At 45.9% G+C, this 72,089-nt stretch overlaps 1 protein-coding gene across 1 annotated transcript; it reads right to left on the reverse strand.

Annotated features, from left to right (window-relative positions):
- Positions 1-5,687: 5,687 nt before the first annotated feature.
- DTHD1 (death domain containing 1) lies at positions 5,688-34,181 on the reverse strand. The gene is made up of 9 exons (XM_081924453.1): positions 33,393-34,181; positions 32,580-32,904; positions 29,183-29,362; positions 18,595-18,839; positions 13,181-13,345; positions 11,745-12,034; positions 10,911-11,155; positions 8,368-8,425; positions 5,688-6,277 (listed from the first exon to the last, which is right to left on the reverse strand). The coding sequence occupies exons 1-9, from the start codon at positions 34,088-34,090 to the stop codon at positions 5,928-5,930; spliced, it is 2,556 nt and encodes an 851-aa protein (XP_081780579.1). The 5' UTR covers positions 34,091-34,181; the 3' UTR covers positions 5,688-5,927.
- Between the last annotated feature and the right edge of the window lie 37,908 nt (positions 34,182-72,089).

The following is a 72,089-nucleotide window of genomic DNA, read 5'->3' on the forward strand; positions in this document are numbered from 1 at the left end:
AAAATAATATTGTGAATCTCAGAAGCCAGAACAGCAAGAGGGATCACTGCGCAGCTACTGGGATAGCTGGGATAGCCTGTATTTGCTCCATAAGACGCACACACATTTTCCCTTACTTTTTGGGAGGGAAAAGTGAGTCTTATAGAGCAAAAAAGACAGTAACTTGCGTCCATTGCTTTTGACATTGAGCTATAGAGAGCAGGTTTGCCAAACAAATTTGTCTGAGCTTGAGTGCGGAAGGAAGTCATTTCAAAGTGAGCTCTTTTATTTTTGGTCCTCTGAGTCATCAGAACAGCCCCTTGAAGAAAGGGATTCCATCTCATCTCTGAGTTTGGCAGCTAAGCTTGAGCCCTGGGTGAGTCAGTTGGCGGAGGCACCCGTGTGGAAATGTTGCCCGCTAGCAGCTGCGAATGATAGCGTGCCACTCTAGATCTGCATCAGAGACCTAAAGGTGGCCTCGGGTGAAGCCTGCGAGAGGGCAAGAGGGACAGGGACAACCTCCCAGGTCCAGCCACAAGCCTCGAACGGATTCGTCCCTTTCCTGACTGTAGGCTCACCATGTCCTTTCTGATCATGGGGTGGCAGTCATTAACCACCGTGGGCTGTTTTCCTCCTTCCTCCAGTGAATCGACAGGCGAGGGAACTTGGGAAACGGAGAAGCCTGTAATAGCTTCTGATTGCCAAACAGGGCCTGAAAGAAATATGCTCTGGCAGGCAGAAATTCCTGCAGCCTGCCTAATCTCTCCCTCCTCTATTTACAATAGTGGAATGAGTAGAAAATGGCAAGCCATTGAGTGCTCCTCACAGTGAATGTTGCCTTTCCTGGGAAGTAAATTTATTTTTTAGTTTGTTTATTTATTTTAATAATAATAATAATAATAATAATAATAATAATAATAATAATAATAATAATTTATTTCCCCAGCCACTCTGTGTGGCTTCCAACAGAACACTTAAATACAATAAAATATTTATTCAATTTATACACTGCCCTATACCAGGAAGTCTCAGGGCGGTTCAGAAACAAGACCACAACATATAAAATCAAACCAAAACCAATAACCCAATAACTGCCCCCCCAAGCCACATTCTAAAAGGGTGTTGGATGTCATTGAGATCAACCCCTGGTTAAAAAGGAACATTTTTGCCTGGCGCCTAAAGGTGTATAATAAAGGCGCCAGGAGAACTTTCCTAGGGAGAGCATTCCACAGATAGGGAGCCACTGCAGAGAAGGCCCCGTTTTTGTGTTGCCACCCTCCGGACCTCTCGAGGAGGAGACACACGAAGGAGGGCCTCATAAGATGGTATCGGGGTCTGGGTAGGTTCATAAGGAAAGAGTCGGTCCTTGAGGTATTGTGGTCCTGAGCCATTTAAGGCTTTATAGGTCAAAACCAGCACTTTGAATTGGGCCCAGAAACTAATTGGTAGCCAGTGCAGTTGGACCAGGATCGGTGTAATATGCTCAAACCATCTTGCTCCGGTGAGCAACCTGGCCACTGAAATCACTGTTGTCCACAGAGCTCATATCATTGCTCGGACAGGATTAGTAGACAACTGGTGACACTGATTGTGAGTCGAAGGTAGAGATACGGCAAAATTTAATTAAGTTTGCATTTAAAAGCAAACCTACCTAATTTATACTTTTCAAAATAATACATGGACCAAAACAGAGCCATCCTGCAGAATTCGCTCTTCTCCACTCTTTTGCAATGCAGTTCTCCAGTTAAGCAATGTCTGCAAAAATGCATTATATTAGGGATGATTGCTTGTGTATTTTAGGTAACATTGCAAAAAAAATGTGCATATTAGGAGAAATTTGGATTAAAATGCTGGTGAGTTTTTATGAATACTTTCAAAAAAATCACATTTGAATGTGGAAATGTAGAGAACTGAACCTAGGACTGGAAAAAATGAGAGAAACTGAGATGGGTAGATTTGCCAATCCCTAGGAGATACTAATGTTTTTGTGAACCATGATCCAAAAGATGCAAAGAGACTGAATAATTATCCTATTACATCCTGTTGCTTTGTGTTTTTAATATATAATCTGCACATATTCATTTTGAAAGCAAGTAGAACTAGCAATAGGTATGTATGCTGTTTGGAGCATGACTATTTTCAGATACCAATACAGCTCATCCATTTTTGGAAAATCTGAATATCAGCAGAGCCGGAACATGTAACCTCATAGAAATGGCTGTGAATGAATGAATTATCATGAATGGCAGATAATTGGGAAACACTCTTAATCTTGATTTCTCCAGAACTTTCCCCCTTCTGCTCATCCTCCTCCTTCTTTTTATGTACACAGTATTAATTTTTGTTAACATCATCTTAAAAAAGTAGGAAACCCTGACCATTAGGTCCAGTTGCGGACGACTCTGGGGTTGAGGTGCTTATCTCCAGTGGCGTAGCGTGGGGGGTGCAGGGGGGGCCGGCCGCATCGGGCGCAACATCTGGGGGTTAGGGTTAGGGGGCGCAAATCCATGGGTTAGGGGGCGCAAATCCATGGGTTAGGGGGCGCAAATTACTTGCCTTGCCCCGGGTGCTGACAACCCACGCTACGCCACTGCTTATCTCGCTTTACTGGCCAAGGGAGCTGGCGTCTGTCCGCAGACAGCTTCTGGGTCATGTGGCCAGCATGACTAAGCCGCTTCTGGCGAAACCAGAGCAGCGCACGGAAACTCTGTTTACCTTCCCACCAGAGCAGTACCTATTTATCTACTTGCACTTTGACATGCTTTTGAACTGCTTGGTTGGCAGGAGCTCACCCTGCCACGGGGATTCGAACTGCCAACCTTCTGACTGGCAAGCCCTAGGCTCTGCGGTTTAGACCACAGCGCCACCCGCATCCCTAACATCATCTTACAAAGTGGTTAAATGCACACCCTGATGACTTAATACTTAGATCCACCTATTATAGAAAACAACTGAGAAAGCCCTAAATCACAAAGCTTCAGAATAGTTACTGCGGATTTTAAAGTCAGTTTCATTTCCATTAAACATAAAGCATCTGTTTGGCACATGTGAGTATCTGACCATCTAGGAAGGGGTGCTGAATGCAGCCACTGATTCTAGATGCAGGTTTTTAAGACACTGTTCCAATGGAGGTCATGAAAGCCTATGCACACATAGGAACACCATGGTTGAGTTCTGAAACATTTTATATACTCACGAAAGGCCTTTTCAAGCCTGAAACTACAATTGTGAAGTTTATTTATACTACTTGTTTCATTGTCAGTGTAAATGACCACTTGGTTTACAAAACACTTGTGGAAAACATCCTGGTGGATTTCTTTCTCTTTTTTTAAAAGGAAAGTCCCTTTTTTATTTCAGCTTTTTGTATCGACATTGCACCATGTTTTTCTTTGAAAACGCAGACACCGAGGCCATCTTGTGGTTAAACACAAGTACTTCCAGTGCTTTTTTCCACTAAAAAAATTAATGTTTAGGGGTACTCTTATTTTGACTCAAGAAAAACCATCATTTTATAGTTCAAATCGGGAAAAATAAATACAGTAAATGGACAAAAGTGCAAAGATTCACAAAATGTTTAGGGGTATGCGTACCACCAGAAAAAAAAGCACTGAGTACTTCTAACTGAAAGCTGGAAACTTAACTTGAATTTTAAAATCCAATTTTTGTATTTCTGTGGGCTTCTCTATTCTCCCGGATAGGGTCTGGAAGTGTATTTTGCCACATTTAAATGGCCTTTCTCATGAATGGTTTGGCTTCATGCTGTACCATCTACAGAAGAAATCCTGAGCTCCAATCTGCTGGGCTGAGGGGCTCAGAATGCGATGAATCCCTGGCTCATTGAAAGGTATACGGGGTATTTGAGGAAAGACACTTGGGAAACAAAATGCTAAAATACTGGGGACTTCATTAAGGGTGCTGAGAATACTTGGGAGGTCCCTATTCCCCACTCAGAGCAAATATCCCCAAGATGGTTTAATAACCAATCCTTCTTTCCAGGAAAGTCTGGGAATTGTCTCAGAAGCAGCTTAGTCATGCTGGCCACATGACAGGGGGGAAATTGTCTGCGGACAAGCGCCAGCTCCCTTGGCCTGTAAAGCAAGATGAGCGCCGCAACCCCAGAGTCGTCCGCAGGTGGACCTAATGATCAGGGGTCCTTTACCTTTTTAAGGGGAATAGGGGTCCAATAAGAATTATCACCACTCTACAGTCCTCCAGATTCTTGGGGGGGGGGGCTACATCTGTTTAAAGTGGCCATTCAGAAGCAGTGCTTTTTTTCTTAAAATAAATGTTTAGGGGTACTCTCATTTTGATTCAAGAAAATCACCATTTTATAGTTCAAACCGGGTAAAATAAGTACAGTAAATGGAAAAAAGTACAAAGATTCACAAAATGTTTAGGGGTATGTGTACCCCTGTGTAGCCCCCAGAAAACACACTGTTCAGAAGTAAGTTTTACTGAGTTTTATGGGGCTTACACCCAGGAAATTGGTATAGGATTGCAAATGCAATCCTTAATATAAATACATTAAGCTGCTTTTACGGTTGCTTGCAATGAGTGGTACAGTGGAACCTCGGTTGTCAAACGTAATCCATTCCGGAAGACCGTTCAACTTCTGAAACGTTCAACAACTGAGGTGCAATGGCCGGTCAGCAAATTCCTTTTAAAAAATGGAGAAACATGCCTCGGAAGCAATTCGGCTTCCAAGCCGCGTTTGAAAACGGAAGCATTCACTTCTGGATTGTCTGCGTTTGGCTTCTGAATTGTTTGGCTTCTGAAGTGTTTGACAACCGATGTTCCACTGTATTCAACTAGGTTTTACTCAGACCTATTAATACAGTGGTAACCCAGAAATAGTGCTTCAGATTAAGAACTTTGCTTCAGGATGAGAACAGAAATCGTGCTCCAGTGGCGCAGCAGCGGCAGGAGGCCCCATTAGCTTAAGTGGTGTTTCAGGTTAAGAACAGTTTCAGGTTAAGTACGGACCTCCAGAACGAATTAAGTACCGTATTTTTTGCCCTATAGGACGCACTTTTTCTCCTTCAAAAATGAAGGGGGAATGTGTGTGCGTCCTATGGGGCGAATGCAGGCTTCAGGAAGCTATCCGCAAGCCTTGGGAGCCCGCGGGAGTTCCCGCCGGGCTCCCACGGCTTGCAGAGAGCTGCCTGCACCCCGAAGCCTGGGTGCGCTGAGCAGTCGCGCCCGGGCTTCGGGTAGCTCTGTGCAAGCCGCGGGAGCCTTCCCACGGCTTGCGGAGAGCAGCCTGTTTTGGGGGCTGGGTCAGGGGAAGCTCGGGCTTCCCCCGCCCCAGCCCCACACCTGGGGGGGGGGAATAATTTTTTTTCTTTATTTCCCCCCAAAAAAACTAGGTGCGCCCCATGGGCCGGTGTGCCCTATGGGGCGAAAAATACTGTACTTAACCCGAGGTACCACTGTAAGCCAAAGTTCGTAATGTTCATTAATTTAAATACCGTATTTTTGGCTCTATAAGACTCACTTTTTCCCTCCTAAAAAGTAAAGGGAAATGTGTGTGCGTCTTATGGAGAGAATGCAGGCTGTGCAGCTATCCCAGAAGCCAGAACAGCAAGAGGGATCCCTCTTGCTGTTCTGGCTTCTGAGATTCAGAATATTTTTTTCTTGTTTTCCTCCTCCAAAAACTAGGTGCGTCTTGTGGTCTGGTGCGTCTTATAGAGCGAAAAATACGGTATGTCTGCTCTGAGTAAAACTTTGCTGACAAGTACGCAGTGACCCCGTGGATTTTTGGGTGCCCATCAAAACCACACATAGGTATAATTTCTGTCTACAGGCCTGGCAGAGAAATGTACTGCCGAGCAAATGAAGCAGTGTTAAAATATACGTATCTAGCTATTGACATCTCCCTCCTGAATGGTTTCCATTTTTCATAACTTAAATGAAGCAGTCGTTCAGAAAGAGTAGAGGAAAAAAGACAATTACATAGACTCTCCATCCCCAACTGGCCTACTAAAGAAATCAGGGTGACAATGAGTTTTCCTCCAGAAAACTTTGCTCTCCCATTTGAACCGGAGATCCTCAACAAGATCGCTTCTGCCGCTTTTATAGAGATAGCGGGAGAGGAGTTGGAGCTTGTCAGCAGATCGTGGAAGATTCCTTTTCCAGAAGCACAGGAACTCATAGATCTGCTCGGTGAGATTATCAGGGCACTTCAGTTTAATAAATGGAAGAGTGCTTCGGTGGAGAGGCAGACAGAGAGCGAGGCAAGAAGCATTATCTTCCGACAGCTCATGTGACAGCCAGTACAGTAAATTGTCCCACAGTGCATCTGCAAGTAAAAATATTAAGACAGTCATCATCAAATCTTTATTACGATCGTAGACCAGCATAAGTAGGGTAGGGTACAATCATTTAGAATCTGTAAAATGTTTCGGAAAGCTAAAAAGTATTGAAACAGAAGGTATATATAAAAAACTATAAGAATCTGAAAGAAATGAAAAGAGTCTAAAAGAAGGGTTAGAAGCATTAAACGGAAGTCAAAGTGCATAAAAGGTTAGTATATAAAAGACTATATCAATTTAGAGAGCACTCTGATGTTAGTGTTCATTAAATCTAGTTTGTGGCTAAGGGTTTTGTTTTAAAGGCACTGAATCGTATTTTAAAGGATTGAAGAAATCATAAGCTTAAAAGATTTGAAGGAAATTAAGCCTCTTTGCTTCTTGAAAGAAAGGGCAGAGCAGGTGGAGATACAAAACCGACATGGCGACAATCGCACAACTGGCATTTTTGCACAATGATTTTTCGGTTGCTTGGCTTTGCTGTGGTTGCAGCTCTGTGGTGGACCTAACTTAGATCAGGACCACAGTGGGGACAAATGGTTAAAACCTGTTCCGCTCTCTCCCCTCAGTGTAGTCCTGATTCATATTCACTCTCTACCCTATTGGTGGCTGCTATTTATTAAACAAACCACAACCACACAATAGCCTGTTGCACAATCATCACATCTCTTTTCAGGGCCATTGCTGCGCCACCTGTGCAAAGTGCTGTTGAAGTCACACAGGAAGAAAGAAAAACAGGGGATAATGGAAGGCACCTAGCACCTGCCATTTTTCCTTTGTAAAACATGTGCTCCTCTGGCAGCTATTTTGCAGCTAAGAAGCAGCCATGAGGGACTCAGCTATACAGCTGCAAATAAAACATTTTAGGTGCGTTTTAAGTGCACTATACAAATGTGACATTAGATGGCGATTGTGAGCTTACGGCAAATGCAATATACCGTATTGGCCCGAATATAAGCCGCACCCACAAATAAGCCGCACCTTTAAAACTCAAGGCTTATTTGTGGGTGTGGCCTGCCTCCTGGCACTACCTCCTCATGCCAGCGCCAGCTGCCCCTGTCCCCCATTCAGGGCAGTAGTGCCAGGAGGCAGGCGCAAAGCGCTCAGTTCCGAATGTAAGCCACACTTTAACTTTTCACAGTAGGAATTTGCAAAAAGGTGCAGCTTATATTTGGGGCAATACTATATATATTTTTAAACGCTATTTTAAAAAGCATTTCCACAGCGTTTTTTATATGTGTCTAGATTCCACCTAGAGATGAGGGTGGCGCTGTGGTGTAAACCACTGAGCCTTGGGCTTGCTGATCAGAAGGTCGGTGGTTCGAATCCCCGCGAGGGGGTGAGCTCCCGTTGCTCAGTCCCTGCTCCTGCCCACCTAGCAGTTCAAAAGCACATCAAAGTGCAAGTAGATAAATAGGTACCACTCTGGCGGAAGGTAAACGGCATTTCCGTGCGCAGCTCTGGTTTCACCAGAAGCGGCTTAATCATACTGGCCACATGACCTGGAAAAACAGTCTGCTGACAAACGTCGGCTCCCTCGGCCAGTAAAACGAGTTGAGTGCTGCAACACTAGAGTCGTTCGCAACTGGACTTAACTGTCAGGAGTCCTTTACCTTTACATTTAGATTCCCCCTAGGACTTGAAGACACAAGCTGAATGAATAACATGGCATTCAGCCCTGAGGTTAAAACACTAAGAACACTGGGAATGTGATCCAGAATTGTGATCCACCCTTCATCATATCCTGTTGATACTCGGCTAGGATTCAGACAGTCCTTAAATTCACAGGGTATGATTTCAGAGGAAACATGAGTGAAAACGTGGCATACCATTTGCTGGGGTGGGAGTAGAAATGGGAAGGCCTGCAAACCCCCCCGAAAAAAATAGGGAAAAAACCCAGGATTTTCCAAAGCCGTTTTTTTCTGCCAAAATTGAAAAAAAATAACAAAAGCTTGATATAGTTTGAACATTCCACACCCTTTTTTTCATTTTTTTCCAGAACAAAATGGTTCCCCCCTCCATTTTTCTGGTTTCCCCTCAGGCCTTTCCATCTCTAGGTGGGAGTAGGGAGTCTTCTTACCTGATGAATCAGTTGACATTATTTTTGTGCTCTGTGGACGAACGATAAGCTTTTCCCTCTGTACAAGAAAAGGTGTTCAGAGAGGGAAACAATAATGACTGAGGGATCAGAGAAGCAAACATGAAGCAAACAATAGTCAGTGTTGCTTTAGCAAAGGAGATGGGGGCATTCGTGCTAAAGACCAAAAAACTAATGACATTGTTGAAGCTGTATAGATTAAGATACATATGCTTGTAGATTACATTTTCAGCTGGCAGGATGGAGCAGTTTGGGTTCCTGGCTTCCCAATATGGAGTCTGCTGCTGGTAACTGAGAGGGGAAAGGTGGCCGGAAGGATTTTCCCCACCCCCAGTGTGAGCAGACTGTTTTTCATCTACAGTGGTACCTTGGTTCTCAAACTTAATCCGTTCCGGAAGTCTGTTCCAAAACCAAAGCGTTCCAAAACCAAGGCACACTTTCCCCCCTAAACAAACAACCCCTAAAACAGCAATTGAACATGAATTTTACTATCTAACGAGACCATTGATCCATAAAATGAAAGCAAGAATTAATGTACTGTACTATAAAATAAATAAAACAGTATTGTAGATGATAAAAATTAAAATGATTTTTCTTCTTCTTCCCTGCACTGATGGAGGGGAGGCTTTTATCCATTTCCGCAGTCACACAATCAGTCAATCAGTAGCTGAACTGGGTTCCACACAGTCACAAAAACAAATTATCTGAAAAAGCCTCAAAAAAGCAAAATAAATAGCAAAAACGAAAGCGCCAAACTTAATCCATTCTGGAAGTCCGTTTGACTTGCAAAACGTTTGAAAACCAAGGCTCAGCTTCTGATTGGTGCAGGCGCCCCGGAAACAATAGCCGACAGCCGCATAGGACGTTTGGCTTCCGAAAAAGTTTGAAAACCGGAACGCGTACTTCTGGGTTTTCGGCGTTTGGGAACCAAGGCGTTTGGGAACCAAGGTACCATTGTATAGGAAGCCCTTACATCACAGCATAATCAAGGTCTTCTTCACCTTAATTTCCCCGTGGATGTGTCAGGTGAGCTGTGCAAATATCTTTTTTTCCTGCTCAACAGTGGTTAGAAGAAAATTGCCCTTGGGCCTCTGTCTACAGCTACAAACGATACAGTGCAGCTCACCTCTTGCCAAGCAAGAGGGAGGGAAAAGATAAAAAGATAAAATGGCCCTTTGTGCCATTTTCTGCCCACTGAAGGGCTTCCCTCAGCTGCCTGCTATCTCTCCACCCACAATCCCTTCCCCAAGGTGCATTTTTGTCATATATTTTTTTTTTGGGGGGGGGAGCGGGTTAGGGGAAAGTTGGCTACCGCACCCCCTTCCTGCTGCCCATCTCCCCACTTTTAAGTTGCAAGGAGGAGGGACCTGCCAATGAATGCTGATCATATCCAGGAATTTGCTGGATGAGAGACAGCATTAAATGTAAGAGACGGTGCAGGGCTGAAAGACTGAAGTGTGTTTTGCTTTGTGGCGGACTTGCAGTGTGCACAACATACCCCCCCCCAAAAGAGTTTTATCCCTCCTTTTATGAAAGATGAACACTTGCTTCGCCCCTATCTGGACAGGGATAGTCTAACTACTGTTGTCTATGCTCTGGTAACCTCAAGGTTTGATTACTGCAATGCGTTATATGCAGGGCTGCCTCAGAAGACAGCTCGGAAACTTCAGCTGGTGCAGAATTCAGTGGCCAGGTTGCTCACCGGAGCAAGACAGTTTGAGAATATTATATCCATCCTGGTCTGACTGTACCGGCTACCAGTTAGTTTCTGGGCCCAATTCAAAGTGCTGGTTTTGACCTATAAAGCTATAAATGGCTCAGGACCACAATACCTCAAGGACCGACTCTTTCTTTATGAACCTACCCAGACCCCAAAATCATCTTCTGAGGGCCTCCTTCGTGTGTCTCCTCCTCGAGAGGTCCAGAGGGTGGCAACATGAGAAAGGGGCCTTCTCTGCAGTGGCTCCCCATCTGTGGAATGATCTCCCCAGGGAAGTTCACCTGGTGCCTTCACTATACACCTTTAGTCACCAGGCAAAAACATTCCCTTTTTAACCAGGCCTTTGGTTGATCTGTTTGACATCCTATGCCTTTTTAAAATGTGTTTTTTGGGGGTGGGGGGGAGTGCAATTGGGTTGTTGTTTTTATTTTTATTATGCATTTTGTATATCTTGGTTTTATTCTGTGAATCGCCCTGAGACCTGCGGGTATAGGGCAGTACAGTGGTACCTCAGGTTAAGTACTTAATTTGTTCTGGAGGTCCGTACTTAACCTGAAACTGTTCTTAACCTGAAGCAACACTTTAGCTAATGGGGCCTCCCGCTGCTGCCGCACCACTGGAGCACGTTTTCTGTTCTCATCCTGAAGCAAAGTTCTTAACCTGAAGCACTATTTCTGGGTTAGCGGAGTCTGTAACCTGAAGCCTATGTAACCTGAATCATATGTAACCTGAGGTACCACTATATATAAATTCAATAAAGAAAATAAATAAATAAATAAATTGAGAATGTGGGTAAACGACTTACTTTTGGCAAGGTTAGAGCCAATTTGCAGACAAGGTCTTCCTGCTGGTGGCCTTCAGGCAAAAGAGGCTGTTCCCAGCTTTTAGCAATGGCTTCTTTGCTCACTTTGTAGAACAAGGCGGTTCCTTTGTAATGCGGTGAGCTGTAATTGCCAAATTCATCCACCTCCTTGATTTGAAGGTCAAGCCGTGGCTTTCTCTGCGCATGAAAAGTAAGCTTGTAGCTTTTTCCAAAGGCCGCCCCATCATCTGAATATACGCCATGGGGAAGAGAAAGTTGGGGGAAGGAGAGAAGATTTAGTTGGCGCAACGGTTCAGTATTCACCAATGTTGCACGCTTGATTTTTTAGCACTCAAAATAAGTCCTCCTTCTCATTGGCTGTAGCTCCCGTCAATCATTCTCTCCTCGATGCCCGAATGCGACAACTGCTCTCCTCCACCACCACCCACACATTCTGAAGGGGCTGTATGAACCTACAGCTCCTCCCTTCTTTAGAGGACCTCTATGGGTGTATCTAAACACAGGCAGAAATTAGATTGTTTTAACAAAGAAAAAAAATCCCTATGGAAAACTGTGTTTTTTAATTTCCTGCTCTCTGGCGCCATCTGGTGTTGTGTGTTTATAGCGCATTCAAATCGCTGTTTCTTTCCTAATGTCGCTGAGTCCTAGGTGTGTTCATCTATTAGTACACTGTGTGCATTCACATGCAGCCCAGACATAAGGCTTGTAGGGCCACAGTGGGAGGCGACAGGGACAGGGTTACCCCCTCGTGCATTTGTACCCTTCAGAATGGGCCACTTCCATGGAATGTAGTTGTGCAGCAGGAAACAGATTTACCTGAAGCATGGATATTTCCGCTAAATCTAAAATAAACCTGCTCCCCTTCTCTCAGCTTGAACTGCTGAGAGGGATCAGGAGGACCAGAGAAACCTTCTTCACGCAGTCCCTGCAGCTCCAAGTTCAGTTCCTTGGATGGAACGAGTAAGACAGCGACCTTGTATGGATCTTCTTTTTTCCGATAGAGCACCACTTTCACCATCGTGGTGTAGATATCTTTCTCCATATTTTTAACAAGCTGAACTAAATGTGTGTTATCCACAGTAGAGGACAGGCGAAGGATAATGAAGCTGCATTTTTAAAAGAGAGAAAGAAAATATATGTGGATCTGAACGTGTGTTCTTGGGCTGAAGCAAACAAACAAAACTGTCAGTTGCGATCGATGCAGTTTTCATTTGCGTCAAGTCACTAGGAAAACCATTTCACTACGTTCAACCATTTCATTGGTGCAATATTATTATTATTATTATTATTGTTGTTATTGTTATTGAATTTATATACTGTCCTATGCCCTGGGGTCTCAGGGCAGTTCACAGAATAAAATCAAGATATAAAACCACAAAATACATAATAAAAATAAAAACAACAACCCAATAGCCCCGCCCCCCAAAAAACACATTTTCAAAGGGAATAGGATGTAAATCAGATCCAAGATTTCATATTAAAGAAAGCAACATCAGTTGGGAGCGGATTTATAAATGACACCCTTAATCCCATTTAAAAATTAGACATATTCTTACAATAAACAAATACAGTACCTCCAAACGACATGTTATAATTCTTGGAGTTAATTCATAGGCCGGGGTCCCTGGCTATTACGTATACAAACTAGAACCTATACAGTGGTACCTCGGGTTAAGTACTTAATTCGTTCCGGAGGTCTGTACTTAACCTGAAACTGTTCTTAACCTGAAGCACCACTTTAGCTAATGGGGCCTCCTGCTGCTGCCACGCCACCAGAGCACAATTTCTGTTCTCAACCTGAAGCAAAGTTCTTAACCCGAGGTACTATTTCTGGGTTAGCAGAGTCTGTAACCTGAAGTGCATGTAACCTGAAGCGTATGTAACCTGAGGTACCACTGTACTTTGATTATCTGATACATAGATCAAGAACATTTCTCTATACATTCTACCATCTCCGTGTTTAAATATATTAAGAAGGGACATCATTCGATTAAAGAATTTATTAAAAATAAATAAATCTGAAGTGTGTCCAACACATGGTACACTGTGAATTTCAGGGCTGGTTCTCACATTCCTTCATTCATTTTCTATAACCTCACTGTGGTGACTTTCTTATGCAAATGGGAGCTGAGCCATATTTAGACATTACCAAGCCAAGAGTGAAGATGGATGCAGTGCGATGATGGTTTAGCCCCATTCCCAGCAAAGCCACTGCCACATCTGCAGATGGAAAGGATTTGGTTTTGTCTCACCTGTCTAAGGGCTCGTCCAGTTCAAACGACACAAGGCCATTCCTTGCATTTTGCACTGCGATCTCATCCAACACGGCCCATTCCTCTTCTCTGCTTCTGTACCCCAGTAATTTTAAGGATTCGTGGAGATTTTCCCCATGCTTTCTCGGAGAGGCACTCATTGCTCTGGAGAATCACAAGACTCAATAGTTACTTTAAAAACAACAGCAACCACACCTTTCTGGAAATTAAAACACTTATGAGAATCTGAAAATCTCTTTCTGTAAAATAGCATAAGCTGCTATATACAACAACAAACAATACACGCAACACGAAGACCAGTATACTAGATAGCACTGCAATTTTTATTGCATGATATACATGATTTAGGGACACGGGTGGCACTGTGGGTTAAACCACAGAGCCTAGGATTTACCGATCAGAAGGTTGGCGGTTCAAATCCCCGCAACGGGGTGAGCTCCCATTGCTTGGTCCCAGCTCCTGCCAACCTAGCAGTTCAAAAGCATGTCAAAGTGCAAGTAGATAAATAGGTACCGCTCTGGTGGGAAGGTAAACAGTGTTTCCGTGCGCTGCTCTGGTTCGCCAGAAGCAGCTTAGTCATGCTGGCCACATGACCCGGAAGCTGTACGCCGGCTCCCTCGGCCAATAAAGCGAAATGAGTGCAGCAACCCCAGAGTCGGTCACGACTGGGCCTAATGGTCAGGGGTCCCTTTACCTTTATACATTATTTAGTACAACAAAAACAAAATGTGTACACTTGTAAATTCTCTAATATATTTGAAATCAAATGAACACATGTCTGTCAATCTTTGTTCTTCTTATTGTAGTTGTAGCATATGGGTTGTAATGTGTGACGTTTATATAGTTTTCATGTACACATGTCCTTGTTTCATATTTGAATTCTTTTGTAGTTGTGCTGAAGAAGATTCATGCGAAACAGTCAGATTAGCCGGGATCACTGTCCTACGTTGTTATTCACTTACTACTTCGGCACCATGAACGCCTAAAAAATGTTTTATCGCTTTGCCCACAGGATAGCATCTATTACTTTGTTTCATCTATAGACTTATTATACTTCTACGGACTTTCAAAGATTGACAGACGTGTGTTCATTTGATTTCTAATATATTAGAGAATTTACAAGTGTACACATTTTGTTTTTGTTGTACTAAATCAGGTATATTGTGATGGGATTAGGGGGCTACTCGTGCGTAAGCGTTTAAGCCCTCCAGGCTCTGCAAATCAGTTTCTAAACTCTCCCAGTCCGCGGAGCCATGGGTGCATGGCTACCTCAATCGCTGGCAGAATCCGTCAGTGGGCGCTTCCGGAATTTACGCCAACATAAGAGTTCCTTAACGGAAACTCTCCGTCTGGATTCTTTGCGTGACAGTTTCCTGCGCGGAGTAGGCGTCCCCAGTGGAGGTCCTGAGCCCTCCCCGCTGTTCTCACTGGAAGCATCTTGGAGCCATCCCTCCGCCTGAGTTTCTGCAGGAACTCTCCCTCTCCCCCTGCTGGTTCCTTCCTCAGCATCTGAGGGTCTCCTAGCCTCCTTGAGCCCTTCCACCACCTGACTCTCCGATGGCAGTTCCCTGACATATATCATGCAATAAGAACTGCAGTGCTATCTAGCATACTGGTCTTCATATTGCTGGTATTGTTTGTTGTGTTAAATTTGCAACACAGGGGTTTGTTGTTCTGTATAAGCTGCTATATAGCCTGTTTTCAAAAAATTGTAGAGTTGGAAGGGACCATGAGGGTCCTCTAGCCCAACCCCCACCACCAGGATTTTTTTGCCCAACATGGGATTTGAACCCATAACCCTGAGATTAAGAGTATTATGCTCTACCAACTGAGCTAGTTCTGTTGTCCAAAGTGAAAAGTTAACCTCTTCTGTTTAGAACCTTGCATCCTTTCTAGTTAGTAGTCAGCGCTGGTGGTTTCCATAACTGCCACGAATGGCCTATGTTAAAGCTAGCATTTCACATTATTTCCAGTGTTAATGTTCTGAGTGCTAATGCTTGGGTAGCCAAAATTGTACCACCCATGCACAAGAGTCAGGAGTTTTGGAGGAAACACAAGATTTACAGAAGTACAAAAAACAACAACACAACAACACAAAACAAACAAACATACAAAAAAACACACTTCTGAAAAAATGCTAAGTGGAAGAGACTTGCTCCACCGCAACCCCCCCCCCCAACAATTGCTCAGTGGAGACTGAATGTGCTCAGTGAACATCCAAGGTGTGACCAGAAAGTTTGGTGAATGGTCACAAAAATCAGACAGCGAGAAATATACAATCAGCATTGGAAACCCATGAAATGCTCACTATTGTGTACGGAGTTGAAGCTGTAACGCGAAAGACAGTGTATGAGTGGTTTAAGAGTTTCCATGAATGGTGGAAAACCATCAAAGATGGCAGACCGTTGATGAGCAGAACAGAAGCAAATGTTGACAGAGTTTGTGAGTTATTGATGCGGGATCAGCAATAGTCCGTCCGAACGATGGTGGAAGAATTGCATATTCCACGTGAAATTGTTACTGAGTTGTCCCACCCTCCATATTCTCCCGATCCGGCCCCACTGGCTTTCCAAAACTGAGAACTGTAACATTTTATAAATCCAACTGCTGTGATGCGGGAACTGAAAGCAGTATGAAAAGAGGACTTCTCCAGAGGTTTCCAAGAGTTCTACGTACGTTGTCAACGGTGCATTGTATCAGAGGGAGCTTATTTTGAAGGCCTGCAAGGTTGTATATTCGAATATTTCTCGCTGTCCGATTTCTGTGACCATTCACTGAACTTTCCAGTCTCACCTTGTTAACCAACTGTTAACAGGGGAAATGGAAACCTGAGAGGACAGCGTGTAATGGAACAGAGTGACTGGAATCCAGAAGAGCAGCATTCCACATTGCACTGTTTTGTTGTACATCCCTCTTGTTCAAATAAAACCACTTTCTGGAATGTATCTGAAGCCACACCTTTTAGCAGGTTGGATGCTATTTTTAGAGGGGGGGGGGGCGGAATCTAATTTGATTACAGAAAAATAAATCAAATCAAATGCGGAAGCTACCTAGGAAAGGTCGCTGAGAAATTCCAGGCTGGCTTTTGAAGCTCTTGAGGAGCTGAACTTTGTATGGAGGTCCTGAGCTGCCCAGAGGACAAGACTCGCTGGTATGGTCCAAAGGAAAGAAGAGCAATACATTTGGCACCAGCTTGGCTTGTGTTGCCAAAAGAAGGCATACAAGGTTCCATCCAACCGTGTTAGGGGCTGCACTCCGAATTTGTGTAGGGTTTATCCTTTAGCCTTTTCTTCTCCTGAAGATGTCCTGCTGTCAGAGACTGTGCTGAGGAGGGCTACACTGAGCAGGAATGGTTGGAGCCTCCCCCTCCCCCTGCTCCTGCTCCGGATCCTGAATCTTCCCAGGAGCAGGAGGACAGTATAGATTTGGAACAGTGGTTCGCAGAGGGTCATAGTTCAGAAGGGAGAAGCTGGGAAATACTGGGTGGGGAACAGCTAGGAGAAGAAACACTGGGAGAGAGAGGGTTAACAGATTCATTGTCTCTGGAAAGCATTCATCCACTCTCCCCAAGGTCAAGAAGAGCTCAGAAAGTCTCAGAACAGAAAGCACACAAAGCACAGAGGGTATAGACTCAGATTACAAGACGTAGAAGTGATGTGGATTAATAGGGACGGAAGGGGGTGTGAACCTTAAGTGGGAGCACCGCCATTTCTAGGAGATGAGTTCTTTGTTCCCTTGCTGTGATTATTAAAGTTTCTAACTGGTAAGAAGACTTTCCTTTGTTCTGCTTATCTACTGCCACGGGGGGGGGGGGGGAGGAAACCGATTCCCTACAGCCTGACACCTACAAGGCAGTGGAAGTTTAGGAGCAGAGTTGAACTCCACTCCCAGGTTGATGAGCCCTTCTCATTTCTCTCTGCAGCATGTGCAGAAACCACCTCCTTGACCATTGGTCCCACTGTTGGTCCCTTTCACTCAATCCACCAGAGCCTGTCTTCACATGCAGGGGAAGACCCTGACTCACGCAGGGTTTGAGACCCATCAGCTACCCTCACCTGGTTTAGCTGGCCAGTCAAAACCATTCCCTTGGTGTGGCCGCTGTCACATGCTGACAGCCTCTAGGAGCCACAGGTGAGAGCTGAGTGCAGGGTGGGGACCAGAAGTGGACAAACTACCCCCAGAAGGAGCATGACTTGTCCCCCCACCAAAGGTTCTATTCCCTCCCCTACCCCTCCATGCACCCCTTATTGGCTCTGGGGTCCAGTAATATCTGATGCTTTGTCACTCACAAAACGTTGCCCTCTTTGCAGAGTGAGTACCTACAGGAACTGGTTTGAAATATTTATATGTTTCATTAAAAAAATATTCATATACCAGCTTTCGGCATAGGAAAGGTCTCCGGGATGTAAGGATACATCTTAATACAATAAAAACTGGCAGCAGGAGAACCACCACTTAAAAAACGGCATGGGGGAAAAAGAATACAGTGGTACCTTGGTTCTCAAATGCCTTGGTACTCAAATGATGAGAACCGGGAAGTAAGTGTTCTGGTTTTCTAACGTTTTTTGGAAGCCGAACGTCCGATTTGGCTGTTGGCTATTGTTTTCGGGACACCTACACCAATCAGAAGCTGCACCTTGGTTTTTGAACATTTCAGAAGTCAAATGGACTTTTGGAACGGATAAAGTTTGGCGCTTTTGTTTTTGCTGTTTATTTTACATTTTTGTTTTGGGGGCTTTTTCAGTTAATTTGTTTTTGTGACTGAGTTTAACCCAGTGCAGCTACTGATTGATTGATTGATTGATTGTGTGACTGTGGGAATGGATAAAAGCCCCCCATTCAAACAATGACTATCATCAGTGCAGGTAAGAATTTTTTATTTTATTTTAATTTTAATTATCTACAATACTTTCTTATTTATTTTATAGTACAGTACATTGATTCTTGCTTTCATTTTATGGATCAATGGTCTTGTTAGATAGTAAAATTCATATGAAATTGCTGTTTTAGGGGTTGTTATTAAAAGTCTAGAATGGATTAAACCGTTTTGCATTACTTTCTATGGAAAAGTGTGTCTTGGTTTTGGAACACTTTGGTTTTGGAATGGACTTTCAGAACGGATTAAGTTTGAGAACCAAGGTACCACTATATTCCTATACCAGCTTTTGGCATAGAAAAGCTCTCTGGGATGTAAGCATACATCTTAATACATTAAAAATCGACAATAAGAGAAGTTTTAAAAACAATCACTTAAAAAACAGCATGGGGGGGGAAAGAATAACCATACTATGAAAAACCCATTAAAAGCTTGGAAACTTAATGTCGTCTGTTGTATTTTTAAGAAATAAAAATAAATGTAAATGCATAGTTTCCAAGGAACTGTTTTGTCTCACCGAAATTGATGCACAGTTGTAACTCTGGGTATGGATGCACTCATAGCTCTCCCCTGGTCTTTCTCATTTCCTTCCATCTTCTTTTCTTGATTTGGAGGACAAGGCAGAATAATTGTGATGGATTTGTTGAATGGCCGCGATGAAGGATGTTGCAGATGCACCAGAGGGCTAGTAGACACCACTGAATGATACATGTCGTTCTTTGTTTTTAACATGGAAATCAGGGATGGCTCAATTGGTTGCACCTGCATAAATATTGTGGTTTTATGATTTATGATTTTAGCATCACTTGTTGCCAGAAAAATCTACATTTCTGAAATTTGCCTTCATACTAGTGAAATATAAATGCTTCCCCACCCTCTTTAATTCACCTTGTTACAAATATTCTTTCTAGCAGGATGTTTTTAAATGACATTCTATCTATATTTAATTAGTCAACATGAAGCATGTTTTAATAAATAAAACCTTCACAATGTGTCTGTATTGATGCCATGCGGCTTTTAATGAGTTACACTGTAACAGTATCAATAGGTTGTGGTTCGAGGACCCGACCCCCGCAATGTGAAATGAATACACAAGGACACGTGATATAAGGTTAATGGGCTAGTAAAGGCCACAACTTTATTGATTACAGCAGTGAAAAGGTATTGGCTTAGGCCAGTGTTTCCCAACCTTTTTTGGGCAAAGGCACACTTCTTTCATGAAAAAAATCTCGAGGCACACCACCATTAGAAAATGTTAAAAAATTTAACTCTGTGCCTATATTGACTATATAAAAAGTACAGTGGTGCCTCGCAAGACGAAATTAATTCGTTCCGCAAGTCTCTTCATCTTGCGAGTTTTTCGTCTTGCAATGCACGGTTTCCCATAGGAATGCATTGAAAATCAATTAATGCGTTCCTAGGGAAACCGCCTTCAGACCAGGTCCGGGGACAGTCTGTCCCCCGACCTCTTCTGAAGGCTGGGGGGGACGGGGACAAGGGCTTTTCTTCCCACTGCCAGCCTTCAGAAGGCTGTTCTGAAGGCTGGCGGTGGGAAGAAAAGCCCTTCTTCCCACCTCCCGCCCCACAAGCTCCGGGGACAGGAGGGCTTTGCTGCCGACCGCCAGCATTTTAAAAGCCCCTGCTGTCCCGGGGCGATTTTAAAATGCTGGCGGGCGGGAGCGAAGTCTCCGCTGCCCCGAGGAGATTTTAAAATGCTGGGGGTCGGCAGCGAACGCTTCGCTTCCGCCCGCCAGCATTTTAAGATCGCCCGGGGCAGCGGAGAAGTCTCCGCTGTCCCGGGAAGGCAGGCGGGGGGAGCAAAGACTTTTGCCCCCGCCTGCCTTCAGAAGAGGTCCAGGACCTCGTTCCGATGCCCGGCGGCGGGGTGCGAGGTTCCCGCCCCACCGCCCGGCATCGGGGCATCGTTCCGATGCCTGGCGGCGGGGGGAGAGGTTCCCGCCCCACCGCCCGGCATCGGGGCATCGTTCCGATGCCCGGCGGCGGGGTGCGAGGTTCCCGCCCCCCCGCCCCGCTTCGGAGCGGGGCGGCTGGGGCAGGTGTTCCCGCCCCCCGCCCCGCTTCGGAGCAGCGTTCCGAAGCGGGGCGGCTGGGGCAGGTGTTCCCGCCCCCCCACCCCGCTTCGGAGCAGCGTTCCGAAGCGGGGCGGCTGGGGCAGGTGTTCCCGCCCCCCGCCCCGCTTCGGAGCAGCGTTCCGAAGCGGGGCGGCTGGGGCAGGTGTTCCCGCCCCCCCCGCCCCGCTTCGGAGCACCGGGAGAAGCGATCTCCCCGCAGCCCCTTGCTTCAAAAGAGGTCCGGGGGCAGCGCTTCCCGCTGTCCCCGGACCTCTTTTGAAGCAAGGGGCGGTGGGGAGAAGCGATCTCGGGCGCCGCGGCGTGCAGGCGCACTGCTCGCTCCTCTTTCTGCGCAGGCGCCTTCTCTCGCTCTTTCGCCTCCTTTTCTTTCTCTCTCGATGGTCCGCCTACAAAGGAGCGAGGGAGGCGCCCGCCATGTTTGGATTTGCATCCAGCAGGAGATGCCGCCGCCGCCCCGCCTCTCCCGCCTCCCTCCCACGGCACACCAGGCAAGGTCTCACGGCACACCAGTGTGCCGCGGAACACCGTTTGGGAAACACTGGCTTAGGCACTGGATCTCTAAAACAAGTGGGTTTATTCACCAGTAGGTGGAGCCTGTTGATGCTAATCCAACTATAGGCTCTCCCCTGATGTCACCGAGGGTCATGCCATAGGTTACAGCTGTAATCCTAAACACACTTACTAGGAAGTACACCCCATTGGACATAGTGGAACATCCTTCTGAGATTACACAGGACTGCAGCCTGTTTGTGGAACAAATACCTACCAGAATTAGGGAAAAGCGTGTTCTCCCTAAAATGAGAGTGCATGTTGCGGTGTGGGCCACCAGGCCAGCCCTGTGTTTCCAGGCAGGTTAATGGCTATTGCCTGGTGCAACGATTGGCTGACCGGGTTGCTGGGGCAAATTTCATTTAGCAAATTGGTGGGTGGGACCATAGTCTTTAAATATTGGGGCACTCTGCCTTTTGCTTTCTCTTTAGCAGAGTGCATCGGATCACCCGCCCACTCGCCCTGTGTTCCGGTTGACCTTGCTATGCCTGTCATGGGGTCGTCTGCCTTGGTGCAGGGGCCTAGTAGGAATTTTGCCATTTGGCTGATTGGCTGGTGCCATTTGGTTTTTGCCTACTACTTAGCAATTTGTCACAACTTGTAAGGTTGTGGTTAGGCATTGGTTATAAAAAGCTGGTGGTGGAGGGGTCAGGATAGGCTGTGTCTGCCCCTCCAATGGTGCTGGAAGGGAATTCCATTAAAGGAATCCTGGGGCTTGCCACGATTTCGTCCAATCTCTGAAATGGGACCAGGGCCAGCAAGCCTTGGGGAGCTGGTTGGGTGAGTGGTGAGGGACTGACGCTCAGCTCAACTGATCCCCAACATTGTCTTTCCTTTCAACTGGGTTCTGATGGAGTTCGGAATGTCAGTTCTGTCCCAGGCGGGGGGACAGATAGTCATAACCAATGTCTAAGCAACCACTCACGGATTTTGTATTTTAATAAAGTTGTGGCCAAAATAGTGCCCCAGAACCTAAAACTAAAATTATGTGTGATGTGTGAATTATTTTGAGGGATGGCTTGGGGACCTACACACGGAACTAGCTTAAAAGAGCAGTACAACAGAAAGCGCTGGTTGGTGTAACAGAGTTAGAATAAGAGAATTGTCCATGTTATTACCATTATTATTGATCATTCTTCACAGTCAAGCAGGCCCAACATCTGTGGGCAGAACCACTGGGATAACCTGAACCATCAGGAGTTCCCATCACCAGTCCAACAAGCTGATTTACAGATTCCTGGGCCTAACACTCCAGGCAGCATCCTACATTTTAATTCCCCCACAATTTCTCTGTTGCTCCAAGGCCAGTGTTGCTCCAAGGCCAGCTAGACTGACTGGTGTGTGTGTTGTTGTTGCACCTGCCTATCCTCACCATGGGCAGATGCCGAAGGATCCTGCCAAACGTGGCACCAGTCCTGTATTATTTGTTACATTCATACCCCAACTTTCCTCCAGAAAGCTCAAGGTGCCCTATATCTTTCTCTTCCTCCACATTTTATCCTCCCAACAACCCTGTGAGGTTGGTTAGGCTGAGAGTGAGTGACTGGCCCAAGGTCACCTAGTGAGTTTTGTGGCAGAATCCATGTTGTTGTTTAGTCGTTTAGTCGTGTCCGACTCTTCATGACCCCATGGACCAGAGCACGCCAGGCACTCCTGTCTTCCACTGCCTCCCCCAGTTTGGTCAGACTCATGTTTGTAGCTTCGAGAACACTGTCCAACCATCTCGTCCTCTGTCGTCCCCTTCTTCTTGTGCCCTCTATCTTTCCCAACATCAGGGTCTTTTCCAAGGAGTCTTCTCTTCTCATGAGGTGGCTAAAGTATTGGAGCCTCAGCTTCAGGATCTGTCCTTCCAGTGAGCACTCAGGGCTGATTTCCTTCAGAATGGAGAGGTTTGATCTTCTTGCAGTCCATGGGCCCCTCAAGAGTCTCCTCCAGCACCATAATTCAAAAGCATCAATTCTTCGGCGATCAGCCTTCTTTATGGTCCAGCTCTCACTTCCATACATCACTACTGGGAAAACCATAGCTTTAACTATACTGGCCTTTGTTGGCTAGGTGATGTCTCTGCTTTTTAAGATGCTGTCTAGGTTTGTCATTGCTTTCCTCCCAAGAAGCAGGCGTCTTTTAATTTCGTGACTGCTGTCACCATCTGCAGTGATCATGGAGCCCAAGAAAGTAAAATCTCTCACTGCCTCCATTTCTTCCCCTTCTATTTGGCAGGAGGTGATGGGACCAGTGGCCATGATCTTCATTTTTTTGATGTTGAGCAGAGTCCATAGCCTCCAACATTTCTCTGATGAAAACAGAGACGTACCCTCCAATATTTCTCCAATGAAAATAGGGATGTCCTATTCCTTACCCTCCAACATTTCTCTGATGAAAATGGGGATGCCCTACCATATCCCTAAACATTCCTCCGGTGAAAATAGTGATGCCGTAAAGAAAAGAACATTTCGGGATCAGATCAGAAACTGGGACAGCTTCTGTAAATCCAGGACTGTCCATGGAAAATAGGGACACTTGGAGGGTCTGGGAGTGGAGATTTGAACCCTCGTCTCCCAGGTCCTAGTCTAGCACTTTAACTGCTACACCATACTGCTGTATGAGTATGATGCTTTAGAATAGTGGTTTTCAAACTTTCTTCTCTGGGCCACACTTTCAGAATAAACATTTGCTTGCACAACATTGAATTTCTTATTGATAAGAAATACATTGAAAAACACTAGGATTGTCCTCAGTATTACTTAATGCTCTTGCTCTCATTTTGATACTATACTATACTATACTATACTATACTATACTATACTATACAGTGGTGCCTCAGGTTATAGACGCTTCAGGTTACAGACACTTCAGGTTACAGACTCCGCTAACCCAGAAATATTACCTCAGGTTAAGAACTTTGCTTCAGGAGGAGAACAGAAATCGCAGCGGCAGCAGTGCGGCGGCAGCGGGAGGCCCCATTAGCTAAAGTGATGCTTCAGGTTAAGAACAGTTTCAGGTTAAGAACGGACCTCCAGAATGAATTAAGTTCTTAACCCGAGGTACCGCTGTACTATATTACAGTCAAACCTTGGTTTCCGAACGCCTCCGTTTTGGAACGTTTCAGCTCCCAAACTCCGAAAACCCAGAAGTAACTGCTCCAGTTTTTGAACATTTTTCAGAGGCTGAACATGCTATGCAGCTTCCATTTTGAGTTTCCCTATTGTATTGAGACTTTCAGTTTTCAGTTATCGAATGTTTCGGAAGTCAAATGGTCTTCCAGAACGAATTATGTTTGACAACCGAGGTTTACTGTACAATGAAATGTTTGTTTGACTGTCCTTGAATCTTCCTGCTCCACTTGCATTCCTCTCATGCCACACCAGTGTGATGCACCACACCCTTTGAACGCCACTGCTATAATAATAATAATAATAATAATAATAATAATAATAATAATAATCTTTTATTTGTATCCTGCCCTCCCCGGCTGAAACTGGGCTCAGGATGGCTAACATCAAATATATAACATTGTCATAAAATCAAACAATAATTAAATTACCTCCTAAAAAAAAGTCAGGATCAAATTGAAATCTAATAAAAGAGAATAACACCAGCAAAATGGTACTCCTTGTCCCACAGACAACTGCAATCCGAAGTCCTGTTCAGCAGCTCATATTGTTGGCAGTGGGAGGGCACTTTCAGAAGATCAAGGGAAGGTTGTGCCTATCCCCAGCCCTTGGACTACTTTCAAGTTCTCCATTTTGAGATGTATCATTTCACTAAAAATAACAGTCCACATACTTGCCATTTTTACCAAATCCACCCTTTCCTCTGATTTAAGACCACTATGAAGCAATGCATGCGGCTGTTCTCCCATTACACATGACAAAAGCTCACTGACTGCACAGAACGATGGCCACAGGCCATGACCCAATGCGCTCATGTACATACAAGGACTTCCCTTTTCTATAAGCGAATGAATGGCCTGACTGCACAGAGGGGAATCCCCCTTCTCTCCATGGAGAACTTCCCTTTATATGTCTGGCAGATGGGACTGAGTTCCTGAGGGCATCTGCCGAATGGAATGAGCAACAACTTCTGCTCTTGTTTTGCTGCCTACTGTAAAGCGAAATGTAGATTAGAACAGGCAACAGAGAACAACCAACTGCCAAAGCACGTGGAATATAAAGAATTCATTTGAGTCAAATTATCTCTTATTGGTTTACTAATTAAATGCACACCAAATGGTTGGAATATCTGCAGAGCAGCTGCGCTAGCTGTTGCTCCCTTCCTTATAATAATTATTGACCCTTTGTTCCAGTTCTGTTAAGCATGGCAGCAGGCCTGGCCCATCTGTGAGGCAAGGGTAGGCAACTGCCTCAGGCGGCAGAAACCACAGGGGCAGCAGATCTCAGTGTATTTGTTCCTGATATAGTTCTTTCCTCACCCATTCTTCCCTGGTGGGAAGGAGAGGTGCCATTTTGGGGTCTGCCTCAGGTGTCAAAATATATTGGGCCGGTCCTGCCTGGCAATCTTTCCTCACTTTATTTAGTTAGAGTTACTGGGCAAACATGGAAATAGGTACGATAGGAGGGTGTGGGTTGGTGCGACGACTGTTGGTGCAATTGATGCCTCCCCGAAACAGGGAGCAACATTGCTATAGCGTGTTCTCCTTCATGGAGAGCACAGGTTGCGGTGGGGGCTAACAAGACACTCCAAAATTGTGGGATGGGCCACGGTTGCGACTGGGCTTCCCTTGTTGTTGGGAAGAAGTTAATGTTGCCATTTTGTGATTGACAGCTAGAAACGTTAAAACTCCCTGCACGAAGCGTAGAGCTTCCTCTTCTCACTGCGTACATTGGACTGCCCGTCCCCCCTTCCTATATTTAGGGTTGTTCGCATTGACCTTGCTATGCCTGTCATGGGGTCATCTGCTCTTGGGGCATGCGCCCGGTAGGAATTTTTGTCCATTTGGCTGATTGGCTGGTGCCATCTGGTTTTTTGCCTACTGTGTAGCAAATCGTCACAACTTCTAAGGTTGCGGTTAGGCATTGGTTTTTGGTTTGGTTGGTTGAGGGGCATGGATTGGCTGTGCCTGCCCCTCTAATGCTGCTGCTGCAAGGGTATTCCGTTAAAGGAATACAGGGGCTCACCATTGCTTTTGTCCGAACCCTGTCAAGGGGCTAGGGCCATGCAAGAGCCCCTGGTTGCATTTGGGGAGGGCTGAGGGCAGGTTCCCTGCTCCGTCGCTACCCCCAAATGTATTCCCCTTTTCTGACTTTCACAGGGTTGCGAAATGTCAGTCTGTCCCCACCGGAGGCAGATAGACGCAACCAATGCCTAAGCAACCACTCACATTTTTGTATTTTAATAAAGTTGTGGCCAAAATGATGCCAAAAACCTTAAACAAAATTTCTGTGTGATGTGTGAGGTATTTGGGGTGGCTTGGGGACCTCGACACGCAATTGTCAGAGCTCTTTCCAAGTACGAGTCCTTAGGGAACAATGGACATGAAGAGCTATTTCGCCTGTAGGTTATCCAAACACAGTACACAGTGGCGTAGCGTGGGTTGTCAGCACCCGGGGCAAGGCAAGTAATTTGCGCCCCCTAACCCTAACCCCCAGGTGTTGCGCCCGGTGCGGCCGGGCCCCCCTGCACCCCCCACGCTACGCCACTGACAGTACATCATGCTGCTTGCCCGTTCCGGCAGTACCTTGTCCAACCAACATTTCTCAGGAGGAGAACGCAAGCACACAAACACACTCCCGGAAATGTAGGGCATCATGAAAGAAGATGACTGAATGATAAAGACGATAGACAAACCCAAAATACCTCCCAGGAAAAATGCAGCCACACAGGAGCTGAACAACGAACTGCATAGTTAACATTGCAGGATAAATACGCAATGGTAAATGTCTAGCCATTCTTTCCCAAGCTTTTACTGCCACCCAGGGATGAAGTGAATGACAGCCTCTATTTCTCAATAGCAAGAATCTCTTAACAGGAACAGCAACAGCATAGGCTCCCAGCCACTGTACTAAAAGGAAGATGAGCAACATATTGGCAGTTGCATTTATGAATTGCTTGAGATGTTGCCCGGAGTCTAAAGAGATGCACAATTAGTTCTACATTGTTTGAGTTTGTTTCTTGAATGGTAGCCTAGCATGCCACATAGCAATACCCTTTTGAAACCAAGGACCAAAATCCATCTTTCTTTTATTGTCCGGTTAGCAACCATGACTGGTTGTTGCTTTTTAATTAATACCAGCCATTTGAGGGGGTAAGGATCACAACATACAGGGAGGTTTGTGTATGATGATCGTTCCTCCCCAGGAATGATTCTCATACCAAAAAAGAAAATCTATCTTTGGGGTTGGGAAAGCTCTCATTAGTATTAATAGAAGCCCCCCAAGATTCATTATCATGCAAGTTGGGATCAGGATAATGGCTGGAGAGAGGCAGGTTGAATCTTACTTGCACCCATGATGTGGTCTCAATGTTAATTGCACCTGCAAAGCCATGCCTGGTTTTACATTTTTAAAGCACGAACACATGCACAAGGCAATAAAGTCTAGTTTGGTCCTGAAAGGCCTTTCAAAAGCAGTTTGTTATATGGCACAGAGACCACTTGTTTAAAGACCTACATTGGCTCCCAGTACGTTTCCGAGCACAATTCAAAGTGTTGGTGCTGACCTTGAAAGCCCTAAACGGCTTCGGCCCAGTATACCTGAAGGAGCGTCTCCAACCCCATCGTTCAGCCCGGACACTGAGGTCCAGCACCAAGGGCCTTCTGGAAGTTCCTTCCTTGCAAGAAGTGAGGTTACAGTGGCGCCTGCCCTGTGGAATGCCCTCCCATCAGATGTCAAGGAAATAAACAGCTGACTTTTAGAATACAGTGCTACCTCTGGTTAAGAACTTAATTCATTCTGGAGGTCCATTCTTAACCTGAAACTGTTCTTAACCTGTACATCTGAAGGCAGCCCTGTTTAGGGAAGCTTTTAATGTTTGCTGTTTTATCGTGTTTTTAATATTCTGTTGGGAGCCGCCCAGAGTGGCTGGGCAAACCCAGCCAGATGGGCAGGGTATAAATAATAAATTATAATAATAATACAGTGGTACCTCGGGTTAAGTACTTAATTCGTTTCGGAGGTCCGTTCTTAACCTGAAACTGTTCTTAACCTGAAGTACCACTTTAGCTAATGGGGCCTCCTGCTGTCGCCGCGCCGCCAGAGCCTGATCTCTGTTCTTATCCTGAAGCAAAGTTCTTAACCTAAAGCACTATTTCTGGGTTAGCGGAGTGTGTAACCTGAAGCGTATGTAACCTGAAGCGTATGTAACACGAGGTACCACTGTATTAATATTAAAAAAGGGAAAAAACCAAAACTTTGCAGACTCTTTCCTTCACTGATTGCTAACCTTAGGTGTCTAAAGTCATATGGAGTAGAAACCATGCCATACTTTCTCCCTACACCTGTGTTGTAAGGGGAATCTGCAAACTCAATTCCCTGAAAATGATTTTTAAAAAAAAGTTATATGGAAGTTACATGGCAGGTCCCATCTACTGGACCTCTCAGTCATGGCCCATGCACCGTGCTCCATTCCCCAGCTGAGCTTCACCAACATGGCCATGCAGAAACAAATCTTTTCTTGGGTATCAGTTTACTGTAGGTCTTCGCTGTGTTCTGAAAAGCCACAGCTCTGTGAGCCCTGAGTGTGGGGCACCATTTCTCTACTCTGGGGGGTTGGAAATAGGGGGTTTGACCCTTCCAGCTGGCTCTCACAAGAACCCATAGGAGGATGAGGGATCCCATGAGGGCTTTAGGTGGATAGGGCATCCAGGAACCATTCCACCGTTGGAACCATTTTGCCCATGAGCTACTCCTACCGATTTTGGGCTTCTCCTATAGCCCAGCTTCTCCTATAGCCATTCCCTGATCTCTGCTAATAAAGCAAGGTGTTTCTTAGAGACAAAGACTTCATTGTGCATCTTATAACCGCAGCACGTCTTGCTGTTGCTAGACCCTGGAGGACATTAAACGTGAACCTATATAAAGTTTGGTATGCTTATGTCTGGGAATTAATATTGATGGAAAAATTAACAGAAAGGGTACATGAAAGAAAACAACGTGAGAAACTACATAACTTTTACATAACGTGGTCCTCCTTTATTACATGTGCATCAAAGAAAGAACATGCATTTAAACCACCTAAGACACATGGGAGTATGTGGAATGCTATTTCTTAAACCAGCAACTGTAGAAACAATTTTTTATTTGATTATATTACTAATGTAATTACCTGGATGTAGTTGAAGGGTTTTTTTTTGGGGGGGGTGTTAGGGGAAAACTGTATCTGATTGCTTGTATTTGATTATATGTTGTTCTTATATTCAACTAATAAAATATTCATAAAAATAAAATAAATTAAGGTGTTTATACCCTTTTGCCCCCAGCGAATTGTGTTTTTTTAAAAGCATACCTTTAGGTGCATTGTTACTCGAGAAGTAAAAGTTGACGGAGGCCAGCAAAATGAAATTCTGGGATCCATACTTAGCTTCCGTGAAAGTCCTTTCTTTGGAATGGTGACTGTTTCCGTCTTTAAGCATGAAACCACTGAAAAAAGGCCAAGCTGGCTGGTTTTCACCTCCGCAAAAGTCCCCTGCGTGATAGAAATTAGTGAAAAATGCTGAAGTGGATAACGATAAACGAATTCTAACCTGGGAAGCCAGCATGAATCAGAGATATAAAAGGAAAGTAACTTGAGAGTTAACAACCACAGAGAAAGATTGCTTTCTCCGTTCTGTTTCCGGGCAACTTTATCTGACAGCCACAGAAATGTAGCTGCTTTGCAGTTTTAGCTACCGCAGAGATATGAGTATCACTTCCTGTGGTCTCTTCCCTCACTGCTTTGGTAATATATCAAATAAGGAGCAATTCTGATGGGGACTGCCCAGACTCGGCAGCAGCACCTGGCATCCTGGGGCAATTGTTTGAGACCCAGTAGGGTCACGAGTGCAGATCCTTGCCCTGCTAGTGGGGTCTGTAAACCTGCATTCTAATTTCCCCAGTGCTTTGAAGTGACACTAATGGCAACCCTTGGTTGGTCAATATTTACATTATTTAAAGATATCTCTTATTCTAGATCAGGGACACGGGTGGCGCTGTGGGTTAAACCACAGAGCCTAGGACTTGCCGATCAGAAGGTTGGTGGTTTGAATCCCTGCGACGGGGTGAGCTCCCGTTGCTCAGTCCCTGCTCCTGCCAACCTAGCAGTTCGAAAGCACATCAAAGTGCAAGTAGATAAATAGGTACCGCTCCAGCGGGAAGGTAAACGGCATTTCTGTGCACTGCTCTGGTTCGCCAGAAGCGGATTAGTCATGCTAGCCACATGACCCGGAAGCTGTACACCGGCTCCCTCGGCCAATAAAGCGAGATGAGCGCTGCAACCCCAGAGTCAGCCACGACTGGACCTAATGGGCAGGGGTCCCTTTACCCTTTACCTTATTCTAGATCAGCCTTTCTAAAACTTGAGTCCCCTGGTGTTGTTGGACTACAAGCCCAATCATCCCTAGCACCGGTGATCAGGGATGATGGGAGTTGTAGTCCAGCAATATCTGGGGACCAGGCCAGCCAACTTGCCCCAGGACCGTGGGTGCCCGGGGCCATGCACAGCATGCCTACAGTGTGTGCTGATGTTACATGCGCGTGCACATTTTTGAGAGGGTACATGACCAGGTACCACCCCACCGGCTCCCTCATTGGAGCCTGGCTCTGAGTGGCAGCTCTGCCAGGCCTGACCCGGGGGCGGAGTGGAGAAGAACCAAGGTTCCATATGAACCTACCAGGTCCCATAGATCATCTTCTGAGGCCCTTCTTCATGTGCCTCCTCCTCGAGAGGTCTAGAGGGTGGCGACACAAGAAGGGGCCTTCTCTGCAGTGGCTCCCCATCTGTGGAATGCTCTCCCCAGTAGAGTATAATGTATAGTGAAGGTGCCAGACAAAAACATTCCTTTTTAACCAGGCCTTTGGTTGATTCGATTTGCATCCTATGCCCTTTAAAAATGTGGGGGGTTTTGGGGGGGATTGGGTTGTTTTTATTTTGATTATATATTTTGTGGTTTTATAGATTTTGTGGTATGGGGCAGTATTATTAATAATAATAATAATAATAATAATAATAATAATAATAATAATAACAACAATAGACGGCAGCTGTGTTGCCGCTGCACTGCCTCTTTCCTGTACAGGACTGCGCACACCAAGCCACAGCTCTGCTCCTAGGTCAGGTCTGACCTGGGAGGAGGAGAGTCACAGCAGCCTTGCCCCCCCTCCTTGGCTGGGCAACGCTGGCAAGGATACTGCTGAAGCAACATTTTCCTGCCCAGCTGGAGCCAGTGGGCTCCCTCTGTGCCCACCCTGCTTGGTATGTGCAGCCCCGGCACAAAAAAATTGTGGGTTCCCGGCCCCATCCTATTGAATGTACTCTACTTAATGTATTTTAGAGGAGTGATCCCACACAACATATACAAAACAACAACAAATGGGGAATCTGTATTTGCATATCTGCTCTTACTGCTCATGAATGGAAGGGTTTTTGGAAAGATTAGTGATGGGGGACAGTGGAAGACAGGGGCGCATTCTCATTGTATTCATTAGATAGGAGCTACCTTAAGGTAAAAAGGTAAAGGACTCCTGGACGGTTAAGTCCATTCAAAGGTGATTATGGGGTTGAGGTGCTCATCTTGCTTTCAGGCTAAGGGAGCCAGCGTTTGTCCACAGACAGCTTTCCAGGTCATGTGGCCAACATGACTAAGCCGCTTCTGGCACAACAGAACACCGTGAGGGAAACCAGACCGCACGGAAACACCGTTCACCTTCCCACCACAGTGGTACCTATTTATCTGTTTTCACTGGTGTGCTTTTGAACAGCAAGGTTGGCAGGAGCTGGGACAGAGCAATGGGAGCTCACCCCGTAGCGGGGATTCAAACCACCGACCTTCTGATCGGCAAGCCCACGAGGCTCAGTGGTTTAGACCACAGCGCCACCCGCATCCCCTGCTACCTTAAATAGCACTTTTGTGGCCTTTCCCCACTCTGTAATTTGTAGCATGACTAACTGCTTGTTTCTTTTGGAGGATTTCAGTGACAGCCCTGATACTCTGCACATGCTCATCTAGAAGACCTTTGTGATAAAATAAGCTACATGTGGCCAGAGAGGGTGGAGGACCTCCACAAATTCCCTGTTTCAGGTGAGCTCCATCGCATGTGGTTCAGGGTGTGTGATAGCCCTGCTTTCTTCCCATGAATTAGAAACGGGAAGTGATTTCATCTAAAGCCTTCTGGTGTCCCCTGTGATTCTGGACAAACAGAAACAATAGAGCATGTGCTTCTCCGGTACCTATATTATAGAGAAATCCATATTAACCTCATCTCCCCACTACTCCATAAGTACGCAGGGCGCACAGGACAATTCTATACCTCCCTGCTGCTTTCAGATACCAACCCTGCTACAACATACAGTGTTGCTAGGTTCTGCATAGCAGCATTCAAAATCCATCGGTTGATGTCCTGCGCTACAAACTAGATTTAATGACCACCCATATCAGGGTGCTTTGTAAATTGATAGTCATAGCCTTTTATATACGAACTTTTTATGCTCTTCCACATCCGTTTAATGCTCCTAACCCTTCTTTTAGATTATTTTAGCTCTTTTAGATTCTTATAGTCTTTTATATATACCTTCTGTTTTAATAATTTTAGCTTTCCAAAATGTTTTACAGATTGTAAATGATTGTACCCCACCCTGGTCAGTGACCGCAATAAAGATTTGATTGATTGATTGATTGAGCACCAAACCTTGACAATAATTCACTAACCTTCTGGTGCCCTTCCAAGGAGACAGGAGTCAAATAACTTGACCGAAAGTTGACATCAGTCACCTTCACCATAATATCTCTGTACATTCCTCTGTAACGTGAATTAAATGGGATCGCGATGGTGATGGAATAAATGGTTGGTGGGCCAACGGAAGAGCAGCACTCAGCATGGATGACATTGCTGACCAGTTCTTCAGAACCATCCACCACCAGTGAACTCAAATCATTGACAACTCGGATGACTAGATTTTCCAGCACACTGAGAGGGGCTCTAATGCAACAGGCTATTTCAGGTTCACTCAGATCATTCGCTTTCACAAGAAACCTGCAGACAAAATACAACAGTGCCCATATTATCTGTAAAGAAGACCAATAGCTAGAATTGATTTGCAGCTGCTGAACTCCCGAAACGGTTCAGGAACCAAGGCGCGGCTTCCGATTGGCTGCAGGAGCTTCCTGCAGCCAGTTGGAAGCCGCAGAAGCCGCGCCAAACGTTCGGCTTCCAAAGAAAGTTCAAAAACCGGAACAATCACTTCCAGTTTTCGATCGTTCGGGAGCTAGAATGTTCGGCTCCCAAGGCCGAAATATTTTTAATATTTTATGTTTTATTGTGTTTTTAATATTCTGTTGGGAGCTGCCCAGAGTGGCTGGGGAAACCAAGCCAGATGAGTGGAGTATAAATATATTATTATTATTATTATTATTATTATTATTAGCTGCTTTTCCTGCAACAGACTAACAATGACCCCCCCCCCCCGGAATCTGTCCTGAAGGCTACTGTTGTGTCTCCCCCAAAAGACAACCTGCTCTTACTCTTTAGTCATCCAGCCACTTTCATTGTCCTTTCCTTCCAGCTCACCAGAAGACTGACACATGGAACTGTTTTTATGCAAGTCTTCTGACCTTGTACAATTTTCTTGGTAGCTTTGGGCAATTTCATTACTTGTCTCCTTTTGATTGACATCTTTGTCACTCCTGCCTGGCTCAGCTATCAGCCTGTAATTCCCATTTCCCATCTGCTTCAGGGCTTCCTTTATCTCTGTCTGTTTTTCCTGATTAGGACTCGTCTGCAGATGTGATACACTGCTGTTTTCCAGCTTTCTGGACACATTTACGTTTCCCCCATTGTTTCCTGAACTGTCTTCCAAATCTCTGTTTTCTGAAATTTTCTGAGTGGGAGATAGCACTGATTGAGAACCTATTCCATTGTCCTGATTTGGCACTGCAATGGATTTTTGTTGCTGATCTTCATTTTTCACAAGTACTGGAAATTCCTGTTCTTTGCCAGCTATATTTTCATTTGAGGATGAACCTGCTTCAGTTTCCGTCGTTTTGTCTTCTGTCATCTGGGTTTCATTCCCCCCTCTGTGTACGGATGAAGGTTCGTGAAATGGTTGACTGACACCTGCCAATAACTGCATGCCATTTGCTTTCTCTTTATCAGCATCACACACAGATTTCCAAGGGATACACGGAACAAACGGCACGTCATCCGATTTTCTGCAGCTCATTTCAAGCAGATGGTTTTGTAAGTCTCCAAAGTATTTGGCAACATGTAAGATGAGCTTGTTTAATTTCTGAAGCCAGTCTGCAAGGCTGCTCCCCTCTGAAGAAGCAAACAGAAATATATGTGACAGGTAATACATTGTTTGTGATCTGTTCGGGTGAAAAGGTTAAGCATGTCCTTCCATTTTTATACACTGTTATCATTGCCCAACTTGGTTCCCTTATCTGTTTTCTACAGCCCTTTGGCTTTTTTTTAGGAGGCTGCAGAAAAGGTGGATTTATTCAAGCACTCCCACCTTTACCTGTAATTAACAGAAGATTGTTCAGCAAGATTGCTTCAGTCCCCTAACTTTATCTTAATCTGCAAATCCATCCCCCATTCTGTTTCTTGGGCAGGCTAGAAGAGTACAGGAGATTGAATGTTGACAACTTGCAAATACTGTGGCACCTTGGTTCTCAAATTTAATCCATTCTGGAAGTCCGTTCCAAAACCAAAGCGTTCCAAAACCAAGGCACACTTTCCCATAGAAAGTAATGCAAAATGGATTAATCCATTCCAGACCTTTGAAAACAACCCCTAAAACAGCAATTTAAGATGACTTTTATCATCTAATGAGACCATTGATCCATAAAATGAAAGCAATAAACAATGCACTGCAGTCACACAACCAATCAATCAGTAACTGGGTTCCACACAGTCTCACACACAAAAAAACCCCCCACAAAAACAAAAACACAATATAAATGGCAAAAACAGACGGACAGACCTCAGCGTAACACTCAAAACGGAAGTGTGACACTCAAAATGGAAGTGCGGCACTCAAATTGGAAGCGTAACACTCAAAACGGAGCACATTCGGCTTCCAAAAAAAGTTCACCAACTGGAACACTTACTTCCAGGTTTGCAGTGTTTGGGTTCCAAGTTGTTTGAGTGCCAAGGTGTTTGAGAACCCAGGTACCACTGTAATTGGAAGTAATGACAGCCTTTCCCACATGTTTTGGAAATCTAAGTTTTACAGAATGTACGGTATGTCCAAGTGAGGCCTTTTCAATCAGACCTTTCCCTTTCGCTTCCGTCTGCCAACATAGCAGTACTTTCAATATGTCGCTCTTTATAGAGTTAAACAAGTAAGGTACTTTTTATTCTTCAGAATCATGCAGACTCCTTTGAGGCTGCTGCTTTCTTTCCTCTCCGACCTTGATTGCCTAGTTTTGTAACACAATGGCAGACTCTGTTCTCATCTCTCATCTCCTCTTTTCTTGTGGAGTATTTTATACAAAAGAGAGGCAGGGAGGGAGGGAAGAAAGGAGGACAGGGGCTTTTGTCCAGGAGTACCTTCTTGGAGAGGGAGAGTACTTTCTTGGAGAAGAATCTAAAAAGGAACTGATGCAGATCAAACATCTCCATTAAAGTGAATCTAAGTCACCATTTTCTCAAAAGAAAGCCCCTTTTGTTGCTTTCTTTAGGCTCATGACTCAGAAACCGAGGCATAAATGAACTTCTGAGTTAGGTAAAACATTTTTGTCTATTAAATTATGGATATCAGGTTGTAAGCAATATATATATATATATATATATATATATATATATATATATATGCATACTTGATGGTCCCTTGCTATCCCAACTGGAACATGATCTCACCTGTCTGAATGGAGATGGGAAAAAACATTGCACATAGATGATAAAGGGAAGAAGACAAAGCATTGTCAGTTTGGATTTAGCTCTGGGTGGAGGAGGGAGGCAAAATAGCGAACGTCCCTGACTTCTTAAAGCATCTTTCAAGATACTGGCAAGCTGAATTGATTTCATTCAAGAGCTTAGCTTGTGTGCCTGCATACTGCTTCTGTCTTGCTCAACCTGCGCATTTGCAAGCAGCCAATTTATTACAAGTTGCCTATCCCACCCCCCTGTGCTCTCAGAAAGAATCTGACCTTGCAATGTCCACACCTACAACCCTGTAATTTGTGGAAGTGGGGGAAATGAAACAATAGCTTTTCATTTATATTTTACAGTTGCTTTGTCGTTTTCTTTTTGCCCAACTTCCAGAGGGGCAATGCTGTTTGTCTGGTTGTAGCAAAAACAACACATTTTTTACAGCCTAGTCGTCTGTGCATTACAGTCGAGTTTACTTAACCTTTACTTCAAAAGCCTATTGCAATTTGAATGTAAGCCTAAATATTATTTGATGTGCAAAATTCTGGAACTGATTTCAAGGGATTAATCAACTCAATCCAGACAATTTGGATCCCTTCCAGTCAGGATTAAGCCACATCATTGGATTGAAACTGCCTTGGTTGTGCTGGTTGATGATCTCCGGTGGGCTAGGGACAAAGGTGAAAGCTGTTTCCTTGTTCTGCTGGATCTCTCAGTGGCTTTTGATACCATTGACCATAGTATCCTTCTGGACTGTCTAGAGGGGTTGGGAGCTGGAAGCACTGATATGCAGTGGTTCAGTTCCTTCCTCCTGGGCTGCGTCCAGAAAGTGGTGTTCTGGAGTGAGTGTTTGGACCTTTGGGCCCTCACTTGTAGGGTGCCTCAGGGCTCCATCTTCTCCCCCTGCTTTTTAACATCTATATGATGCCTCTGGGAGAGATCATCAGGGGGTCTGGGCTGGGTGTTCATCAGTATGTGGATGATACCCAGCTCTATCTCTCTTTCAAATCAAACCAGTGAAGGCAGTGAAGGTCCTGTGTGAGTGTCAGGAGGCGGTTGGAGGATGGATGGCGGCTAACGGATTGAGGTTGAGTCCTGACAAGATAGAAGTGCTGTCTCTGGGGGATAGGGGGCAAGCAGGTGTGAGGAACTCCCTGATCCTGAATGGGGTAACTGTACCCCCGAAGGACTCACAACTGACCATGAAGGCACAGGTCAATTCTGTGTCCAGGGCAGCTGTTTACCAGCTCCATCTGGCACGCAGGCTGAGACCTATCAGCCTGAGCGGTGTCTCACCAGAGTGGTGCATGCTCTAGTTATCTCTCGCTTGGACTACTGCAATGCACTCTACACAGGGCTACCTTTGAAGGTGACTCAGAAACTACAACTAATCCATAATGTGGCTGCCAAACTAGTGACTGGGAGCTGCTGCCAGGACCCCATAACACTGGTCCAAAATGATCTACACTGGCTCTCGGTACGTTTCTGACCAAATTTCAAAGAGCTGGTGCTGACCTTTAAAGCCCTAAATGGCCCGGGCCCAGTATACCTGAAGGAGCATCTCCACCCCCCCCCATCGTTCATCCTGGACACTGAGGTCCAGATCCAAGAGTCTTCTAGAGGTTCCTTCTGTGAGACAGTAAAAGGAACTCCAAAGGATTGGAGCGAGCATACTAAGTATGCTCAAGTATTTAATATGTATCAGATTAAAGCTCTCTGGATACTTCTTGGTAAATGTAAAGGACCCCTGGACGGTTGAGTCCAGTCAAAGGTGACTATGGGGTTGCAGTGCTCATCTCACTTTTGGGCCAAGGGAGGCAGCGTTTGTCCACAGATTTCCGGGTCATGTGGCAAGCATGACTAAATCGCTTCTGGTACAATGGAACATTGTGAGGGAAACCAGAGTGCACGGAAACACTATTTTCCTTCCTGCTGCAGTAGTACCTATTTATCTACTTGCACTGGTATGCTTTTGAAGTGCTAGGTTGGCAGAAGCTGGGACCAAGCAATGAGAGCTCACTCCATTGTGGGTATTGAAGTTACGACCTTCTGATCAGCAAGCTCAAGAGGCTCAGTCGTTTAGACCACAGCGCCGCCCGCATCCCCTGTTACTTCTTGGCAACACACTAGTACACAAAATAGAGAAGGAGGCACAGATCCCTTATGTGAATTTTCTTTTTGTGTTTAGACTTACATGCAAGAGACATTTTTTAAAAAAATATTTTTATTGTTGTCTATGTTTAAGTGATTATAAGCCACCCCCAGGGGTGCCTTCATGAGCTGCAGGAATGAATGCTTGTCATAGCGTAGAGACAATCGTGTTCAACTCCTAATCTCTTCAGACTGAGGGGTTGTTAAAGCAACAAGAGCAGAGTGTGTTGCTAAAGTTGGCAATCTCGCTTGACATGTTTTCAATTTTTGAATATAATGTTATTAAAATTATTTGGTAAATTAAACAACTTTAAGACTGCTTATTTTTAGTGGTTTTTTTGCCATTTCATATTTATTTATGATGCTCTCTGTGAATTCCTTAAACTCTACTCACCTACGGGCCTGACTGAAGCCTTAAATAAATTGTATCTGTTTGCTGCTTTCTCTAGAACTTTTGTAATAGAAAACCAATTTCTAAAAATGCATACAACTATGTATGCTGAGTCTTGCATTTGAGCAATTGCTACATAGTCCTTGATTTACATATTTAGCTTTACTTGCCTTTAATTGAAGCTTGTTCCCAGCCTTTGTCATGAACAACATCCAGGAGCTGAAAGGTATTTTGAAGAATCTTAGAAGTGTCTTCCAGTTGCCGGCTGAAGGCTTTCATGAGCTCTAGAAGGAGAGGAGTCAGTTTTGGAAGGAATTCCGCTATCTTCTCATTGTCCTTACTGTCACCTTTAAGAAGCTCTCCTAAACTGAAGTTTTGGTGCCCAATCTCTTCCAGTATTTGACCTAGATTATCAGTAACAGTTTCCATGGCCGGCTTGTAAACTGAAAGCAAAATATTTCCCAGTAGAACAGTTTTTTGAACAGAGTTCGTCCTCTAGTATTTATTGCTAAGCCTAAGAAACAGTGTACACTTGTCCTATAGCAAAATAAGCACCTGGCAAGGAAACATGGACTTACTGTTGACAATGAAAAAGGAGTTACTAGGTGACAACTAGGTGTGGCCTTTCTGGAATAAAGAAAACTGGCGTACAAAAGACGTGCAAAAGATTATGCATGGTGCAGGGAGAGTGAATACATGATTAGAAATCGAATGGGTTAAGAGCAAGTCTCATAACTTCATTACACAAATCTATGGATATTACACAAATCTTTGAATATTGTGGTTGATTCACCTCAAAAAGGTATTGCAGAGTTGGAGAAGGTTCAGATAAGGACAACCAAAATGATCAAGGGGAGGGAGCAACTCTTCTCAGGGGAAAAAAATAGAACATTTGGGGCTTTTTAGTTTATAAAAAAAAGTTGAGTAAGGTGTAAAAAAAATATGCATGGTGTAGGGAGAGTGAATAGAGAATTTTTTTCCTTCTAAACCCATCATTCTAGAGCCCAGGGTTATCCAAGGAAGGTAGATGTTTGAAGATTCAGGACAAAAGTATTTGTTCACATAGTGTGCAGTAAAACTGTGGAATTTGATATCACAAGTTGTAGTGCTGGTCACCGACTTGTACAGCTTAAAAAACAGCTTTACCCCAAAATGGAAAACAAGCAAGGTCCCAACTAAAGAAGAATGGCAACTTAAATTTATGTAATATGCACAGATTGCGGACCTAACATATAGAATAAGAGAACAAGAAGAACATACGTTTAAAGAAGATTGGAAATGTTTATTGAATATATGGGAGGAATTGTGTACACTTGAAAAAGTTGGCAGCATTAAGATAAATCCAGCAGCGTAAATAAGTTTTGATGGATGTAATGATGGAATACTGAAGGGTTTGGTTTATGTAAAATATGCAGGGATTTATGTTATGCAGAAGGAACCATAGAAAGAGAAGAAGGGCAGTCATTGATATTTTAAGGTTGTTTAAATGACTATTCGAAAATGTAAAACAGAAAATGTAATAAAAAATATAGGAAAAAAGGATTTTAGACAAATTCATGGAGGATAAGTCTATATATTAAGGATACACTAGCTACTACTGGAGATAGATGGCTATGTTCTATCTTCATTGTCAAGAGGCACTATACTTTGAATACTAGTTACTGGGAATATCAGGCACAGAGAGTGCTGTTGCACTCAGTTTCTGCTTATAGATTTCCCAAGAGCTTCTGGTTGAGCCAACAGTGAGAACAGCATGTTGGACAACATGGCCCTTGGGTCTGATCCAACAGGGATCTTCTTCTGTTCTTCTGAAGTTGGTGACAAATGCAGGCACCCAGGAAACAAGTGCAGGCACCCAGGAAACAACAGCCGACAGCCGCATCTGATATTCAGCTTCCGAAAAACGTTCAAAAACTGGAACACTTACTTCCAGGTTTTTGGCATTTGGGAACCAAGGCGTTTGAGAACCAAGGTACCACTGTACCTTTGAGTTGTGTCAGTATATGGGATTGATGTGTAAACCAGTATGGTTAAGCAGACATTTGGAGACAACGCTCAAACAGACCAACGGTTCCTTCCATAATTGTGTTTCGTCTGTTTCATTTGTTCAGCATGCAACATTTCCAGGTTGGCAAATAAAATGCTCCTTGTAGAGAATTTCCAAGCGCCATTTCAAATCACTTTTCAAATGGGCAATTGTATTTTCTTTAAAAGAGAGAGAGAAAGAAAAATCTTCCCAATGATGCTAACGGGGAAGCTCAAAAAAAGAGGACAATATCAGATAATAAAATCTCTGGCGTGTTCAAAGCTGTCAGCTGACATTTGCAAACCCACAGTAGGCTGCGAACATTGTTAGCTCCTAGAATAATGTTGTCTTGTCCTCCTTGCAATATAAGCATTGCATCAGGTTCACAGAATGCAATTTCCTTTCTGATTTTTGTGAGGTTCTTTTTGACTCGGCTTTACTGCAATGTAAGTGAATTTTCAGGGTGCTGAAACTTTCGTTCAGTTACAACAAGGAATGATGTCTTATAGAATCTGATAAACTGTGCTTTCTCATTTCTATAAAATGGGAGGAAATACATATAAACTATTGTGCAGGGAGCCAAACTATAAAATAACCTTCCGCAGACAACTTCCTTCACAAATGAGTTTGGCTATATGAGAAAATGTGCATAATAGAAGCACAAAAAATACTGAAGGCTGTTGCATGAGTTGGTACCAGATTTAGATAGAAATGTGCAAATCTCTGGCCCAGTTGCTCAACTGGTGAAGGTGGGATGAAGGGGAGGAATACACTTAAAACACTGTATCATACTTGTCAGGGGCTCAGGAGCAGAGGCACAGGAAAGGGAGGAAATGGAGAGCGAAGGGGAGGAATCCAAAGGGAATGTAAGCGATGACAGTGGTCCGAGGTCTCTGAGTCTGTCCAGCGAATCGGAAGACTCACAGAAAGGGGCTCCCATGGTCAGAGCAAGGGGGACACCCCAGGGAGAAGGGACCAGAGGGGACTCAGAGAGCAGCAGCTGGAAATCGGGACCAACTTCCCCACCAAAGAGCAGTAGGGAGGAGGAGTCCCAGGCATCGGGATCAGGCTGCTCACCGCCAGCGGGAAGAAATGAGTCAGGATTGACCACGCCTCCCTCGGAGAGCGAGGAAACGGTCGAGAGGAAAGTTGGAAGCTGGGCGCGCACGCCAAGTTCAAATGTACAGGCAAGCGGCACAGTGGGTAGCCCGGGTAGGGAGCCAGGTCCTAAAGCCCGCCGAAAGGAGGGGCAGGAGTCAGGGGGGTCAGCGTCAGAAGAGTCCAGGAAGGAGGAGACACCGGGGGGCAGAAGGACCCAGAGGAGAAAGGAGCAGCGGAAAAGGTGGAGTAAGGCTAGGGTCTTAAACTGGTGTACAGGGGGTGGAGACTCAGACGAGGCTTCGCCGATCTAGCGTCTAGACGTAGGGCTGCACATTGCGGCTGGTAAATGGAAACTGAACCTCAATAAAGACTTTGACACATTACTACCGGCTAGCGTTGGTCCTCTGTGAGCTGGGACCTGGAGGCAGCCCTGACAATACTCCTCTAAACTAAAACCACACTCCCATTAACACCATAACTTAAATCTGCCCTGGACCTGACTCAATTAATTTCCTTCCCACTGACTATGATGGGAAGATTGATTTAGGCATTGGTATCAAACTATATCTGGTTCTTGGCCCACCCTGCTGGAAGCCTGGAAGGGTAAACAACCAACAGGGGGAGCTCCATCGATGTATATAGACTGGTGCTCACCCCTGTGTTTCCCATGGGGTCCTGGCATGGCCCTAGCCCCTCGCTGGGCTTCGGACGAGATCCAGACCCCTGGATTCCTTTAATGGAATACCCTATTCATTGGAAGGGCAGGTGATGGCCGCACCTCCCCTCCCCACATTCCCCTAAACCAATGCCTAACCGCCAAACCTTACAAAGTTGTGACGATTGCTAAGAGGTAGGCAAAAACCAAGTGGCTACAGCCAATCTGCCACATTGGAAAAAATTCCTACGCAGCCCCTGTTCCAAAACAGGCGACCGACCAAAGTCCAAAGCAAGGCCAAACACAACCTAATTAACGGGTGGGTGGGAGGGTGTTTGGCAGCGCGAAGCAAAAGGAGGACCCTACGTCGTGCTGCCAAATAAACACCCCCAGCCCCCAACCTTGCCACGCTGCTGATTGGCTAAAGGCCATTGGCATAACTGTGGCACCACCAGCTTGGAGCGGGGCAAGCCCCTCCCACAAGCCACTTGGGGAAGAGTTTCAGGGCCGAGCACAACATGGACCCTCTGTTAGGATGATCCAACCTGCAAACCAGGATATGCAGTTCCAGGTTTGACATTTGCAAAATGTATGCAAACCAAGATACCACTGGAGGGAGGGGGGGGGGGGAGAGAGAGAGAGAGAGAGAGAGAGAGAGAGAGAGAGAGAGAGAGAGAGAATACCTGCCTGCCTCCATGCTGACAACCACTCCATGAACATTATCACAGATCACAGAACTGTAGAGTTGGAAGGGACCACTAGGGTCATCTAGTCCAACCCCATCCTATGCAGGAACCTTTTACCCAACGTGGGGCTTGAACCCACAACCGTTAGATTAAGAGTCTCGTGCTCTACTGACTGAGCTGTCCTAGATGGGCTATAATGTAGCTCATCACCCAAATGCAACACATCCCCCTCAGTATACAAATCCCACGCAGGAGTCCACAACTTCTTCTGCTATGGAGATAAAAAGTTGTGTACACTGAGAGTTCTCCCGGGGGGAGCTCTGATGTGAGAATGAATGAATCGATTTATTTCGGTCACTGACCAGAGTGTTGATGTGAGAAAATAGGGAGAAAAGGTACAATGAAGTTGGGGAATTTGAGTGTACAGTGGTACCTCGGGTTAAAGACACTTCAGGTTACAGACTCTGCTAACCCAGAAATAGTACCTCAGGTTAAGAACTTTGCTTCAGGATGAGAACAGAAATTGTGTGGCGTAGGCGTGGCAGCAGCAGGAGGCCCCATTAGCTAAAGTAGTACCTCAGGTTAAGAACAGTTTCAGGTTAAGAACGGACCCCAAGAACAAATTAAGTTCTTAACCTGAGGTACCACTGTAGTGTACATGTTGAGATTCAAAGGCTTTGCACCACTCATTGTGGGGAAGCAAAGTTCTTAACCTGAGGTAATATTTCTGGGTTAGCGGAGTATGTAAGCTGAAGTGTATGTAACCTGAAACGTATGTAACCCGAAGTACCACTATATATATTTCAATTAAACAAAATAAAGTGAAAAAATATAAAATAAAGAAAGAGTGCTTAAAAAATACAAAAAAGGAAGAAAGAAAAGGAAGGCAAAAAACCATAATAATTCCGTACATACTTATCTAATACAAAGGTATGGAAGTGAAATTATTATTCTAATATATATGCGTTTGTTTACTTATAACCTACTCAGTTTTTTTTTATAAATGCACTCCAAATGTCAATATATTTGTCCCTACACAATTTATGTCTATAAGCTATCCATTTGTATGTTGCAAGAGTTGTTATATCTTCCATCCATTGAATAAAGGGGTCCATAGATTTTTCTTTCCAGGGAATCAATATAAATCTTTTAGCCGTAATGAGGGAACGGAGAATCCATTGACATTGACCCGTTGTCAAATTCCATCCGGCAGGTAGATAATTTAAAATAATATTATCCTCTGACAATACTAGCTTTCCCCCAAAGTAATATTTATACCAGTGTTTCCCAACCTTTTTTGGGCAAAGGCACACTTGTTTCATGAAAAAAATCTCGAGGCACACCACCATTACAGCCCCATGACGTCAGCGCGCAGCGTCACGCCGGGAGGGACGCACGAAAGTGTAAGTTTCAATTTTTCCCCCTCCCCCTTGCCTTCCTTCTGTGCCAACCGCCAAAAAGCCAAGAAAAAAGCCAAGACTTTAGGGCAGCAGGTCGACACGGAAGAAGCTCCTACCTAAGGACAGGTGCGACGGCCGTGTCCTCTTCTGCCACACTTGGCAGCCCTGCCTCACGGTCGTGACTCCCACCCTGATTTCTCCCCGCAGGTCGAGCGGCACAGGCAGCCCAATGTGTCCAGCCCAGACACAAGCCCCGCTTCCCCACTCTAGATCCTGAATGCGACCAAGTGCTCTGGACTCCCGAGCAGGGTGGGAAAGAGGACTCGCATCTGGTAGCCTCCGGGCTCCTCGCCTGCTCGAGGGATGGCATTGCAGGCAAGCTGCCGGCCGTCGCCATCGCCGCCCCCTCATGCGAGTGGACCTGCCCGGAGTGGTGGGCCGGGGGAGGCTCACTCTTTGTGGGGATGTGGCCCGCACGCGTGGCCCCGCTTCCTCCTGCCCAGGGCTGAGCTCCTTACCCGCGATCTCGGTCTCGCGCACGCGGATCCCACTTATTCCGAAGCTCGCGCCACTAGCCGGGGCTCTCACACCGTGCCAGGGCGAGGCGGCGCGGCCCACTGACGTCATCGCGGCTCGCCGCTGCCCTCGACTTCCCTGTTCCCTCCCCTCCCTCGGGTCGCCATGGTTACCGAGGACTACAAGCTGCTCGGGCGAGCGTGGGGCATTAAGTGGGAGAAGGAAAATTAAAATTAAAACTCGCCTGAAGGCCGCCTCTCCGGATATCTTTCGAATTTTTTAATTTTTCCCGCGGCACACCAGGCAACGTCTCGCGGCACACTAGTGTGCCGCGGAACACCGGTTGGGAAACACTGATTTATACAATCTAGCACTTTCCTCCAAAACTTCATTAAGTGTAGGGCTTTGTTTAAATTCATTGTGAGCTTGCTAGCCACTTTTATCTGTGGGTGGCATGTAATCTTTGTCACTGGTGGAGCCCCTGATTGGCTGTGCTGTTTGCAGTTATTTAACGAATATTGGTAGTGTTGCCATCCTCCTCTCCCTTAAGTGTTTTCTTGTTATATGTAAACTGCATCCTATGTTGAATTAATGGTGTTAATAGAGAAATCTGAGGGCTCCCTTGGACAAAAAAACAAGGACACCAGCCAGGAATACCAGAGCAAAACAGCAGCCAGTAGGCTTGGTCTTTATTGAAGACTGTCATGACAGGACTCCCACCTGCCACAAGGTGGAACAAGATGGAAGCCCTGAACAAAAGAGCCCCCAAACTTTTATTAGCTGCTAATCCCCATGTTACACCCCCCCAAACTACATCACTCATACATCACAGTTACATCATGAAAGGGGAGGTCTGGTGGCAGTAATCTGAGCATCCTGGGCCCTGCCCCATGGTTCTCCTTGCCCTCCACCAAACACCCATCAAGTGTAACAAAAAAGATAGTTACATTTCCCTGTTTCCCAGCCAAGTTAATTACACCCTTTTGTTTTCATCTGGGTTTGTTATTTCTGGAATAGCTACCTTTCTGGCACTCAGGTATCAGGATGCCAGGAATTATCACTCAGGCAGAGGGGCTGCTGAGTAGCTGAGCTCACATGTCTATATGAATTTCTGAAGTTTTTCCAGTGAGCCAGTACACAGATACATTTATCAGTGAATTGTTACATTTGGTATCATGCAGCAAAGGCCCTTTGAATAGATAGAAGAAATTGTGATGAAGTGTTTTGTGGGGACAAATCACAAAAGTCACAAAAGCGATTGAGCTGGTTTTGGTAGTGGGCTGCATCTGCATGATGTCTGCTGGAGGGGCAAATTCCTGCAACAATGGCCATGCTGGACCTGGACTCAACATGAATTGCTTGGTGAAACTTCCTCTATTTTAATATACACACGGAACACTTAATTCCAGCGTTGTGGGTTCGAGACCCACATCGGGCAAAAGATTCCTGCACTGCAGTGGGGTGGACTAGATGCCGCTTGCGATCCTTCCCAACTCTGCAATCCTATGACCCATATGTGTTTTATGGGTTTTGATGTCCACACATTCCTGTGTCCCAGATTTTACTTTATTGCTTTCACTCCGAGATTGCATTTAGAATTGCCAACTTCTGAGCTTCCCCCATAGTTGTGTGATCACCACTCTGGGCTGCTGATAAAGCTTATCTCAAGGCCTTGAAGTGTAACCTTGCCTGATAATTTCTGCTGTTCAAGCTAACAGTGTAGGAGCAGGCCATGTTAGGGGTCCTGCCAGGGTCATATAGTCTTATTGCACTCATTAGAAAATGTGGTATGGATAATTTTTAAGAACATGACATTTCTGATTTGGGTATACCCAAAGAAAGGTAAAGTACTATTATAACAAATAATATAGGTTTCTGACCCTCTTCCAATTTGATCCTATGCATGTTTGTTTAATAGTAAATCTCAAAAATTGAAAGGTTTTTTTTTTTATTTTTAAATATAATTTTTATTAAATCTTCTGTTTCACACTTTAGAATATGCTTTTAAACAACCTTAATATGGCAATGACCATGGGAAGTACAAAAAAAAATTAAGATTATAATTTGGAACACAATTGGACTTTTTTATTTTAGTTTTTTATTGGAATTGATTTGACATGTTAATTGGATGTTCTTATTGGAAAATTAATAAATGCTCTAACAAAAAAAAAATATGGCAATGACTCCCCTTCTTCTCTTTCCATGGTTCATTTTGCATAACATAAATCCCTGCACATTTTACATAAACCAAACACTTCAGTATTCCATTATTACGTCCAACAAAACTTGTTCACACCATTGGATCTATCTTAATGCTGCCAACATTTTCAGGTGTACACAGTTCCCTCCATATATTCGATAAACATTTTCCAATCTTCTTTAAATGTACATTCTTCTTGTTCTTTTTTTCTATATGCTAGGTCCACAAGCTGCACATATTCCGTCCGTTTAAGTTGCCATTCTTCTTTAGTTGGGACCTCGTTTTCCATTTTTGGGTAAGATTGAAAGGGTTTAAGTCCCAAGCAAGCACGTGTTGAATCCCACTTGAGCTATACAGCCAGTGCAATCCTATATCTGTTTAATAGTGAATCCCAAAGAGTCCAATGGCTCTCAGTCCCAAGTAACTACAGCCAACGCACTCTGTGTATTGTTAGTTGGAAGCAAGTATCCCTGACTTCAGAGCTACATACTTTAGACCTGCCCAATTTGCCCTGAAATATATTTTTTATTTCATTTATATTCCACCCAAGACCTCAAGGTGGCATTCATAGTTATCCCTTCCTTTGACCCCCACAACAACCCTGTGAGGTAGGTTAGACTGAGAAACTGTGACTGGCTCCCGGTCACCCAGTGGACTTCATGCTGCAGTAGGGATTTGAACCCTGGTCTCCCAGGTCCTTGCCTGACACTCTAACCACTGCACCACACTGTTGTTGATGATGATAATGCAATTCAACCTGGCTTTTTGACAGCATAGAGATTAATAATGCCACCTTGACAATATCTACAATTATAAAGGCAGCGTCCCATTGAAAAGCTGGAAACCTTGATTTGAGGTTGCCATCATGGAAGGACTTCGGGGAAGATGTCCCAGGTCCCACTGAGCAGAATGAGCAAGAGGGTTATTTAATAAATGAAAATCTGCCCTTATTCCCTTATGGAGGACACAAGAGCCCTTATAGAGTCCTTTGTAGGTTCTCCATCGGTTGGAGAAAATAACAGGGGCCAACCAGAGAATATTGAGAAGCAAAGCAGCTAGTGAGCCTGATCTTTATTGAACTGTTGCAACAGGGTGCCCCCTTCACACGCAGGAGAAGGAGGACCCCGAACAAAGGTGTGCCCGCCCCGCCCTTATATAGACATTTTAAATTGCCCGCCCTGGAGTCCAAGACCACCCCCAGATACATCATACCCACATCACAGAAAGGGCAGTCTACAACAGAAATCTGAGTGCATTGATTACCTCCTGTCTGGCAGGTTACCTATTAATGCTTACTTGATTGGATACCCTGGGGAACCTGGCCAGTCTTTTGTAATGATAAATACTTCATTCCTGAGCGAGGTCACAGGCTCACCCTATTCATACACAGACATAACCTTAAGACAGGATTTGTGAATGAAAAGACAATGGGGAGGCTTTTCCATTTTCCTTGACCTTGCAGAGAAATCATTTGGGCAGTTTGGGAGTCAAAATGGTTTCAGGGCTGTTTTCCTGTGCTGCTTCAGACATGTTGTTTATATATTTATGTACGTGTTTGCTTGGTACATTTATGAACATTTATAATATATATAAGGCCTTAATTTTTTTTATTTCAGTTCGAAACACAGCAGGGCTGGCATATAATATTTTGAAGCAAGTCACCACCTAAAGACAAAGGAGGCCCGTGAGGACCATTTAGCCCAGCGTCTAAACCAGTCTAAACCTTCGGCCCTCCCAATGTTTTGGACTACAATTCCCATCATCCCTGACCACTGGTATCTGAAGAAGTGTGCATGCACACGAAAGCTCATACCAAGAACTAACTTAGTTGGTCTTTAAGGTGCTACTGGAAGGAATTTTTTTTGTTCTCCCTCTACCGACTGAGCCTTCTTAGCGAAGGCGCCAGCCGCCGTTGTCACCAATAGTCAAGGAGTTCCTGAACGCTCGGCGTTCTCACGAGGGAAGCGCCGACTCTTCCACCTCCGGCGCTCGCTAGGGAAGTCGGGGAAGGGTTAACTCGAGTGGGCGGCCCATCCAATCAGGCCGCGCCCGCCTTCGGGAGGCGGAGCTTCCCAGCCTTGGGCGCGTTGCTGCGCCTCCGGAACCGGGGAAGAGGCTGCTGAGGCGATTCGGAGGGGACGGAGCGGCGGCGGCGGCGCTGAGGGGAGAGAATGGCGACGATGGCCGAGGGCTTGGAATCCCAGCGGGTCCAGTTAGCGGCTTCCGACTGGCTGCTGTGGGACAAGGTGCGGGAGAAGGAGGGGAGGAAGGAGCCGGGCGTGAGGGGAAGAGGGAGGCCGACCAGGAGCTCATATAGTGGGCGCCTGTCGGAGATGAGAGAGCTGCCGGGTGGGGAAGGGACACCGCGGGGTCATCCAGCCCAACCCCCTCGCGCTGCGGGAATGAAGGCGGCGCGTTCGAATCGCAGAATGGTGGGGTTGGAAGGGAACGAATGGGGCGTGTTAGAATGAGAGGATGGTGGAGTTGGAAGGGAACCCCTGTGGTCCTCCAGCCCAACCCTCTGCGCTGCGGGAATGAATGTGCAAGTAGCCATAGGCAACGTCTCTGGGGGACCTCAGGGAGCTTTTCAGAAGCATGTTACGTAGGCTGCCTGGCCCTTCCTTACCCAGGAAGGGTGGCCATTAGCATTATTATTGTGCATTTCGGCCTCCTGGGGCTGGCTAGGGAGTCCGTGACTGCAGGAACAGGATTTCCTTTTTTTTAAATGCTGTAATAATAATGATTTTTATTCATTATGCACCAAATTATATTAATACCAAATAACAATACCAATTCATGTACAAATCAATTACATTTTGTTGTTGTTGTTTGGTCGTTTAGTCGTGTCCGACTCTTCGTGACCCCATGGACCAGAGCACGCCAGGCACTCCTGTCTTCCACTGCCTCCCGCAGTTTGGTCAAACTCAGGCTGGTATCTTGGAGAACACTGTCCAACCATCTCGTCCTCTGCCGTCCCCTTCTCCTTGTGCCCTCCATCTTTCCCAACATCAGGGTCTTTTCCATGGAGTCTTCTCTTCTCATGAGGTGGCCAAAGTATTGGAGCCTCGGCTTCAGGATCTGTTCTTCCAGTGAGCACTCCCTTATACCCTTATACCATAGCTACAATGATTAAATTCAATTCGCATTAACACATACAGTAATTTGTAATATAGTTTTCCATTCTCCTTCCTGTGAGAGGTTTTAATTTCCATCAATTATTCCTTTATCAAATATTATGTCCATATTAATAATTCCTGATCTCCTTTGTTGCTCAGAGTTACTCTGAAGAGGTCTCTCTCTTTGTTCCCAACTCTTCTGATGCAGCTGTAAAATTACACTTTCGATTTCAAACAAGGAGTCACCCAAAGTCCTGCCAAAGCCTTGGCGGGCCTCCAAGTTCTCCCCTCCATGTCCAGTTGAAGCAATTAATTCTAATTATTTGTAGAAGATAGATCTGGTGCCCCTACAAGTCTTCAAAGTCCAGTCTTTCCTCCCCTCAATGAGGGGGCAAGTAAAATAATTAACTCCGCAGAGGCTTCAACCCCTTTTTATACTTATTCCAAACATTATTTTTTTCTCACACAGTCCCATTTGTCATTATGGTATTTATCTGTCTCCCATCTCCTTTCTTCTCATTTGCTTTAAAGAACAAAACTTGTAGCATTCCCAGGCATTCTTTGGGGGGGGGGGTGAGTCATTTATGTAACAAAGGATTCTTACCCTGAGAGGAAGAAACAGGAAATAATGGGGGGGGGGGAATTAGGCCATTTGGGGATGATGTTTATTTCTTTTTGTGTATCTTGTTGGTGCGTAAGCATAAATAAAGCAAAAACAATATGTTTGTCAGGTTGTTGGTGCTTTTTTTGGGTATTCTCATTTTATATTGTTACGTTGTGAACGGCCATGTGATCTTTGGATGAAGGGTGGTATAGAAATTTAATAATGAATGAATGAATGAATGCTCTCCCCAGGGAAACATTTATGGCACCCACACTGTCAGCCTCAGATACCAGGCTGAGAAAGATGTTTAGGTATGCTCATTAATTGATATTAGATTAATATCTGCTATGATGGTTTATTTTGTTCAATTAACTAGCACACAATACAAAATCAAGAATCAAATATTAATTTTCTTCTTAACTATAAGGATTTAGGTCAATATATTGAAAAATTGCACAGAGCTAAAAGAGACAGTACATGACCAGTACTAATTAACTGATCAGGAATAGGCCTGCATTGCCTGTGTTCTGGCGTTTGTGGCCAATCTGGACATTATGTTAAATATATTTTTTAAAAATTAAGAAAAGTCCAGTGGGACCTTAGAGACCAACCAAGTTTGTTCTTGGTATGAGCTTTCATGTTCATGCACACACGAAAGCTCATACCAAGAAAAAACCTAGTTGGTCTCTAAGGTGCTACTGGACATTATATATATATATATTTCTACTCCATCAGACCAACACAGCTACTTCCCTGAATCTAGAACTAAGTCTATTCAGAAATGGATCGTGAACAGCACTACCTTGGCTCTTGGCAGATACGGGATCCTTTGACTTCTAGTCGCCATGCCGCTGCGTTTGCTAGCTGAGCTCTTGCTTTGTTTAGAGACACCAGGTTTACATGCAAGGAATTTCTCAGAATGGGATTCACAATGCCATGTTCTCCAGCATTCCCCAACCTTCTTCTTTCATGCAATTTTGTAATTGAGAAGAAGAAGAAGAAGAAGAAGAAGAAGAAGAAGAAGAAGAGTAGTAGTAGTAGTAGTAGTAGTAGTAGTAGTAGTAGTAGTAGTTTGGATTTGATATCCTGCTTTATCACTACCCAAAGGAGTCTCAAAGCGGCTAACATTCTCCTTTCCCTTCTTCCCCCACAACAACACTGTGAGGTGAGTGGGGCTGAGATACTTCAAAGAAGTGTGACTGGCCCAAGGTCACCCAGCAGCTGATGTGGAGGAGCGGGGAATCGAACCCAGTTCACCAGATTACGAGACTACTGCTCTTAACCACTACACCACACTACACACACATCACATCAAGTAGAACTTGGTGCAAGCAGGAAGAGCTGAGATTTCAACTTAGGGCAGTGTTTCTCAACCTGTGGGTCCCAACCTGGATGTCTCAACCTGGGTGTTATTGGACTACAACTCCCATCCTTCCTAGCCAGCATGACCAGTAGTGAGAGATGATGGGAGTTGTAGTCCAACAACATCTGGGGACCCACAGTTTGAGAACTGCTGGATTCAGGGCGGCACTGTTGGGCATTGCTGGGCACTTGCACAAGGACCCTCCCACTGCATGTTCTTCATACTGCCAGTTTTTGCTGCTTGGCATCACCACCTGTTTGCTCCTCCAGCTTTTCCATTCAGTGATAGAGGGAGCAAGCAAGTGTGGACAAGGGAGAAAGAACATTGGTTGTCATCTGCTCATTCACCTCTTGCCTGTTGCCTGGACAGGTGAGTAGGCAATGCTGGCTGGAGAGCAACAGAACGAGGGGATGGACATATCATCAATCTAGACCCAACCATAAATACCCTAATTGATTGAAAGTTTTTTGGGGGGCACATGTCAAACAAAGAGTTCTCTCCTCCCCACTTCTAACAATGTATAAGGATCCTCAGGGGAAAGGTGGAGATCCCTTGTCTGAGGAAATGAAGTTCAAATCAGGGTTTGGCGAGGAGGGGTTGGAGTCAGGATAGGCAAGTGGAAGAGAATCATGGTCGGGGCAGAGTTGGACAGGATTGGACAGGGTGTGTGCAGATTATGAGGAGCTCCAGGGTCAGTCACAAAACAAGAGATACTGCTTCGTGAAATGGACCAGCTCTCCCAATGGGAACTGACCTGGACCCTGCAATCATCATCTAAGGCCCTTCTTGGTGTGCCTCCTACATGACAGGTCCAGAGGGTGGCAACAAGAGATCTGGCCTTTTCCACAGTGGCTTCCCACTTGAGGAATGATCTCCTCACCCCTTAAGGCTATCGAAGATGTATAAAAATTTAGCAATTACTTCTTGGAGGTGTGGTGGGAGTAATGGCGACATGTAATAATAATAATAATAATAATAATAATAATAATAATAATAATAATAATAATAATAATTTTATTTATATCTCGCCCTCCCCAGTCGAAGCTGGGCTCAGGGCGGCTAACAACAATCAAAATAGTTCAACATTCTAAAAACATTCATTATAAAATTAATTAAAATCAAATTAATGGCAACCATCAAGCAAAATTCTGTGCAGATTGCCAGAGGAGGGGGTCAGGCTGCGCCCTGACCAAAGGCCTGGTGGAACAGCTCTGTCTTGCAGGTCCCGCAGGGCCCTAGTCTCTTGTGACAGAGCGTTCCACCAGATTGGAGCCGCGGCCGAGAAAGCCCTGGCTCTAGTTGAGGCCAGCCTAACCTCTCTGTGGCCTGGGATCTTTAGGATGTTTTTATTTGCAGACTGTAGGTTTCTCTGTGGGACATACCAGGAGAGGCGGTCCCGTAGGTACGAGGATCCTAGGCCGTATAGGGTTTTAAAGGTTAAAACCAGCACCTTAAACCTGATCCTGTACTCCACCGGGAGCCAGTGCAGCTGGTATAGTACCGGATGAATATGATCTCGCAGGAAAGACCCCATAAGGAGTCTCGCCGCGGCATTCTGCACCCGCTGGAGTTTCTGGGTCAGTCTCAAGGGCAGCCCCACGTAGAGCGAGTTACAATAATCCAGTCTGGAGGTGAACGTCGCGTGGATCACAGTGGCTAGGTCAGGGCGAGAGAGATAAGGAGCCAACTGCTTAGCTTGGTGGAGATGAAAAAACGCCGCATTTGTTATAGCTGTAATCTGCGCCTCCATAGAGAGGGAGGTATCGAAGATACACCCAAACTCTTAACGGACGATGCTGGAACTAATTGCAGCCCCGCAAGAGATGGGAGTTGCCCCCTCAATCCCATATCGCTCCGTCCCAGCCAGAGGACCTCTGTCTTCGAAGGATTTAACTTCAACCGGCTCCCACGTAACCATCCAGCCACAGCTTCCAGACATCTGGCCAGTGTATCTGGGGCCGAGTCATATGTGGAGGACATGTAGGAAGATCAAAGTGTTCTGGGGCTTAATTTACAAGGAGTTGAAAAACAATGTTTGGAATAACTTTTTCAGAAAGACCAGAGGCATTTCTGTTAAGTATTGTTGGCAGGGACATCCCAAAGGCCTTTAGGGAGGTATTCTTATTTGCAACAGCTGCAGCTCAGACTTGGGTGGCAAAGGGGAGGAAGGAGCAAGAAGCCCCGACAATAACGGACTGGCATGACAAGCTACAAGAATTTGCTGAAATGGCGCAGTCAATAAATACCCTGAGGAGCAATTCAAAACAAAAAATTATGGAAAAGTGGGATAGATATAAAACATATGTTCAAAAATACAGTAAAAGTTCCCTATCTATGCTATCATTTGATTGACATTGGAGTGAGACTGAGCTGAGAAATAAGATTAAGCACACATATTGATATAGGAATGTATTAGACAAAATGCAACGAAATATACAATAATAAGAGTACATTCATTTGTAAAAAAGGAATATACAACAGGGTAGAAAAGAAATCTAGTGTGTTGGTATGATTTGTTTTTGTTTTTTCTTTGTTCTTTCTTATTTTTGTTTCATTTTCTTTCTAGGTATATAAAATTTGTATATAATTTTTGTATACATGTTGGAAATTAGATTACAGTAAGTCCTGTAATGTAATATGAGAATGATTACTTGATGTAATATAACAAATAAAATGCAAAAGGGAAAAAGGGAAAAAAGGAAAAGTGATGCTGCATAAATCTAACAGGACCCAGTACAGAGTACAATCCTCAAATTACAGAATCGTGGAACTGGGGGCCACACCAAAGGCCATCTAGCCCCACCCTCTGCAATGCAGGAATCACAGCTTGATGCCCCCCCCACTTGCTCTCCTTCAGGACCCTTTGCCTATTGCTTCATTACAGAGGCCAGAATTTTGCTTCCCCTCATATTCAAGATTTTTTTACTTGCATTGTTGTATATAAAACAGGGACTTTTCCATATTGTCTTTTAGTGGAGAAATGGATTGTTGGTCGTGTGGAGAAGTTAGCTTGCTTGTCTTCAGGGTAAATGACTGAAGAGGAATATTCCTAGGAAACTGCCCTGGACAGAGTCAGACATTGACCCATCCACCTCAGCATCGTCTCAACTGACCGGGTTTCAGACAGGGGACATTCTCTGCCCCAGCTGGAGATGTAATCCAGGATTATCTATGAGGATGGTGAGAATGCAAAGCAGATTGTCTAATCCTGTGCTATGGACACCCCTAGACTTGGGAGTCTTCTACTGCATTTCAAGGGCTGTTGGGATTGTCTCCCTTTGGAAATGGGGCTGAATGAAGAAAGATCCGGTATAGAAACATGAGCTCCAAAAGAGAAGCTTCACCTGCAGACGGAACAGCAGGTGCTTCCAAGTTCTGAAGAAACAGGGGGGGGGGAGTTGGGCCCAGGGTCAAGGTGGGTGGGTTGCCATGGTAACAATGGCCTGCCCTCCTTTGTGACATCACCTGCTTCTCCCTTAAAAGCCACCAACTACAGGTGTCCATTGTGGGTTTGTGAGGAGAGGCAGTGAGAGGTGTATAGGTGTGGTTGGCGGTAAGAGAGAAATCGGAGTATTTGGATTTTCTTCCGAGTTTGACTGCTGAAAGAGGAGGCGGAGCCAGCAGGAAGCATGCAGGAAGAAGGAAGGTTTGGCAGACTAGTCCTTCGCGGGACAGAGTGGCTGAGGAGACTGAGAGGCCTAATGCACCTCAAAAAGAGGAACAAAGTGGCCCCACTCCAGCCCAAGGAGCAGCCTCCTCTGGCACCAGTTGTGCCCAAAATCTTCAAGAACTGTCGAGAGCTGGCAAAGGCCAAAGCCCGAAACCGGGCCCGTATTAGGCCAGCACCCGAAGAAGGGGATATAATTGTAGAAGATTTGTAATGAGCTGCCGGCATGACTGGTGAAGAGAAGGGGCTCAGCTTTGGAAGAGTTAAAAGGGAGTAAGAGAAGAAGGAGGGCGATGAGATCAAGGTAACCCTCCAGCCTCTCCTGAGCTGCAGACCAGGAGAGGCGAGTCACCAGAGGATCGTGCCCGCCCTATGCCTCGGGGGAGATCAAAGCCGGCCAGCCCCAGTCCCAAGTTGAGGGAGCAACATTGTTGGTTGCTAGTTCCTGCCTGAACCCTGTCCTGCTTTCCTGCCTGAGTTCCTGACCCGCCCTGGTTCCCTGCTTGCAAGCCTGTTGCTGACTTCACCGGACTCCCTGCCCTGCACCCAGCTTCAGCTACTACGGACTGCCTCCACGTTGCAGCTTTGGCCACGGACCGGACTTGGACCTCACCTCTTGGGTAACCCACGGGACCAGCAAAACAAGGAAGGAGGGAGTGTTATGTACTGAAGTTCTCACCCTGGGCCAGCAGGGGGATACTGTAGATAGTTATTCAGGCTGACTGAGCTCCTCAGCCTAGTTCTGTTCTGGCATCTGAATAAAGAAGAGCTGTTTAAAGAAGAGCTGTGTCGTCTGACATGTTCGCCCACAACTTAACACTGGCGACGAGGGTGGGATTGATGGACATCAGAGCACAGCCAAATGCAGCCACCCTCTGAGCAGAGCTGAATCACTGAGCGAAATCACTGAACAGAACCATCCATCGCCCTTCTTGCCGGCATCTTAATCATGGCTTCACTTGTGCCTCTACCGCCGTTTGCGCCAGCCTCTGAATCATGGGACTCCTACCTCACTCGGTTCAACTGCTACCTCCAAGCCAACGAGCTGACAGAAGTATCAAAGGAGCGGAAGCGGGGCCTATTCCTCAGCCTCTGTGGGCCTGAGGTGTTTGAGACGACCCGAGCATTGGTTGCGCCTGAAGCAGTCCAGGCAACACCGTAGGACACGATCCAAGAGAAGCTCCGCAACCACTACGCACCAAAGCCATCCAAGATTGCTGCCCGCCATGCGTTTTACCACCGGAACCAGGCAGAGGGGGAGTCAATCAACAACTACACCACCGCCCTGCGACAGGCTGCAATGCACTGCGAGTTCAGAGACTTAGACGATGCCCTGATGGATCGAATCGTCTGCAGGGTCCGGGACATCCATCTGCAACGGCGTCTCCTCGCCAAGCCAGACCTCACGCTGCGGAAAGCCATTGAGGAGGCTGTGGCCTCGGAAGCTGCTGAACGCTCTGCGCAGGAGATCTGCAAGGCCAGCAGCCCGTGTCTGGCTAGGGAGCCAGTTCCCGTGCATCACAAAGAGGCCAGCAGTGATGAGGCATCCTCCAGTGAAGACGATGATGTGCACCAGACAAAGTGGGAGCGCAGGAAGTTCCAACAGAAGTCCAAGGGCCAACCGGAATGCGCCGGCTATGGAGGCAACCATTCCCGTGCCAAGTGTCGATTCAGAGACGCCATCTGTCGGACGTGTTCCAGAAGGGGCCACATCGCTAAGGTCTGCCGCTCGGCTCCGTCTGACACACACCCCTTCACCAACTCGCAAGTCCAAGTCTTCACTCCAGTCTGTCAAGGAAAGCTGTTTCGCTCTCACCAACTGCCGCTGCCCATCTGGAACCACGATTGGCCAAACCAACTCACCTACGTGACGCAAGCTGAACGTCACGGTGCTCATTGAAGGAGCTCCATGTGACATGGAGATCGACACCGGGTCTGCCCTGTCCATCATGTCTTGGAGCACCATCAAAAGACTGGTACGCAGAGTGTCCAAAAGGCAACTCGACTCTCACCGCGTATACCTGAGAGACTACCAGGGAAACGACATTCCCGTGGTAGGCGTTGGCCGGTTCCGCATCGCCTTCAAGGATTTTTGGGGCCTGCTCCGACTGGTGGTGGTCGAAGGTCAGCGGCCAAGCCTCCTAGGGCTAGACTGGTTTGATGCCCTCGGCCTGGAAGTCACCGGCATCAACTGCATCTCTAACGCAGAGACTGAGAGTCTGGTCAAAGACTTTGCCGAGGTTTTTGATGGCACTTTGGGGCAATATACAGGTACACCCATCTCCTTTAGCCTTGATCCACAAGTCGCCCCCATCAAGCTAAAGCCACGCCAGGTTCCCTTTGCTCTCAAGGCTAAGGTGGATGAACAACTGGACAAGCTGTTCACCCAAGGAGATTTTGAGCCTGTTGACCACGCCAAGTGGGAAACCCCCATCGTCACGCCTGTCAAGCCAGATGGGTCGGTGATAATATGAGCTGACTACAAGTGCACGATAAACAAGGCACTTCAGCAGCACGCTTATCCGGTTCCTGTTGTCCAACACCTGCTGCATTCCCTGGGTGAGGGTAAGCTCTTCGCTAAGCTGGACCTTGCCCAAGCCTATCTATAACTGCCCATCGATGATGCCACTGCTGAAGCCCAGATGATCGTCACCCACCGAGGGGCATTCCGCTGCCGCCGGTTGCAGTTCGGGGTGAGTGTGGCTCCTGGCATCTTCCAAAGCCTTATGGAGCATCTCCTGCAAGGGCTTCCGGGCGTGGTACCATATTTTGATGACGTCTTGGTGTCCACAGACTCACACCAGCAGCCGTTTGAGCGCCTCCGTGCCATGCTGACCAGGTTCCAAGAGGCTGGGTTCAAGTTAAAGAGGGAGAAGGGCGAGATCGCTGTTCAACAAGTGGAGTTCCTGGGCTATCTTATCGACGCCTCCGGCCTTCACCCGACCACATCCAAAATCCCCGCTATCCAGCAGGCCCCCATTCCAAAGAACAAGACAGAGTTGCAGGCGTTCCTGGGACTGCTGAACTTTTATAACATGTTCCTGCCCCACAAAGCCATGGTGGCTGAGCCTCTTCACCGACTCCTCAGCACAAAGACGCCTTGGTCCTGGGGTCATCGGGAGACGGCGGCCTTCAACGAGGTCAAGGCTCTCCTTTCATCGGACAGTGTGCTGGTACAGTACAGTGAATCCAGGTCATTGCTCCTTGCCTGCGACGCCTCACCTTTTGGCATCAGCGCTGTCCTTAGTCTCCGTTTTCCAGATGGAAGAGGAGCACCGCTCGCCTACTTTTCCAGGACGCTATCTCTGACTGAACTGAATTACAGCCAGCTCAACAAGGAGGCACTGGCACTTAGAATCATAGAATCATAGAGTTGGAAGAGACCATTAGGGCCATCGAGTCCAACCCCCTGCCAAGCAGGAAACACCATCAGAGCACTCCTGACATATGGTTGTCAAGCCTCTGCTTAAAGACCTCCAAAGAAGGAGACTCCACCACATTCCTTGGCAGCAAATTCCACTGTCGAACAGCTCTTACTGTCAGGAAGTTCTTCCTAATGTTTAGGTGGAATCTTCTTTCTTGTAGTTTGGATCCATTGCTCCGTGTCCGCTTCTCTGGAGCAGCAGAAAACAACCTTTTTCTCTCCTCTATGTGACATCCTTTTATATATTTGAACATGGCTATCATATCACCCCTTAACCTCCTCTTCTCCAGGCTAAACATGCCCAGCTCCCTTAGCCGTTCCTCATAAGGCATCGTTTCCAGGCCTTTGACCATTTTGGTTGCCCTCCTCTGGACACGTTCCAGTTTGTCAGAGTCCTTCTTGAAATGTGGTGCCCAGAACTGGACACAGTACTCCAGGTGAGGTCTGACCCGAGCAGAATACAGTGGCACTATTACTTCCCTTGATCTAGATGCTATACTCCTATTGATGCAGCCCAGAATTGCATTGGCTTTTTTAGCTGCCGCGTCACACTGTTGTGGGTGGAGTGAAGAGATTCCATGAATACCTCTATGGCAGGACTTTTGACGTCATCTCTGACCACAAGCCGCTCCTGGGCCTCTTTGCCGGTGATCGTCTAACTCCACCGGTCCTCTCGCCACGCATGCTGCGATGCACTGTTTTCCTGGCTGCCTACCACTACCGACTCGTCCATCGCCCGGGGAAATCGATGGGCCATGCCGACGCACTCAGCCGTTGCCCTCTTACAGCGTTTGTGGAAGACCCGGCTCCAGCTTCATCGCTCCTCCTGATTGAGAATCTTCTGGCAGCACCTGTATCGGCTGCCACTGTGGCCTCCGCATCTGCCCAGGATCGCACCATCAGCCATGTGCTCAACTGGGTGTGGAGGGGGTGGCCACAAGGGCCGTTTGCATCGGAGTTCCAAGCGTTCGCAACCAGACAACTTGAACTTTCGGCTCCTTTGGGGATGATGTCTATTTCTTTTTGTGTATCTTGTTGGTGCGTAAGCATAAATAAAGCAAAAACAATATGTTTGTCAGGTTGTTGCTGCTTTTTTGGGTATTCTCATTTTATATTGTTACGTTGTGAACCGCCATGTGATCTTTGGATGAAGGGTGGTATAGAAATTTAATGATGAATGAATGAATGCTCTCCCCAGGGAAACATTCACGGCACCCACACTGTCAGCCTCAGATACCAGGCTGAGAAAGATGTTTAGGTAGGCTCATTAATTGATATTAGATTAATATCTGCTATGATGGTTTATTTTGTTCAATTAACTAGCACAAAATGTAAAATCTAGAATTTAATCTTAATTTTCTTCTTAACTATAAGGATTTTGGTCAAGATACTGCAAAAATTGCACAGTGCTAAAACAGACCAGTACATGACCAGTACTAATTAACTGATCAGGAATAGGCCTGCATAGCCTGTGTTCTGGTATTTGCGGCCAATCTGGACATTATGTTAAATATATTTTAAAAAATTTAAGAAAAGTCCAGTAGCACCTTAGAGACCAACTAAGTTTGTTCTTGGTTTGAGCTTTTGTGTGCATGAACAAACGAAAGCTCATACCAAGAACAAACCTAGTTGGTCTCTAAGGTGCTACTGGACATTATATATATATATATATTTCTACTCCATCAGACCAACACAGCTACTTCCCTGAATCTAGAACTAAGTATATTCAGAAATGGACAGTGAACAGCACTACCTTGGCTCTTGGCAGATACGGGATCCTTTGACTTCTAGTTGCCATGCCGCTGCGTTTGCTCTTGCTTTGTTTAGAGACACCAGGTTTACATGCAAGGAATTTCTCAGAATAGGACTCAGAATGCCATGTTCTCCAGCATTCCCCCACAGTCTTCTTTCATGCAATTTTGTAATTGAGAAGAAGAAGAAGAGGAGGAGGAGTTTGGATTTGATATCCCGCTTTATCACTACCCAAAGAAGAAGAAGAAGAAGAAGAAGAGGAGGAGGAGGAGGAGGAGGAGGAGGAGGAGGAGGAGGAGTTTCGATTTGATATCCTGCTTTATCACTACCCAAAGGAGTCTCAAAGTGGCTAACATTCTCTTTTCTCTTCCTCCCCCACAACAAACACACTGTGGGGTGAGTGGGGCTGAGAGACTTCAGAGAAGCGTGACTAGCCCAAGGTCACCCAGCAGCTGCATGTGGAGGAGCGGGGAATTGAACCTGGTTCACCAGATTACGAGACTACACCACACTACACACACATCACATCAAGTCGAACTTGGTGCAAGCAGGAAGAGCTGAGATTTCAACTTAGGGCAGTGTTTCTCAACCTGTGGGTCCCCAGATGTTGTTGGACTACAAGTCCCATCATTCCTAGCCAGCATGACCAGTGGTCAGGGATGATGGGAGTTGTAGTCCAACAACATCTGGGCACCCACAGTTTGAGAACCACTGGATTCAGGGTGGCACTGTTGGGCATTGCTGGGCACTTGCACAAGGACCCTCCCACTGCATGGTCATCACACTGCCAGTTCTTGCTGCTTGGCATCACTCCCTGTTTGCTCCTCCAGCTTTTCCCTTCAGTGATAGAGGGAGCAAGCAAGTGTGGACAAGGGAGAAAGAACATTGGTTGTCATCTGCTCATTCACTTCTTGCCTGTTGCTTGGACAGGTGAGTAGGCAATGGTGGCTGGAGAGCAACACAATGAGGGGATGGACATATCATCACTCTAGACCCAACCTGAAATACCCTAATTGATTGAAAGTTTTTTGGGGGGCACATGTCAAACAAAGAGTTCTCTCCTCCCCACTTCTAACAATGTATAAGGATCCTCAGGGGAAAGGTGGAGATCCCTTGTCTGAGGAAATGAAGTTCAAATCAGGGTTTGGCGAGGAGGGGTTGGAGTCAGGATAGGCAAGTGGAAGAGAATCATGGTCGGGGCAGAGTTGGACAGGATTGGACAGGGTGTGTGCAGATTATGAGGAGCTCCAGGGTCAGTCACAAAACAAGAGATACTGCTCCGTGAAATGGACCAGCTCTCCCAATAAGAACTGACCTGGACCCTGCCATTATCATCTAAGGCCCTTCTTGGTGTGCCTCCTACATGACAGGTCCAGAGGGTGGCAACAAGAGAACTGGCCTTTTCCACAGTGGCTCCCCACTTGAGGAATGATCTCCTCAGGAAGTCCTGCCTGGGAGCCTTTAGTTCATATCTTTAGGTGATGGGCAAAAATGTTTGGCTGAATAACATTTCATGGCATTTTTAATATGTTAAAGATGCAGCACAAATGGTACCTCACCCCTCAAGACTATCGAAGATGTATAAAAATTTAGCGAATACTTGTTGGAGGTGTGGTGGGAGTAATGGCGACATGTATCATATGTGGTGGACATGTAGGAAGATCAAATCAAATTTTATTAAACGGTCACAGACCAGATTAACTCGTACGGCTAGTCAGCGAAGCATAACACCGGAAAAAACAAAGGACAATTTCAATACAGATTAGGCCATAACAGCAATTTAAAATTAGACAGCATAAATAAAATTAAGTATTTGCCTTCCCCTGCATATTGACATTGGAAAGCTCTTGTTTCCTACGCCTAATAGCGGCTACACGGAATATGGCAACATTGATTGTAATTTCAGGAATCTTATCTTCTACCAAGGCTCTCCTACGTTGGAGTTCTGGTTCATGTTTAAGCTTTTGTAGAACTGGGGCAATAAAGGTCAGGCGTAGATCCTCGTAGTAAGTACAGTGCAGCAATACATGCAGACTTGTTTCCACTTCCGATGAGCCACATGGGCAAACACGTGACTCATATGGTTTGCCCTCATATCTGCCTAGCAGCAGGGCAGAGGGCAGAACGTTGAATCTGGCCAGGGTAAAGGAGTGTCTGTACTTAGGAATTTGTAAATCAGCCAGATAATTTGCGGGTGAAAACCCCCTCCCAAAGTTTCTAATTGTGGCATGTTTATCCATTTTGCCCATATGACATTGCAACTCTATGTCCCTAATGCGTTGAAGCACTTGACTTTTGGCTTTCTCATATCCTGCCGCTATCAAGATCTGCGGGGAGAATCCCAAGCTTCTTATCTTTTCAAACAGGGAAGCTTTCCAGGTAGAATGAAAGGTGTCTAAGAGTGTTAAAGGAGCCAAACCGGCCGGGGAAAAAATAAGTTTTAACCAATAGTGTATCTTTAGAATCCACAACCACGCGTTAACGGGTGGTTGTCCAACTTCTAAGCGGACAGCTATATTAGATCCCCAATAGACACCTATAGAATTTTGTTTGAAATGCCTCCATGGGCGCAAAATTTTTAAAACTGCAAACCTGGGATCCATAAGTGAGTTGTGGGAGTATTTTTGCAGCAAAAACCTGGGAGGCTGCCGGAACGTATTTACCCCCTTTCCCGTGAAAAAATCTTGTAAGGGCTTTATTGGCCCTTCCTGCGTTGGCAATGGCGTTTTTCATCTGTTGGTGCCACGAGACCCTTTCCTGAAAAGTTATTCCCAGGTATTTGAAAGTTGCTACCTGGTCAATAGGTTGACCATTTATTCTCCATTTGTGTTTCCTTCTTTTTTTTGAAAACACCATAATCTTAGATTTGCTGTAATTTATTGATAGTTGTTCCGCTTGACAATAGTCAGCAAGTGATCTCAAAAGCTTCCTCAAGCCAACGCAGGAAAAGGAGAGTAGGACTGCGTCGTCCGCATACAGAAGCACCGGGAGGGGCAAACCTGCCAGTTTGGGAGGGTGGGCATTTTCTTTCGCCATATTTACTGCTAGAGAGTTGATGTAGAAATTAAATAGCGTTGGCGCGAGGACACATCCTTGTTTAACCCCATAGTGCGTTTGAATTTCTTTAGTTAGATGGCCTGACCGATCGCATCTTACCCTCACCCTGGTGTTTTCGTATAGACCACGAATAAGGCGTAATAAGCGTTTATCTATGTTTGTAGCACCAAGCTTTTCCCAGAGTCTATCCCTTGGTATTAGATCAAAAGCCGATTTAAAATCGACAAAAGCTGCATATAAAGACCCCCCCCTTTTCTAGAGTATTTATCTGCCAGGTGTTGAAGGATAAGGGCCTGGTCTATAGTTGAATGCTTTGCTCTAAAGCCAGCTTGAGCTTCTGATAGAATATGCTCTCTTTCCATCCACTCCACTAATTTATCACATAAATGAGCAGCATACAGTTTACTAATAATGCTTAATAGACTGATTGGTCTGTAGTTAGCTGGCTCAGTTCTGTTTCCTTTCTTGAATATTGGAATGATGATGGCTAAACCCCAGTCCTCGGGGATAATAGCCGCTTGATTTATACTAGTGAACAAGGCGGCTAGCACAGGGGCCCACCATTCAACATTTGCCTTAAGAACTTCTGGTGGGATATTATCAGCACCCGGGGCTTTCCCTGATTTAAGAGATTGAATAAGGCCAGTAATTTCTTCTGTGGTCACAGGGGGCCATTCCTTGCCAAGTTCACTTGAAGCAGGAAGCAGAGCTGGGACCAGTTGATTTGATGAATATAATGAGAGGAAGTAGGCCTCCCATGCTCCAGCGGGTATAGAGTATTCGATTTCAATTGGGGAGTCTCTCCAGCTTTTTGCAATTGTTTTCCAAAACATGGCAGAATCTTTCCTTCGGGAGGCCTCCACTAGGCACTGCCATTCCTCCCTTTGTGCCTGGAGCTTTTTCTTGTTAATCAAAGCTTTATAACTGTGTTTTAACTCAAACCAGTCTAATGGAAGCGAAGGTAAGTTCGCTGCTCTATAGTTCCTGTACTTATCCAGCAGGAGGCGTTTCATAGCCATGCATTCTTGGTCAAACCAAGGTTTGGATTTATTAGAGTATAGAGATTGCCGTGGCATTTTTTTGTTGGTCAGATAAGGTTGTAGGGGCGAAATCAGTTCCCGGAACATGTCTAATCTAGCCTCAGGAGTTGGGGAATTAACGAGGTTCTCCTTTCTAGCAAGAAAAGTATCTGAGTGAAGTCTTTCCGATATTTCATCACTCAATTTGCTGGACCATTTGATACGTGAGTATCTTAGCTCCATGTTTTCGAAACATGGGGCTACAAGTTTATCAGAGCAAAATAAATCTTTTCTTACATCCAGTATTAAACAGAGCGGTAGATGGTCGCTGTCAACCCTCTCCACCACTTTACATTCCCGTGCTCTGCTCAGAAGGTTAGATGACACCAGGACGTAATCGATAGTGGAGGCTCCCATGTTGGATATAAATGTAAATTCCCCACTGGGTTCTCTGTCGACACGACCATTTAATACAGTCAGATCCAGATTGTTGGAAAAACGTAGAAGGCATAGGCCTGCGTAGTTGCAGCCCTTGTCTTTTGAGAGCCTTGGGGGAATAGAATGGGCTTCTTCAGAAATGGGAGGTACGTCATGGAAATGAGCATATAACGCTTCGTCTGATTGGCCAATTCTGGCATTTAAATCCCCAGCCAGCAGCACTGCCGCTACAGGAGTTTGATTCATTAGCTCATCGACATATGATTCTAGCCTATGCCAGATATTTTTGATAAGCTGCTTGCCTCTTTGGGGAGGGGCATATATATTAATCAATAGAAGTGTGCAATATCTGCATTTCATTAATAATGCCATGGCCACACTGCTCAGAGGCTCCAACTCGACGAAAGATGCTCTCAACCTTGTGGATATTAGGATGCCTAGCCCTCCCTTAACTCGTCCCCCTTTGTTGCTTGGTGAACCTGCGAGCGAAAATGAGGCAAAACCATTTACATCTAAGTCCCCTCATCTAAGGTGAGTAGGCAAAGGTGGCTGGAGAGCAACAGAACGAGGGGATGGACGTATCATCAATCTATACCCAACCTGAAATACCATAATTTATTGAAAGTTTTTTTGGGGGGGACAGATGTCAAGCAAAGAGTTCCCACTTAGAACAATGTATAAGGATCCGCAGGGGAAAGGTGGAGATCCCTTGTCTGAGGAAATGAAGTTCAAATCAGGGTTTGGCGAGGAGGGGTTGGAGTCAGGATAGGCAAGTGGAAGAGAATCATGGTCGGGGCAGAGTTGGACAGGATTGGACAGGGTGTGTGCAGATTATGAGGAGCTCCAGGGTCAGTCACAAAACAAGAGATACTGCTTCGTGAAATGGACCACCTCTCCCAATAGGAACTGACCTGGACCCTGCAATCATCATCTAAGGCCCTTATTTGTGTGCCTCCTACATGACAGGTCCGGAGGGTGGCAACAAGAGATCTGGCCTTTTCCACAGTGGCTCCCCACTTGAGGAATGATCTCCTCAGGAAGTCCTGCCTGGGCGCCTTTGTTTCATATCTTGAGGTGACGGGCAAAAATGTTTGGCTGATTCACATTTCATGGCATTTTTAATATGTTAAAGATGCAGCCCAGATGGTACCTCATCCCCTCAAGACTGTCAAACATGTATAAAAATTTAGCGAATACTTGTTGGAGGTGTGGTGGGAGTCATGGCGACATGTGGCGGACATGTAGGAAGATCAAGGTGTTCTGGGGCTTAATTTACAAGGAGTTGAAAAAAATGTTTGGAATAACTTTTTTAAAAAGACCAGAGGCATTTCTGTTAAGCATTGTTGGCAAGGACATCCCGAAGGCTTTTAGGGAGGTATTCTTATCCAGAAGGGCCGCAGCTCAGACTTGGGTGGCAAAGGGGAGGAAGGAACAAGAAGCCCCGACAATAATGGACTGGCATTACCAGCTGCAAGAATTTGCTGAAATGGCGCAGTCAACAAATACCCTGAGGGGCAATTCAAAACAAAAAATTATGGAAAAGTAGGATAGATATAAAACATATTGTAATGGTTGTAAGGGGTTACTTGTGCGTAAGTTGCCTGCTAGTTGTGTCCGATTGCCTGGTTCACCATGCCTTGGCTGACAGCCCACACTCCATGGCCGGTCAGTCGCTTGCAGAATCTGTCAGTGGGCGTTTCTTGAACCTTTTCCAGCATAAGAGCTGTTTGACGCCAAGTCTCCTCCTACTTTCCCTGTGCGGAACTCGTCTGCGCAAGTAAGGGGAAGGCAGGGGTGTGCCAGCGCTCTCTCCACTAGTCTCTGATGCAGGGTCTTGGAGACCAGTCTCCAATTCCTCCATCTCCCTCCCTTCTCTACTGGTGTTGCGCTGAATTCCTTCCCCCCTGCTGGTCCCCTCTCCGGCATCGCTCTGGAGCCCTGCCTCCGCCTCTCGCTCTGATGTCAGTTCCCTGACACATATGTTTGAAAATACAGTAAAGGTTTGCTATCTATGCTAGCATTTGATTTACGCTGGAGTGAGACTGAGATGAGAAATAAGACTAAGCGCACATATTGATATAGGAATGTATTAGATAAAATGCAACAAAATATACAATAATAAGAGTACATTCATTTGTACATTCATTCTTTATAGGTATATAAAATTTGTATATGATTTTTGTATACATGTTGGAAATTATAGTATAATAAGACCTGTAATGTAATATGAGAAAGATTACTGATGTAATATAAGAAATAAAATGCAAAAGAAAAAAGAAAAAAAGGAAAAGTGATGCTGCATAAATCTAACAGGACCCAGTACAGAGTACAATCCTCAAATTACAGAATTGTGGAACTGGGGGCCACACCAAAGGCCATCTAGCCCCACCCTCTGCAATGCAGGAATCACAGTTTGATGCCCCCCCCCAACTTGCTCTCTTTCAGGACCCTTTGCCTATTGCTTCATTACAGAGGCCAGAATTTTGATTCCTCTCATATTCAAGTTTTTTTATCCTTGCATTGTTGTATATAAAACAGGGACTTTTCCATATTGTCTTTTAGTGGAGAAATGGATTGTTGGTCTTGTGGAGAAGTTAGCTTGCTTGTCTTCAGGGTAAATGACTGAAGAGGAATATTCCTAGGAAACTGCCCTGGACAGAGTCAGACATTGGCCCACCCACCTCAGCATCGTCTCAACTGACCGGGTTTCAGACAGGGGACATTCTCTGCCCCAGCTGGAGATGTAATCCAGGATTATCTATGAGGATGGTGAGAATGCAAAGCAGATTGTCTAATCCTGTGCTATGGGCACCCCTAGACTTGGGAGTCTTCTACTGCATTTCAAGGGCTGTTGGGATTGTCTCCCTTTGGAAATGGGGCTGAATGAAGAAAGATCCGGTATAGAAACATGAGCTCCAAAAGAGATGATTCGCCTGCAGACGGAACAGCAGGTTCTTCCAAGTTTTGAAGAAACATGGGGGGGGTTGGGCCCAGGGTCAAGGTGGGTGGGTTGCCATGGTAACAATGGCCTGCCCTCCTTTGTGAATCACCTGCTTCTCCCTTAAAAGCCACCAACTACAGATGTCCATTGTGGGTTCATGAGGAGAGGCGGAGAAAGGTGTGTAGGTGCGGTAAGGGAGAAAGCAGAGGATTTGGATTTTCTTCTGATTTTGACTGCTTAAAGAGGAGGCGGAGCCAGCAGCAAGCATGCAGGAAGAAGGAAGGTTTGGCAGACTAGTCCTTCGCGGAACAGAGTGGCTCAGAAGACTGAGAGGCGTAATGCAGCTCAAAAAGAGGAACAAAGTGGCCCCGCTCCAGCCCAAGGAGCAGCCTCCTCTGGCACCAGTTGGGACAAAACTCTTCAAGAGCTGTCGAGAGGTTGCGAAGGCAAAAGCCCGAAACCGGGCCTGTATTAGGCCAGCACCTGAAGAAGGGGACATAATTGTGGAAGATCTGGAATGAGTGTACGGTGTGACTGGTGAAGAGAAGGGGCTCAGCTTTGGAAGAGTTAAAAGGGAGTAAGGGAAGAACGAGGGCGATGAGATCAAGGTAACCCTCCAGCCTCTCCTGAGCTGCAGAGGCTCAGGGCAGAGAGGCGGAGGGAACTAAGTTCCCGCAGGAGGAGTGGTCACCTCCAGACCAGGAGAGGCGAGTCACCAGAGGATCGTGCCCGCCCTATGCCTCGGGGCAGATAAAAGCCGGCCAGCCCCAGTCCCAAGTTGTGGGAGCAACATTGTTGGTTGCTAGTTCCTGCCTGAACCCTGTCCTGCTTTCCTGCCTGAGCTCCTGACCCGCCCTGGTTCCCTGCTTGTAGACCTGTTGCTGACTTCACCCGACTCCCTGCCCTGCACCCAGCTCTTTGGCCATGGACCAGACTTCGACCTCTCCTCTCTAGTAACCCACGGGACCAGCAAAATGAGGAAGGAGGAAGAAAGGATTGAAGAGAGGTGAAAAAGGCGGGGACAAAAGGCTGACCGGACTTGGACCTGCTGGGAATCGCTGAGCAAAGGCGAGTCTGCAGGCAACGTGGCCAATTTGATCGGCACAAGGCATGCAAGTTCCACCCCCCAGTCGTTCTTAGACTCCTTATTGGATGAGCAATGCAGCCAAGCAACATAGTTGGAGCCTCCCTGGCCGGCAGGGAGGGAGGGAGAGGAGCTGCTTCCTTTGAATCCCGGGAAATTAAAGGGACATCATCAATAAGGGACAGCAGCGGGACACGGCACTGGGATAAGGGAGTTTCCCGCCAAATAAGGGACGGTTGACAGCTATGTGTATTGTGCTGCACCATTCGCTTTGCATATGTGAACCAAATAAACTCTGCTTGAAATCTGAATTGGTTTTGTCTCTCTGTGTCCAGTCCGTGCTCCAGAATTGCCGATTCACTTCGGTCCAACATGAGAGGAACACATCGGCGGTGACCTAGCGTTTACAGCTGTTGAGGTAGATGGTTCTCTTTCCTGTTCCCAGGCAGTATTCCAAACTAGAGAACAAAGGAGAAACATGGGAAAGAACATTTCTACATGCAGACAACATGATAGGAGACGTTGGTCAGATTCTAAGCCCGGGCTTTGGCACAGAACAGAAGCAGCTTTTGAATTCTGGGAAGGTGAAGGGGCAGAAGGCCTTAACTCAGGGATAGGCAAACCTGGCCCTCCATATATTTTGGGACTACAACTCCCATCATCCCTGACCACTGGTCCTGTTAGCTAGGGATGATGGGAGTTGTAGTCCCAAAACATCTGGAGGGCCGAGTTTGCCTATGCTTGCCTTAGCTGCTTGGGGTGCCAGGACAGCATGGGAGGGGGCATGGATATTTAAGCCGTTTCCACCCATTATTCCAGTTCTTTGGAATCTCAGCACCTGTCCCCCCCTAGATCCAGTGCAGTTTTTGCCAGCTGCCTTGGGGTCCAGTATAAATTTTGGGTTGCCAGTACACTGGGCTGGCAGCCTGGTGTTTTGTTACTGGGTTGTTACTGGGTTGAGGTCAGCTGTTAATTTAGTTGCCTAGTCACTTTTAGCAGGAAGTAACAACAACAACAACAACAACAACAACAACAACAACAACAACAATAATATTTATACCCCGCCCATCTGGCTGGGTTTCCCCAGCCACTCTGGGCGGCTTCCAACAAAACACTAAAATACAATAACCTATTCAACATTAAAAGCTTCCCTAAACAGGGCTGCCTTCAGATGTCTTCTAAAAGTTTGGTAGTTATTTTTCTCTTTGACATCTGGTGGGAGGGCATTCCACAGGGTGGGCGCCACTACTGAGAAGGCCCACTGCCTGGTTCCCTGTAACTTCACTTCTCGCAATGACGAAACCGCCAGAAGGCCCTCGGCGCTGGACCTCAGTGTCCAGGCAGAACGTGCATGAAAGTGCAAGAAGCTTGACAGGTACATAATGAGTTGTGGTGAGCACCTTATAGGGGTGAGGGGCATTGCCAGAGGCCTGCCACTCAAGGTCTGTGGGACCTGTGGGCAAGATACAGGGCACCTCTGAGGCTAGCCTGAGTCATCAGACCCGTGCTTAAATCGCCACATGTGATTTAAAAGATGGGAGGACTGCTTACTTGCCCTCCCTAAATAGCATGTCTATGCTCATCCATGAACCTAATTCCCGGAAGCATCTGAGCACTGCCTACCTGCAAGTCATTTTATCTGGGAATTTCCTTTGCTGATTTCCTCATACTTATTTGCCAATAGCATTCTCTCTGTTTCATCCACCTCCTCCTAGCCTTTGGCAGAATGGGCTGGCCTAGTTTAATATTGTGTAATATTGCAAAGTATGGAGGTACGTTGTCAGGGGTTCAGGGAGAGAAGCGCAGATGAGGGAGGAGACAGAGAGCGAGGGGGAAGGATCCCAGGGCGACGAGGAAGAGGATGACAATGACCAAAGGTCGTCCATGAGTCTGTCCAGTGAATCGGAAGATTCCCAAAAGGGAGCCCCCCTGGTCAAGCCAGGGGGAGCCGAAGGGGGAAGCAGTCAGGAGCAGGGGAGCGAAGGGAGAACCCCCAGTGGGAGTTGGAGATCGGGGCCGGCTTCTCCGCCGGAACGGAGTGAAGGGGGTGGAGTTACCAGTGTGTCAGAGGGAGCAGAACAGGAAGCAGAGAGGGGAAGGAGATCGGGGCAAGACGTCCTGCCGGAAGGGACGGAGAGTAGTACCGGGAGCAGTGCAGCGGTCTAAGCGTAACAGACGTAGAGCCACGGAGCTCGGATGTAAAGCCAACAATGTTCTTCAATAAAGACTTTTGTATATAAGCTGGATTGGACTTGGGTCTCTCGTGAGCTGGGACCTCGGGTGGCTCTGACAGTAAGTACCCTCCCAAAGAACGCAAATTTTTTTTTTTGCAAAGCTCACCAACGGTAGCAGCCATGAGTGCGGAGGAACAGCTGACGGCGCTGGGGAACCAGGTTACCGAACTCACCGCTGCAGTCATTGCATCTCAAAAGAAGAATGACGAACTGGAGAAGCGCTGCCAGGACCTGCAAACAAGGTGGGAGCGTGCAAGCAGGGAAGGGTTCCCAGGGTCCAGATCGGAGGGAATTGGACTTGGAAGGCGGGGGGGCAGTCTAGTCACCCACTTCGATGGGAACCTGAAGCACTACCCTAGTTTCAGAGCAGACGTCTTGTATGCACTGCATTTGCTTCGCAATGACTTTAAAGATGAAGAAGAGAAGGTGGGATTTATTGTGTCACATTTGCATGGGGAAGCTAGAGCGTGGCTGCGCAATTTGTGGCACGAAGATGGCCCTGCCCGCCGCGATTCTGATGAA

Source organism: Podarcis melisellensis (assembly GCF_964234715.1).
Source record: "Podarcis melisellensis genome assembly, chromosome: 9".
NCBI lineage: Eukaryota > Metazoa > Chordata > Lepidosauria > Squamata > Lacertidae > Podarcis > Podarcis melisellensis.

Coding starts and splice junctions, on each gene's coding strand:
- DTHD1 (XM_081924453.1), bottom strand. CDS start 34,090: ATGAGCTGCAGAAAATCGGATGACGTGCCGTTTGTTCCGTGTATCCCT. Junction 32,905..33,392: donor AGTGGCTGGATGACTAAAGA/GTAAGAGCAGGT, acceptor TTTTGTCTGCAG/GTTTCTTGTGAAAGCGAATG. Junction 11,156..11,744: donor CGGAAATATCCATGCTTCAG/GTAAATCTGTTT, acceptor GCGTATATTCAG/ATGATGGGGCGGCCTTTGGA.